The sequence below is a fragment of the Centroberyx gerrardi genome, chromosome 13 (genome assembly GCF_048128805.1).
Source record: "Centroberyx gerrardi isolate f3 chromosome 13, fCenGer3.hap1.cur.20231027, whole genome shotgun sequence".
Lineage (NCBI taxonomy): Eukaryota > Metazoa > Chordata > Actinopteri > Beryciformes > Berycidae > Centroberyx > Centroberyx gerrardi.
Window position 1 is genome coordinate 3,209,346 of NC_136009.1, and position 72,089 is coordinate 3,281,434.

At 40.1% G+C, this 72,089-nt stretch overlaps 1 protein-coding gene across 1 annotated transcript; it reads left to right on the plus strand.

Annotated features, from left to right (window-relative positions):
- Positions 1–5,404: 5,404 nt before the first annotated feature.
- frrs1a (ferric-chelate reductase 1a) lies at positions 5,405–19,022 on the plus strand. Its single transcript, XM_078287514.1, has 16 exons — positions 5,405–5,609; positions 5,740–5,882; positions 6,425–6,519; positions 7,395–7,542; positions 8,088–8,204; positions 8,642–8,713; positions 9,179–9,277; positions 10,547–10,697; positions 15,226–15,339; positions 15,906–16,021; positions 16,138–16,224; positions 17,047–17,144; positions 17,281–17,339; positions 18,178–18,321; positions 18,457–18,515; positions 18,930–19,022. The coding sequence occupies exons 1-16, from the start codon at positions 5,405–5,407 to the stop codon at positions 19,020–19,022; spliced, it is 1,800 nt and encodes a 599-aa protein (XP_078143640.1).
- The last annotated feature ends 53,067 nt before the right edge of the window (positions 19,023–72,089 follow it).

Genomic DNA, 72,089 nt, shown 5'->3' on the forward strand with positions numbered 1-72,089 from the left:
TCAGGTATAACAGCATAGTTATAAATACATCTCAATGCTTCACCCACCCAAGTTTTGCTTAAATTGGGCCTGTACACACAACCAACAACCTTCAAATTCATCATGGAGGGTCAATGAACAGGGATTTTTGTAAGGAATTCACATGACTCTCTATGACTATAACTTCTTGTGCAATATTGCCTCTTGACTTTAACCTTATTTTGTTTTGCCACTGCACCATTTTCTGCGAGAACATTTAGCAAAGCAACCCAAGTGGTGCAGAAAAATATGGAGGAAATAGAAGTTTTGTTGACAACTTTTTCCATCAAAGAATCAACTGTTCCTAGTGTCGCTGATAGTAAGATTACCACTGCCTCCAAGCTCAGCCTCAACTTGAAGGTAATGTATAGAAAGGATGAATTGAAAAGGGTGAATGTTGGTATTCAGGGGGCCCCATGTTTGCTTTTTTCTAGGGCCCCCAAATCACTAAGTCCGCCCCTGTACCTGACACGCCAAAGGTGCTGACCAGTAGAGAACCAACAGCAGTAAAACTCAGTACCATAAAAACAGGATATGATGTGTTGATATCAGAAGATAGCCAAAAGTCTACTTCCCCATTACACTGGAGCCAAATAATGATAGCTTTAACTTACTTGGGGAAAACACAAGAAGTGCTTATTTTATTCCTGTTTTGCAAGTAATGGCTCCACTTTTGAGCTTGATGAAGTAAACCGCAGGGTGTGATGTCCGGTATCAGCAGCATTCATTATGTCAGAAGTCTCTCTCACATCAGATTGAACATTAAACTCAAAACAAAGCATGGCGTGAGAGGAAGATCAGCTTTACTGTCCTTTAAACACTGACTGAGGGTAATTTGTCTATGGCTTTGAAGGACGGAGCCACCTGTGACCTTGTTAGTTTGAATCTGTTTTTTTTAAGTGCAACATTACAATGCATACAATAAGCTTAAGGAAATGCACAAATATAAGGCATTCTCATTTCATTGTAATCATCATGATCATAGTCATCATTCTCACCATTAGTATCATCTCCATCATCACCACCACCACCTCCATCATCATCATCATCATCATCATCATCATCATCATCATCATCACCATTTGGCAACTCTCTCTCCCATCTTCCCTGTCTCTTCATTGTACTGTATACTGTGTAATAAAGAAAATAATAGTAATAAAAGATACCACTGCTGTGAATTCATTCCCTTGAAAACTCAACATTTCAGTTCTCAAGAGAAACAGTCTTAAATTCAAATGAGCATCCATGGATCTTTGAGCCCATGTAATTAGATAATGGGTTTCATTCGCCCTCTGGTCATGGAACTTGACCGCACAAACAAGATCATCTCAATTTTTCATTTAATACACCCACAGTAGGTAAAAACTTATATCTGGTGACAATGCAAATCATGCATTTATATGAAAGGGAGAGAAATCTTGTATCAAATTTGCATGGAAGAACAATGACCTTCCTGGCAGAATTCAATTGTTTAAAAAAAAAAAAAGAAGTAAATTGTTAAGACTGAATTCAAGAATGTAGACATGCTGATTTCCTAGAATGACTCTACCCAAATAAGCCGTATGAACTCATTTACATCTGGTATTAAAGTGCCATCTGCATCTGGATATGCTTTCTGGATGATGAACAGTCTGATCAGGCCCGTGCATTTACTCCTGGTATTTACCTGCATTCAGCCCGTATTGTAATTGGATCTCATTTTTCGCATGTGCTGTGCAAAGCAGGCGAGTAGGTGGGGAGATGGCAAGAAAAACAAACATGACAGGTTTTACTGTAAAGCCTGGACTTATTTTTCCTTTGCTATGCCATCTGCTTTGAGATATCTTCATATTGTTCTACTTCCCGTCCCCCCTCCCCCGCCCTGAAGAGGATAAACATGTTGCCAGTGATTTTTCCCTCTACCTTTCACTCCTTCCACCATCTGTCCTCGCCAGAAACCCTGAAAGCTTTAGCTCTGTTTGCTCTGGAAGAACAGTGGCCTCTTCCTGTTTTGTGCCATAAAGCAATCCAGCAGATTTCCCTCCAAACACAATGTAAATGCAGTGTGGAAATTATTTATTGATGTTAAAATGCGATGCATAGCACCTTTAACATGTGGTTTTCCGTACCCAGATAAGTTATCCGGACATTGGCTTAATGCCTATAGTGCATAGGAAATAAGCTGGTCCGGATACAAGCCATTCTTTTGCTTTGGAGTGAAAAGTCATATCAGGATGTTCCAATAGTCCATCAGGTTGTAAAACTACTGCTATATCACCTAAGACTGAACTCAACCATAGTCACACACACACATGCACACACACTCTCTCACACAGTCACAGGGCGCTCTAACACTGGAACTCTAGCGCTCACACACAGTCACACATATAGTCACGTTCACAAAGATACTGCAATCACCTGAGCCGGGAAGCTATGACACACACATACATAGCACTGTGTTAAAGGTTGAGCAGCGCTATAAGCTGAGTTGAGGTGTTTCCTACCACAGCAGCAGAGGAGACTGAGGGTGAGTACAACAAGCTTGCAGACCTGGTGTCAGTTTACGTTCAGTTTAGGAGGTTGATTTTCTACTTCATTTAAATATTGGAAAATAAACATTGGTTTTAAAGCTCGTCATATCCAACCAATTCTTCTCTTAACAGATGAATGTGTTTTTTCTTTACATTCTATACTGATTAAACTGAAACTGAACTGACCCCAAGGCTGTTTCTTCCTTTATTGTCCTGTAGAAAGTAACATTTGGTTTTGCTGAATGTAGATTATAATTCCACATTCAGCTTTTTTTTTTCTTTTTGAGGATGATATTTTATTTTCTAGCAGATCTCCAGTGGTGTCTAACCACTGCTCAATAATATTTATCTCTGTTTATATTTATAGCAATTTTGTATTATGTTCATTCTGTGGCTAGGGCTCTCTTTAAATAAGTGTTTCTGTCAATGTAATGGGAAATATGTGGTCAATGGGACTTCCCCAGTTACATAAAGGTATTGAATTGATTAGAATAGAATCGAAACCTTGGTAAAATGACTGTCTGCTGTTCAATGATTATTTAAAGTTATCACACAAGTTATCAAGTAATACACGTATCACACAAAGAGTGTCTCAGCACTCACACTTTACATTAAAAAAGAGAAAATCAGCAATGACAATACAAAACAAAAGAGATCAGGAACAACACAACAAAGCAATAGAATGTATATGGAAAAAAAAGCTGCGCTTTAAGCCTCGATATGAAAATGATTTGCCTCTGTTTATTTAAGATATTTAAGATTTTTTCCTCTATAATGTAGGTCAGTGGCTGCGTTTGCCAGTGTTGCGCATGAACGTGCTAAAAGAGCGCGTTCATTGAACGTGCTCATGTTTTTGGTGAACGGTGAACTGAACGTATTCGTTTGCAACTAATGAACGTGAGCGTCGTTAACTCCCGCGAGAGTTAACGACGCTCACGTTCATTAGTTGCAAACGACGCACTGTGTTTTACGGCACCCGAGGATTTACGGCACCCGGCATGGCTAGTGCGACTGGCAATTCAGACGCAGCTACCGGTACTGCTGAAGTACTCTAAATACTCTAAATTGTGTGCTCTGCAGAGCTGAAATCATAGCACATCTTTCAGCTAGCGACTGTAATGAAACCAGTGGTGGAGCCTGTACCAGCTCGCTTGGAAGCATATGAATCTATTTATGTTTTTGAACTGCTGCATAATTTGGTTCATGCAGGCTAAATAAAATTTCCATTGCATCTACAGTATACCTTTACTGCACCTCTTTTTTTCACTTTCTGCATAATATGACACATTGTTTAAGTGGTAAAACATGTACTCACATTGGTTTTTCTTGGCTTTTAAAAGTAATCTCTGTCTGTGATTCTATAGTAGTATACAGTAATTAATTTAGTTTGGGAAGTGGGCAGTGGCAGTGATTGGGGGCTGGGGATGGATGGGTAGGAGGAGGTTCTATTGAAAAAGAATAGCTCGGAGCAGCTCATTTAAAAAAAAAAACGAAAGAAATGAATGTGAACTAGTTCATTTTTTGGGTCTGTGAACTTAGTTCAAAATTCAAAATTGTGAACTATGAACGTGAACTAGTTCATTTTAATCTGTGTGAACTGAACTTTGAGCTAGCTCTTGTGAAGTATGAACTTGCACAACACTGGCGTTTGCAGCATGGGACACGTTCAAATGTGACTTCAGACCTCATGAAGTTACTTTTCTTTCAAACAGAAGCACTTAAAGTTAAAAGAATTTGAGCTGGTTTGAAGAAATGTTTAACAATAGTGCAACAAAGCAAATTCAGAATTTGTTGTCGAATTACGGACATATACACATACCAGATTCATCAGGTGACATATTAAAAGGAGACAATAAATACTTCCCTTTGCCGTTACAGGTTTTCAACTCATTGCCAACAGTCTTTTTCTGCTTCTTCCAAAAAGGAAACACCAGATCAACATCTGATTGAATAACAAAAACATAAAATTCAGAGGAGGAGCATCTTTCTGCAGATGATAATAGCTTCAAGGTTAGAGAAGGGGGTTTCTGACTAGAAAAGTGGCTGCTTCGAATCCTGGACTGGACAGTGAAGAAATAGAAGAATGGCTCATCTTTTGGTAGATTTGATACATTTATTGAGACGTCCAGCTGTCGCATCTGCTTACTTTGATTCATCTTATGACTAAGTCCATTGTCTTCATTTTATCCATGACCCACAGTGGGTTTTTATTGGCACAGGTCTGTGATCTACTTCTTCTACAACTTCTTGGTTGCAAGTTGCAACCCACTGACATGGATCCTCTTGATTTTGCTTTCTGGGGCTTCCTGAATGAAAAAGTGTATCCTGTGAAAATCCCAAACCAGCAGCATCTGCAGCAGTGAATTACTGCACAGGTGACAATCTAGACATGCTTTGTTGGATGTAAAGAAACATGGTTTTCTGTTTGCAAACAAGTCTGGAGGCTGGTGGACATTAAGGATGGGACGATACAGTATATTGAAATTCAATATATCGCGATACATGTATCGCGGGGCAGAAATCACAATATCAGAAATCATATCCATTTTATTCTGCTGTAGTAATCACAAATAAGACGCTTAATAATTTCATGAGCTCTCCATCCAAACTATATTATTTGCACTTTGTAATGACATTTTTAATTTGTTGTTTACATTCTAGCAAGCTAATAGACTCCAATGGCATGCTCAGAAATAAATATAACTCTGCACAGTCATACTTTGTTGTCATTGAACTTTTATTTATTACATTGTATTGTTGTTGTATTGAATCGTGAAGCCCATATTGCGTATTGAATCTTATCGTGAGATAAGCAGATCATCCCATCCCTAGTGGACATGTTGAACAGATTATTATTATTCTTATTTTGTCTGTAGATGTCTGCCGTGGGCTTGTGTTGTCTCCTCTTCCTCTCTGTCTCTGTGTGTTACTGGGTGCCGGCTGGTTGCTATGCCAACGGCAAGGTGACCAAAGCCTGCGGCAGCATGGTGCCCCACCATGGTTCCCATAGCAACAGCAGTCACAGCCCCTACCACCTAGCAACCAACGCCACCAAGTTCAACCCCGGAGACAGTATCCAAGGTAAGCAACTACTGTAACTAACTGACTGACTCCTGACTGACTGACTTAGTGGCTAAGTAATCCAACACATCAAAGTAAGGTATGGCTAACTAATATTATTTTCTTATTCCTTTTGAAACTCCATTTCCAGTCATCCTATCAGGAACGTCGTATTTTGAGGGCTTCCTGCTGGAGGCCAGAGACGCAGCCAATCAGAGCTCAGTATCTGCTGTCGGCTCCTTCACTCTGACCAATTCCAGTAGGACACAGCTGCTTACCTGTAATAACCTTAAGGTGTGCATACGCACACGCATACACATGCACGCACACACACACACACACACACACACATACACACACACACACACACACACACACGCACGCACGCACGCACGCACACACACACACACACACACACACACACATGCACAGGCCAAGTAATGGATTAAGTAATTAGTCAAAACATGAACATAATTAAGGCCCAATAGAGAAACTCGTATATGAATGTGTATGATACTAATGCTAATGCTAATGCTACTACTACTACTACTACTACTACTACTGCTATTGCTACTACTACTAATAATAATATGTATTTATACAGCACTTTTTAAAACTGTAAAAAAATTGCTTAACAAAGAGTAAAAAAACAAACAAAGATACAATTGACTGCAAAAGCCATGAAAGCGAGGTAAGAAATCTAAGAGTAAATCATAAAAGGGAGGTCAAAAACAATAGAAGACAATTACATAAAAACAAGTATTTAACATGAGCTCTAAGAAGTGTGTATGTGTGTGTGTGTGTGTGTGTGTGTGTGTGTGTGTGTGTGTGTCCAGGGTTCAGCAGTAAGCCATACAAGTGATGCCAGACAGAGAGAGGTGGTGGTTATCTGGAACGCTCCTAAGGACGCTCCCAGTGTGGTTCAGTTCCTGTGAGTCTCTAAACGGTGATTTAATACAAACTCCCCCAAAAATATATGTGCAAGTGTCGTTGTACATGCTTGCTTGCATGCTGTGTGAATATGTCTGTATGTATGATGTTCAGATTCCTGATAAAATCAAACAATACCACAATACAGCACCTGAAGTATCTGCGCAGAAATGGGGAAGGATTGTGTGTTCATGACGTGTGGGTGAAGTGTGAAGTGTTAACGCTTTTAAAAACAATGTTTTTTTGTGAATACTTGCCCTAAATATTGATGTAAATATAGGTCTTTTCAACTTTTTGGCTTCAGAACACTTGGATTATGCTGTTTGGAGTAATTTTATGGTTTTATGGTTTTATGGTATTTGCCCTTTTTGGAACTCCAGTTGTTTTGGAGAAGGCTGATTTAGAGCTGCATTAGCTAACCCACTATGTGTTATATTGACATACAAACTTTACCTGTGTAGATTTTTGGGTGAACTATGTTTTACTTCCCTAAACTTTTTTTTATTTTATTTTATTAAAAAGAAATACTTAACCATTAGCTAACCTTTTCATGTGACAAAAATGGCGTGTCGAATTTGTGCTATTGCCACATAATCCTTTCGTGGTGGAGGAAGGTCCTCTCATTATTCATGTCCAGAACACAATTCCGCGTTTTGGAGTTTGTGCTCATTTTCACAAAATTTTATGAGACTGTACTGGTCTAACTCCTGGGTCTCCATTGTAAGTCTATTTAAATTCTTGGTATAATCTTCAAGGTTTGGTCAGATCAAACAGGTCTTGGTAGGTATTGTAGGTACTGGTTCTCTAGAATATTATTGGTTTTGGACTGTTATAGTGTATGTGCGTCTCCATTTATGTACAGTATGTGTTTTCCAGTGTGACAGTAGTCGCCCACTATAGTGTATTTTGGGTGAAGCTGCCTGGACCAATCATCTATCAGCATGGCGTTACGCCCCTCCCACCTCACTCTACGACCGTGCCCACTACAGTGCAGACGACCACACCCTCCATCCTGCCTGGACCTGTAAGTAATACGAAAACTGGGACTAGTAGTTGCAACACTTGTCATTCCCCTAACATGTTGTAGATCAACAAACTTTGTTTCATGCTAAATGAGGGTGACTTCACTCAAAATTGATTCATGTTGTAGCTGAACAAATGGTTATCGATACATAAAATTTAGGAATGAAGGTGATGATAGCCGATGTCTTTAAATTTCCCCTAAGAATCGTATTGCTGTCAGGGTGGAAAAGCCTCTGAAACAGCATTGAGGCCAATATGGGACACTAAAAATCTCCACTGAATCCCATACTAATGAAATTCTTTAGGTGAGTTAGCAGCTCCTCAAGGCAGGGTGAGGCAGGTTTCACTGCAGGTTGTACAGACTGTTGAGTAAAATGGGAATCATATCAGAGATGGATCACACTGATGAGGCGAAAATGGTCAGACTTAAAGATATCAAAAACTATCGGCTATCGACAGCTTTGAAGCTAAAATATCAGTATCAGCCTTCAAAAACCCATATTGGTTAATGCATTACTAATACACCCACCCCCCACACATCTCCAGTTCACTTCAGCAGGATGTGGCCAATCAAAATCCTGCCTCCTAGACCCTCCAGGCTGTAACCCGCAAGATCCTCACTGCTTTTTCCTGTCCATGACTACGGAGGGAGCAGACAAAACGGTTTGGCTTTTAGCAATTACCTATTTAACTGACATGATTAATATAATTAAAGGTGCCATGTGTAGCATTTTAACATCAATAAATCATTACCACATTCATTTTGAGACATTAGTGTAATTACTGTAAAAAAATGAGACCATCGGCAACAAGATTGGCAGCCTACACTGTATTTTACATTGCGTGTCACATTGTGAGCCACTGGGTCGGATTTGGTGGGAAATCTGCTATATTGCTTTACGGCACAAAACAGGAACCATTTTCACTACCATTAATGCACAACTTTATTCCAGTTCCACTAATGTATCGTATTTTCTTAATGTTAGCTATCCAAAATCATAGGAATAACATAATTTCTGAATTCTGTTTTATGGTGGATTGTAGATTTAAAGACACTCAAGTTTTAGAACATAACTAATTTTTATCATCTTTCTCTGCAGTCAGTGCTGTTTGAGTTGAGCGGCCCAGCGGAAGGGTACCTGGCCTTTGCTCTGTCCTGGGACACATGGATGGTAAAATAGTCCCTCGGCCTAATATATCATACTGCATACACTTTTGCAGGCATTTTGACTACATTAATATGTTGATGTTCAATGCCATTGAAATGACAGAAAGCTGAACCAACTGGATATGTGGCCTTTGCCTCTGTACAATATTGTCAATATTGACCTTTTATTAAAAATCAGATCTGGTGCAGCCAGTGTCGTTTGTTTGTTTACATATTTATAGTATAAATGAACAAAATTTTGGTCAAATTTGGCCCAAGTAGTCAAATTTAAAGACTATTTAAAGCGTCAGTATTGGCCTTCAAAAAACTATTTGAATCTATTCTTTTTGTGCAGTATGAACTTTCAGAAGCTCTCTTTTATGATCCATTTAAAACCATGCTGCGCCAGTAATAACCATATGTATATGTATTGTGTCTTCATGTATGCCTGTGTGTCTCTGTCTGTGTGTGTGTGTGTGTGTGTGTCTAGGGTAATGACGACATGTATATGTGTGTAAAGGATAGAGATGGAGTATCAGTGAGCGCTGCCTTCGTGAGCGGACGAACACACCCTGAAGACCAGTCACAGGTGACAAATACAAACTTTACTCACATATAGAAGAAATTCATGTAGGTTTTCTCTGAATATATCTAATGCTAATTTGAATGGGAAGTACAGGGTCGAAGAACCATTTGAATATCATATCGAATTAACCTTTAAAAGTGCCCTTAACACTGCCAAAGCATAACAACATCATAGCAGTTATTATTATCTATGATCTGACATGGTAGAAAGCTAAGAATGAACATACTGCATATCCTGTATATAAACTGTAAATTCACATATTTTTTTTGTATCTTGTATCTTATTTTTTGTATATTTTCCGCTCATTTTTCTTTGTCTCAGTATGCTTTACTGCTGTCGTTTATGCTGTAAATGTAAATATTTTTCATACCTTTTCATTCATGTATCTTCTACTAATATGTTCTCATGTACTTGTAATATATTCTACTGTTGTAATTGTCAGTTGCGTTATGTTTAATACCTCTTATTTCTATTATTATTTATATTCTATTTTTCTTGACAGTACCTATTACTATTTTGCTGCTTAAACAACCCAATTACACATGGGGATCATTAAAGTTTAATGTAGCCTAGTCTAGTCTGGTCTAGTCTAGTCTAGTCTAATCTAAAATAATAAATGTAATGTAATCTAATCGGATCTGATCTGATCTGATCTGATCTAATCTAATCTAATCTAATCTAATCTAATCTAATCTGATTTGATTTGATTTGATCTGATCTGATCTAGTCTAATATAATCTGATTTGATCTGATCTAATCTAATATAGTCTAATCTAATCTAATCTAATCTGATTTAATCTGATTTGATCTGATCTGATCTAATCTAATCTAATCTGATTTGATCTGATCTAGTCTAATCTGATCTGATCTGATCTGATCTAATGTAATCTGATTTGATCTAATTTTATCTAACCTAACCTAACCTAAAATAACCTAATTTAACTTAATTTTAATTTATTTGTATCTAATCTAATCTAATCTAATCCAACCTAATACAAACTAGTATATTGTAGTTACAACTAAAAAGTTTTTCTCTTACTTTCTTTCCTTGCTTTCTTTTTTTTTTCTTTTCTTACATTACATCACGTTTCTCATGTTTTACTACTGTATGCTTAAATACCATGCTGGTACTAACCAGTACAAAGGCTCACATCCCACTGTGCTGGCAGACACACACAATTTCTTTCTGAATATGTATTGTTTTGGATTTTAAGACCCCCACCATCCAAGTTGTCCATCCCTCGTCCGTCTTTGCTGTGTCTGTGTCTCCAGTCTAGTCTGTCCTTGGTGTCATGGCGGCTGGCAGACGGAGGCATCCAGTGCAGCTTCAGTCGACCGGTCAAACTGACCAATCTGGAACCAGAGCGCTACGATCTGGACCAAGAGTACTTCCTGTTTCTAGCCAACGGACATGCTCAGTACGGTAAGGAGGGTGCGGGACTCACACACACACACACACACACACAGCTACCGTTCTAGGGTGAGTGGGTTCAAAGTTTCTAAAGCAGTGTGTGTGTGTATGTGTGTGTGTGTGTGTGTGTGTGTGTATGTGTGTGTGTGTGTGTTCATGGTCGATGATTACAGTGTAGGCTGTTAGCCACTACACTATGAATTTTATAATGCAGCACTATGTATTATAATGCAACACCATAGAGCAGGGGTCTTCAACCTTTTTCAGCCCAAGGACCCCTTGGTCGATAGAGAAACAGAGCAGGGACCCCCTAGATTAAAAAAAAATAAAATTGTGTTGCATTTTAAGCCTGGCCTATAATAACATATTTATAATCCCTTATTAACCTATTTATATACTCAGTTATTATGCTTACGGTTGCTAAAACGTTTATACATCATTATTATTGATGATTATTATTATTATGATTATTATTGATGAGGCTTATACTTTTTTTTTTTTTTTTTTTACAATGAAACATTTAGCTTAACTTTAGCTTCAGGATGACACATAGGCCTACCTCAGTGAGATGACTGACCCTGGTGAGTGGCACACAGCTTGTCTATTCTGGGGGAGATGGAGGTTGTCAGGCAGAGCATCAAATCATCCTCAGGCTGCAGTCTTGAACGGTATTTACTCTTCAGGTAGGTGAGGGAGGAGAATCCACTTTCACAAAGATAAGTTGTTGCAAAAGGCAAAAGGCTCACCATTGCCTTTGCTGTCAGCTGGTGGAAGGCTTTCTGGCAATAGATCCAGAACTGGATGAGAGGCCTTGACTCATACACATTATTGTGCGTACTGTCTGTGGATAGGTCGATCAGCTGATCTTCCTCAGAGGCTGTCAAGTTTGAGCCGTCCGATGCATTGTGTTTGAATGGAAACTGTATCCATGTCTTGTCCCTTCTCCAGGACTCAGCCTCAGAAAAGTATTTTTCAAATTGACTTTCGAGTGCCTCCAAGTGTCCAACAATTGCGTGTTTCACCTCAGGCGAGAGCACCGCAGAATCAGCCAACTCCTCCATTGACAGAAACATGGAAATGTTACCTCCCCTGATTCGCTCTCTCCATCTCTTTGTTTTCTTCAGAAAGCCTTCCATCTTGTCATACAGCTGAATGGCATGTGTATTGCGGCCATGCATAGAACTGTTCAGTCTGTTCAACTCTGAGAAAACGTCTGCCAGATATGCCAGTTTAGTGACCCAGACATTGTCATTGAAATCCACAGCCAGCTCCGCGCGGTTTTGACCAACTAAAAACTTGTGGATAGCTGTGCGTGCAATGAGTCCACAGAACTTGTGGGGTGACTTTTTTGACCAGCCAATCAGTCCACTTTTTTGACCAGTCATAGCTTGCGCACCGTCAGTACAAATCGCAACACATTTTGCCCAGATTATGTCATTTTCTCTGAAAAAGTAATCAATCACTTTGAAAATTTCAGAATTTGTTGTGTGTTCAGGAAGCTTCTTACAAAACAAAAATTCCTCACACATTTCGTTTTGGTCAACAAAACGCACAAATGCCAAGAGCTGTGCGTCTTTGGACACAGATTCATCCAACTGTAATGCAAACGCCTCCGCCAATTTTAGTTTCTCGATTAATTGCACCCTCACATCAGATGCCATTTCACCAATTCGCCGAGCAATCGTTGTGTCTGACAATGGGATAGTCTACAGTTTATTTACATATTCATCATTCCCAAACATTGTCTTGCACATATCACTGGCTGCAGCCAATATCAAATCTTCTGCAATTGTATATGGTTTTTTACACTGAGCAATGCGAAGAGCAACTTGATATGAGGCTTTCAAAGCAAGCGCTCCAACTTTCGCTGATTTTCTCATCATTGTCTGTTGGCATTGGAGAGAGTTCAGACGAGCCTGAAAGTATTCCAGTGTTTTATCTGGCAAGTGGCCGTGATTCTTCTCCGAGTGTCGCTGCAGCTTTGATGGCTTCATGCTTTCGTTTGAGAGCGTCGCCGAACAAACAACACACACCGGCAATTCAATCCCTTCGGTTTCTTTGAAGGTAAATCCAAACTTTAGGTAGGTTTCTGAATATTTTCAGGACTTCTCTCTTTTGCGTTTACCCTGTGCCACTGGGGCAGGTTCACCTGTGGTCTCGGACAAGGTGGAAGGAGTAACGGTAGGATCCCGAGCTCAAGGCCTAGTTACTGTTACAAAGCGATCCATTCTACTTCACATATTAACCTAGTAGTAGGCTAGTTATTAATTATTTTAGCACTGAACTGCATTTTAGCCAACACTTAGCTTGCTAGCAAGCCAGCTAATTTTTTTCAATGGCGGTTGGTCACGTGTTAGGCTCTGCATCACGCACCGTGGTTGCATGGGAATCATTCATTTTGTAAATCGTTTTTGTCAAAAGTAGCTTATTATTGCCTATTAATGCTTGGAGTTTACTCAATATTATTATTTTTGTCTAAAATACATTTTTAAATTTTTCACATAAATTATTTTGACGAAAATTGGCAGACCCCCTGCAGTACCTCCACGGACCCCCTAGGGGTCGCGGACCCCCAGTTGAAGACCACTGCCATAGAGTAGTTATGAATACAAGATTGTTTGCGTTTGTGTTTGTGTGTGTGTGTGTATGTGTTTTGCCAGTAGAGTCATACTGTGTCTTCTTTACAGGTCACTTGAAAGCTCTTATCAAACTATCAAAGCTTTATTATACCACATGATCGTTTGATAAGCATCATGAACCTCTGTAGCTCAGCATTCGAACTACATGTGCAGTGCGTGTGTGTGTGTGTGTGTTTAATAACTCTGAACCTCCGGAGCATTTTGATTGGGACGACAGGATGTCATCAACAGGAAACGCTTGTCCACCGCATTTTCCTGCTTTCTGGTTAATTGTTAATTAGTGTTACCAACCTCATCATGCGGTGTTGGCATTACATGAGGCCTCATGTCCTGATGTAGTCCCACTTTTTACAGATACAGGACCCTTTGGTTGTATTGGGTGTTGTCTCCTCCAAAGTGTCCAGTGTTGCTCCATTAAGAATTCTCTCAACAAAAGTCGGTGAGGTCTATAACGAAAAAACTACGTCAAATTTCACTTACCCAAACAGATATATACGTAATCCTTCACCTGTCTACTTTCACGGCGCTGGCACATGCTACATCTCCTATGCACATATAAACTTTAAAAAGCAAGTATACCCAAAATCTCCATTATAACGAAATCAAAGATGGCTGACAGACGCCTCGACTTCTTCACTGCTACTGTGCTTATGAGTGGTGCTCCTTCACCTAATATGCTTCTTAAAGCTGCAATAAGCGATTTTTCGGACCACTAGAGGGCGACAGACACCGCAACTGTAAATAACACACAGCAAAGCCACTGCACTACAGAGGCCTATGAAGGACAAATGAAAGGATAAATGCTAATTGCTAAGCTAAACCTACCTGCTGAGAAGTGTCGCCAGTTGCCAGTCTCGCTTTGCCAGACCTTTCTCCCGCTGAGGGTTACATGTCCCACAATGACAAGTGAAGAGGCAGGTAGCAAGTTTACTAGTTTAACAAGTTTACTCGCTCGCTTCATTGATTCCACCGTTACGACAATTTTTTTCAGGAATGGGAGGGGGTGAGAGCTGTTTTTAAACAGCGAGGGAGACACACTAGTTTTAAAAAAATGAAAAGCTACTGAATGGGTCAGGAGGAGCTTCGTTCTGGAGCAGAATTTGACAACAAGCTTTAGACAAGAGGTGAAAACAGCAACACAGCTGGCTGCTGTGTGGATATTGGTTTATATCATTTTGTCTCAATGAAATCTCCACATAGCACGCGTTAGTTTCAGGATTGGTTATAAGGTCTGATATCGCTTATTGCAGGTTTAAATCGCTCATTTTGATTGATGAAATATGGTCATAAAACACACAAGGCGACACTAAGAATTTTAAGGCATCTTGTTCTAATGATTTAGTTACCACACAAAATTGTTGCAGTCTACTTTTCAACCACCGGTGGCAGCAGTGAGTGTGTTGCTCGGAAGCACAGTACCGGCGAAGAAATCGAGACGTCTGTCGGCCATCTTTGATTTTGTTACAATGGAGATTTGGGGTATACTTGTCTTTAACGACATTTTAAAGTTTAATTGTACATAGGAGATGTAACACATGCCATAGTGGTGAAAGTAGAAACTACTAGTGAAGGATATTTAAGGACATTTGTTTGGTTAAGTGAAATTCAGTGTCGTTTTTTTGTATATTTTCATTATATATTTTGTTATATTGGTATCGGCCTTTCAAAACCCATATCAGTCAAACCCTAGTCTTATTACCTTCTCTCTCTTTCTCCCTCTCCTTCCAACCCGCTCTTATCTCTCCTCCAATAAACCGTCCATAAAAGCTGCAGTCAAGGAATTTATTGAACACAGAGAGAAAGAGGAGGGGATGTTGGAAAAGACACAGAGCAAAAGAAAAAGGTCAGCATCTATGTTATGTAACAGCTTTTTCTCTCTTTCACTGTCTCGGTCGCTCCAGGTGAAGTATGGAAACATAGTCGGCAGCCGTTAATCTCCACCCACAGGAAACGTATCACTGGCCCCCCTGAGGTCCTCAGAGGCTCCCGGGGACCAATCATCATGAAGCTCCATGGTGGGTTCCGAGTGCTTCTCAAAATTAAGACCACATTTCCCATAAACCCCTTCCCGTCCCTCCCCGGTGTCTTTGTCTTTACTGAAGAGGATAAACATGTTGGAAGTGATTTTTCCATCAGTCTTTCACTCCTTCCACCATCTGCCATTACCAGAAACTCTGAAAGCTTTAACTCTGTTTGCTCTGGAAGAACAGCGCCCTCTTCCTGTTTTGTGCCGTAAAGCAATCCAGCAGATTTCCCTCTAAATCCGACCTGGTGGCACACAATGGAAAATGCAGTTTAGAGACCGGTAGAAGCTGACAATCTTCTTGTCGTTTGTCTTGTTTTTTTATACTAATGTCTCAAAACTAATGTGTAACTAAAATAAATAGAAGGTTAAAATGTCACTGCGACAATGTATTGGTTATTTGTCCCTTCATGCTCTGCTAGTTAAAATGCACCTTAAATCTCCAGCAGCTTCAGTGTCAAACTAACCAGTTTCAATGTAATGCTTAGTGGAGACTTTGTACTCTGAACACACATTGAGTTGGTGTAACAGGCCGCTAATCTTCCTCTTCTTCTCTAGGTGCGCTAATGCTGTTAGCCTGGATGCTAACAGGAAGTGTTGGTACCTTCATCGCCAGCTACTATAAACCTGATTGGCCAAACCAAACTCTATTGGGCCAGAAAGTCTGGTTCCAGGTGAATATGTATGCACACACACACATTGATGATAGCACATTGATGCAAAAGAAGAAGTAGCAAGATGATGATGATGACGATGATGATGATTGATAGTGGTGTGTGTGTGTGTGTAGGTTCATCGAGGCCTTATGATGCTAACTGTAGGTCTGACCGTTGCAGCCTTCTGTCTCCCCTTTTTCTACAGGAGGGGTTGGAGCAAGGTACACACACACATACTCACACACACACACACACACACACACACACACACACACACACACACACAATTAATTTTCCTTGAGAAATGCTGCCACCTTCTGTTAAAATGAGGGTGGGCATAAACTCATCTTGGCATTTTCATTTCATTTCATTTCATTTCAGCTCCCTGTCTTATAAATGTGGCAGACAATTTATTAGTGTTGAATAATACTGATTCTAATGACACATTTTGATCAGACTCAAGTGTGCATGAATATGTTTTATTATTATTTTCATCCTGGATTTTCAGTTTCAGAGTTTTAGTGTCCAACATACAATAATATCCCCTACTATACAATTTTGGGGGAGACACTTAATTTATTGGCATGAAAATGGTACAATTTAAAGGTGTTGAATATCGGCACAATCCAAAATATTGGTATCAGCCTTCAAAAACCCATAACCACATGAAGTGTGGGACAGTGCACGATATATGACAAATAATAACACTATACATTTAATTCTAAATATATACATTTAGCATGTTATGTGGATATTCAATATCTAGTTCTCACCACGCAGCCATCTTGGTGGGAAAAGTGAACATATTATTATTATTAGTAGCAGTAGTGGTAATAGTAGTAGTAATAGTAGTAGTAGTAGTAGCAGTACAAATACAGGACATTATAAAGTTTTGTCATGCAGTCCCACCTAATGTCCACCTCCTGCTGTTATATTCATATATGACCAGCAGAGAGGAGTGTTGGATCAACTACTGCCTAACTGTGTGTGTGTGTGTGTGTGTGTGTGTGTGTGTGTGTGTGTGTGTGTGTGTGTGTGTGCAGCATGCAGGTGTCCATCCCTACCTGGGCTGTTGTGTCCTGGCATTAGCTCTGATGCAGCCGATCATGGCTGCTTTCAGACCATCACCTGACTCACACAGGTAAATACTGACTATGTGGGATCTACTATTGGGATCATTTGTTTCCCCTGTAAATTAAGTTAAATTGAGTGATTGATTCATTGATTGATCTATATACTGATTAAATGATTGATTGATTATGTGTATCTGTGTCCAGGAGGTATATCTTTAACTGGGCACACTGGGGAGTTGGATCTGTGACAGAGATCATGGCAGGTGGGTCTGTCTAAACAGAATAGAATAGAATAGAATAGAATAGAATAGAATAGAATAGAATAGAATAGAATATGCAATGAGAGCAACAGTAGAATAAGCTTCCTAGATCAACAAATAAATACAAGTAACCAATATACAGTGTGCAAAGGTCATAGTAATGCCCTCACAAAATGAAACGGAAGTTAAATTAATTTTAAAAAAAAGTAAAAGAGTATGTTGTGGCAACTAAAAAACAAAGTGAGGGATCAAAACATCTTTGCTTTCCTTTTTTTTTATTTTTATTTACAGATCTTAATTAATTAAAAGATGAACTGTATAACATCAGATTTAAGGATAGTATACGTTCAAAAAGGGTCACTGAATATTATCATAACAACTTCAAATAAAATCATATATTCATGCAGTGAGACGACAAGGAAAAGATAAAATCGGAATTAGAAAAAAGGAGTAATATTGAAAAAGGAAGAGAATGAGGCGTTATAGAAATACATGTCATACATGATTTAAAAGTGCATTTTTTGTTATCAATTGTTCTCAAAGAGTTGATCAAGTAATATGTGCTGAATTGTGGCTGAGATTCATAATGTGTGCATTTATGATAACATTTTGAAATACATAAGAAATGTATGTTAAAAAACAATTCATGTGCTTTATGACAAATTTAGACTTTTCTTTGTGACAAAAATAACAAAATATATCTCTTTTAGTAAAATTAACAGGAGATGGTTGCCAGTGTAAATACTTTTATTTTGAAGTGAATCTCTTTCACCTTGTTAGAAATACAGCGTTGATCAAATATCCCTTTGACTGTTCAGTTCTGTTTCCTGTGTGGCTGCAGTGGCGGCCATGTTCCTGGGGATGCGTCAGTCATCATTGCGCCTCCCCCTGCCCTGGGGCATGTGTGTTTTGATTGGCTACGTGGGCTGGCTGGCCTCGTTTAGGCTCCTCCTCTTCCTGCACAAGCACTTCTACATCAAGAAACGTACGACAACTTTAATTACCATACACAGTTCATTATACATTTTAGGATTCACTGCTGAGTGAGTTATATCTATACCTGTTTGCTGTTATAATTGTTGTTGTTTGTGTTGACTTTGTTTTTGTTGTCATCCAGCAGCGTCGGGGTCAGATGACCAGCAGGCGATTCTTTCCGACCAATCAGAGCCCAGTCGCTGGGTAGGTTAGAGGGCTGACTGTTTGTTATTACTTATATTTTGCAGTGGTTTTCACACATAGTCTGTAGTACTCAATGGTGATTTTATACTGACCTTATTGTACTTTATGGTATTTTTCATATCTCCTATGGTATCACTATAACATACAATATTCATCTATGACAATAGAATAGAATGAATAGAATTGAGTCAACAGTTCTAGTGAGAGCGGACCAGGTAGTTCAGGACTTGTCTTATCAGAGGTGCTGCAGTGTGTTTTTTGATTTCAAATGTCAAATTCATTCTTTCAAACTAACGACCAACAAATGCTTTTGACAAAAGCTCTATTTTTAACTTAGACTTTGTGATAATTGAAATGACATTTTGGAAAGGTTTTGCCTACTTGCTAACTCTACCCTCGTCCTTTCCCTTCCAGGAGCCCTTCATTAAGTCCATCATCTTGGCTGTCTTGGTTTTGGGGAACGCTGGTCTCCTAGTGGCCTTGCTCTCCTCTATTGCTGAACTTTGACCTCCAATGGAACAACCTACAACTCATTTTGGGTCTCAACCCAAGGCTTTAGAGGCCAGACAGTAGATGGAATAGCTAACTAGTAGCTGTAAGTCCTATTTCACAGAGTTTACAGATTATATAAGGGTGAGGATGAGGAATTTAAGGTAGGCACTCAGTAAGTCTTCCATCTTCTGCACCAAGGACTTCCCCACCCCCCTCTCCCCCCAACATACACACACACACACACACACACGCACACAGGTATGCATACACACACACTATGAATTATATTTAAAACCAAATCTGCTTCACTGTATGTTTCTGTTTTGTTCATATTTCATAGTTTGGTTATACCTGCAGAGACTTGTGTTTACTTTAGGCTTATGAATCTCTGAATAAATCTTCATATTATACTTGTATTATTAATGACTTTATTAATGTTTAATAGCAGCCCTTCATTGGCCCTTAGTGAATAAATCATTAAAGCAATCTCTGGAAACTGGACAATTTGGTTCTTCCTGAAGCTTTCCTATTTCATTTGATTGCTGGTTTGATAGACTCATTTAGTCCAACCATGTATTCAGTTTGGTCTCAGAGTGATCAAGAGCCAAATGTAGATAGATACACTGAAAAGCAAAATGTCTGGAAAGAGTACTTGACAATGACATATTAAGAGTCCGGCGAAGTGTATCTCGAAGTCATTGCACATTAAGTATTTTTGCTTTATGAAATATAAACTTTATGTAAATTATTTGGAGTTGAGATCTTGCTCTTTACCCCTTTTGCTAACAGTCTGCACTTTAGTCACTGTGTCAAATCTAAAATAATACCAGCAAGCAGCCTGAACAGCAAGCAATGTGTTATAACCTTCAATTGGGAGAATGAATGGAGTAACAAAATTTCCGATCTAAATAAATATTCTGTCACAATCGGAATCTCTTTCACGTGAACAATAAACACTTATAACACAGGAAAACAATGCCACGTCTTTCTGAGTTCTTTGGTTTTCCAATATTGATAGTTTATGTGAGGTATGACATCAAATTTGTACATGCCTGTATTACTTCACACTTGTAACTACATATATTATAAATCTGTACATCAATATTACATCGCAGTTTTGCCTTGATATGACATTATATTTTTATGTCTGTATTACATCACATTTGTATGTGATATAATTCAATTAAGCTGTTTACATGCGCAATAGAAGTAAATACTCCTGCGTATTCATAGTATTCTGTTACATCACCACAGGGCCATCTTAGTAGGAAAATAACAGGTGATTGTAATAAATTAACAGGTGATTATAATCAAATGACAGCCACAGCCAATGAGCTGTGTATATGGTAAACCACAATATTGGTAGGAAATGCATGTGACATCATTGGAATACTATGAATATGCCATGTTACGTTACCCCGACTATTCAATGTATAGGCTACATCTGCAGCCCCCCTCCATATAGTATCATGTATTATACATAGGCTATATAGGCTTATATAAATAGCAGTAGCAATAGTGAGCATTGCCCTCCTTTCATTCAAGCTTGTTGTTTTTACAACATCATATCTGTACATTTATACTGTGCATCAGTATGACATCACATCTCTACCTCAATATAACATCATATTTGTACAATGGTATGACATCACATTTGTATGTCTTTTTGACAACACATTTGTATGTCAGTATTACATCCATATGACATACATTGGTATGACATCAGATGTGTATGTCAGCATGACATCACATTTGTACATCGGCATGACATCACATTTGTAAGCCGGTATGACATCACAGATAACAGCTTTACTTTCCCTTATTTGAGCAGAAGGAGGGTTTGTTACGCCTGCTGACTGGACACAGACATCACGTACCACACACACACACACACACACACACACACACACACACTGTACACAGTTGGACGTTGTGTGTGTGTGTGTGTTTGTGTGTTTGTGTGTGTGTGTAGGAGATTTGTAAATTGAGTTCCCACGTCAAAAACCTCTAATCCTCTGAAAGGTTGGATAAGACGGTTGACAGATGTGCACCACTGCCTGTGTGTGTATGTCGGTGTGTGTGTGTGCGTGTGTGTGTGTGCCTCCAATATGTGTGTCAGTGCGTGAGTGTGATGCTGAAACGTGTGCATGTCGCAACTGTCACCAAAGCTGCTGTTTTCTGATTGGCTGCTGCCCACACACTCAATTTGTGCCGCTGGTGCTGGGATATGTGCATGAAAAGAGAGAGAGAGAGAGAGAGAGAGAGAGAGAGAGTATAAGAGAGGTAGAATAGTTAGGTGCTTTCCAGTTCCACCAGTTCCACCACTGCAACAGCTGGACTTGCTGTGGAACCACAGGAAGGTAAGACACAACTCTTATTAAAAAAAAATCCTTATGTCACCTGTCAGATTCTATGTGGTTTCCTATGTGGTTTATGCATCCATGAGAATCTAAGCTACAAAGAATTAAACCCAGATCTTTCTTGCCAGTGTAAATGCAGCCTAAAGGTAAGCATCTGATTGTGATACCTGAGTGGATGTAGCCTCCAGGAAAGAAATACACAATCTGCTGTTTCCCTTCCTACATCAAACCCAGGCTGAACAAGACTTGAATTCATTCTGTATACTTCGTACAAAAAACACGAAGAGTTATTGTTTAGTCTCATTTTGACAGATATTCAGTATGTGCAATGAAACTACTAATTGTTAATATGTCTCTGCACCAGTGTCACCAAGACTAATTCCTGGTCATTTATTGTACTTGGTTATTTAAGCGATTTTATTAATATTCTGTCCCATTACTTAGGCTTTAAAAGACCAACTTTAACTCACTGTCCCAACACTTAGGCTTTAAAAGACCAACTTTAATTCACTGTTCCATTAAGGGACAGTTACACCTGAATTCGCAAAATGTTTTCTCTTTGCTCAGTAGAAGAGATTGCTAGAATATAGCTACCATGGTTTCTCCAATAAATTACACTTTGTGAACAACCTCGCAACAATCTTATCCACTGTTTAGTAGTTAACAGAGCTAAGTTGCAATCAATCGACTCTGCGCTGCTATGTGGTTACAGATGTACAGATGTACCATCTATATTATATAATATTATGGATTCCTCCATGCTGGATTTTTTTCACCAGAGGTCAACACGACCAAACAAATGTTTCTATTGGCTGGCTGCAAATTTGCAGCCTTGAGGTATAAGTCATTTTGTGATAGGCCACACCCACATGCACCAATCAAAAACATACTTTAAATGCTTGCAAATTACTTGACCAGATAATGAAAACAATGCCTTTTTTAAAGTTTTGGAAGTTTATAAAATATCCTTGCAAAAAGGGTTCCTCACCTATCCTTGTAGGAAATGTGTTTCATGCTGGATTGCACTGTATGGGTAATTTTGTAACAGGTTACACCCTTTCTGACATTGATTAGTTAATGATGGCTGTGTTGGTTATCTAATTGCATTTATTCATGTCAGTCTAATAATGTTATGCACCATCTTTTTGCACAAATCTAGAGGCAAAACAAGTCAAAAAGTGAAAAAGCCTCAGGGAAATATCTGCTGTTAAAATTTAGAGTGACAAAAAAATCCATCATGGTGGCCTTTGGTGGTCCAGCTGACAAATTTGTAGCACAAATTTTGACAAAGTCAAATCTTTGCACTCCACCCAGATAGAACCTTTTAATTCTAAGCTCACAATTAGCTGTGTATGTGTACCAGGTTTCATATTTAGAGGACCCATAGCGTGAGAAAAAGCCTTTTAAACTGATCATGTTCGATCTTTAATTATAGTGTCATGCATTACTTTTTGTTCCACGGCTCGATTGATCCTTCTGGTTTTTTTGACAAACACAATAGTGCATTTGGAATATAGGAAACACTGTAATCATCCATACAGTGACAGGAAGAGAAAGCAAGTGTGTGTGTGTGTGTAGGTGTGTGTGTGTGGGTGTGTGTGTGTGTACGTGTGTGTGTGACAAACAGAGCTGGGGGCGCAGTGTCTTCTTGCTGTGACCTTGTCTCTAATCTGTCAACACACAGCAGCATGTAATGATCTACTGTCTGGAAAATCTACTGAATACAATACAATCACAATATGATTGTTTCAACATATTACATTAAAACTAGGGTTAGACTGATATATGGGGCTGATATTGACCTTTTATTAAAAATAGGATGTGATCCAATCAGTGTCATCCACCTCTGATATGATGCAGTTTGACTGATTACATATTTATTCTAAAATTGATCAATACTACACTGGTTGTCTATAGGAAGCCCTGAACTGATTCCAATGTGACATTTTGATCAGATTCCACACAAGTAGGCATGACTATATTATTATTAGTAGTAATAGTAGTTGTATTAGTATTATTATTAGTAGTAGTAGTATTATCCTGGGTTTCATTGGAAAGCTTTAGTGTCCCATGGACTGTAAAGACTTTAAAGATAGTTAAGATTAGTACTAAATATCAGCTATCAACAGCTTCAAGTTCAGTATCGTCAACCTTTAACAACCCATATACAGTAGGTTCAAAATAAAAAAAATTAAGCTATTGTAGTATATCATTGCTTTAGCATTTATTTATTTTTTTTTATAATTATTTATTGATTCTTTCATAAGCAAAGCAATTCCAGACAGACATAAGGGATATAAAGTATAACCAAAGAAAATGGGAATAAAAAAGAAAAAAGAGAAGGGAAAAAACAGTTCAGCAGTTAAAAGAATTGAACAGTATTGCTTACTTTGTTTAAGAAAAGATTTGAATTCGGTCTTGATCTTGACTCAGCCTTGACTACAGGACTTGGTCTTGTCTTACAACATACAACATATTAATATACTTCAATATAAAAACCCTAAAAATCTAATCTAATCCAAAGGTCATGAAAAGTAGTCCTGCACTGTCCAATATATTACAAGGAGGTTTTTATTCACTATAAAGAGCTAAAAGCAGATTGTTACTGGATAAAGCCCCAAGTCATTACATCAGCAATCTAGCATGGTGACAGTTTAATAATAATTTCATATCTGAAGGTCAAAACCTGGGTTTTGGCAAAACTACTCCTCCTCTCTCTCTCTCCCTGTTTATCTGTCTGCCTGTATCCCTCTTTCTCTAAGCTGTAGTCCTTATCCAGAGTGGTTGGCACCCACTCAGAGAGTCGTTCTGTCTCTCTGTGTGTGTGTGTGTGTGTGTGTGTGTGTGTGTGTGTGTGTGTGGTCTGTCCAGTGGACACAGGGCCCTTGCCTCACCTCACCTCCTCTCCTCTCCTCTCTCTCTCACTCAAACACACACACACACACACACACACACACACAGATGACATAACAGTCTGCCAGTCGAGGTTAAAGATCATGAATGAAACACCAGCAGGGTCAGTTCATTCCATCCATCACATTGCCCGGGACTGCAACAACGCCACAAATGATTTGATACATTTTTGGTACAAATAAAAAAAAAAAGACATTGCCGATCTAAGGAAGAAAGAAAAAGGAGAAGAGGGAGGTAGGTAAAAAGGAGAGGAAGAAGGGAGGTAAGAAGGAGAGAATGATAGAGGTAGCCTAATAAAAGCTTAACTGAACCAAGGCTAGCTTACTTTGCTTCGCTGTTCCAAGTAACATTAGGCTTAGGCAGTCTCAAACAATGATAATTTTGGTAATCTATGTTTACTGCCAAGAATTTGGTCCTTTGCAGCTGTACAAACTCAATTGTTGCTAAAATAGACCTTTTTCACAAACATGGCTGCCGCACTTCCGCAGGGTATAGCTCGGTTCTCACCATTGCCAGCGATGTTAAAACTTTCTGTCACCCATAACTCTATCTGTGATCACTAATTTTGTGTTTCAACATAATGTATAACACAATACAGGTGTTGTCACTGACATTCTGCTTCTGTTGTCGCTGCTAACTGGCTAACCAAGGCTAATGCTAATGTCTGTACTGTTAGCATTTTGTGACCCTCGATCAAATCACTTTTTTTTAATAGTGGTGCAGTCATATACCGCTGACACGTGGCTCAACCCATATAGGAGGGAGGTAAAGGTAACTTATTTAGCATTGTTTGGAGTTTTAAAATTGAATTTTTCTTAATACAATTGAAAAAAACTGTTGAGATATGGTTTACACTTGTTTACAAGCCCTTGTGTATTTTTTTTGTTAAGACTACTTGTGGATTATCCACTAATTCAATATTATCTTCAATTTTTTTTTATTATTTGTTGGAAAAAAAAGGTTTCAAGACTAAACTAAACTAAGCCTAGCGTATCCTACTTGTTAAGATGGATATATTTTACAGTGTTGGAGCCTGGGGCGGGAACAGCAGGGTGCTGCATCATCACACGCGCGTGCAGCGGGGGAGAGGGACATAGAGGGAGGGAGAGAGAGAGAGAGTAGGCTAGAGAGAGAGGCATAGAGAGAGACGCTGAGAGAGAGATACATTAGAGAGAGAGAGAGAGAGAGAGCGAGAGAGAGAGAGAGAGAGAGAGAGAGAGAGAGAGAGAGAGAGAGTGGGATGTACAGTGGTCTTTATATGCCAATACAGATTTATCGCATCTGCTCCAATTCACCAGCAACATAATAGCTCAGATCGATATACACTTCCTCTCTCTCTACCTCTCTCCATCACACACGCGCGCGCACACACAGACACACACACCACAGCCGTCAGTCTTTATGCGTCCCTCCTCGCGCCGGCGGGTGGCCGCCTGGCTGCTTGCGCTGCCAGTGGGGAGAGGAGGAGAGGAATGCGCGCGCCGCGGCCGCCTGGAGATGATTTCGTTCTGGCTGCTGTGTTGGAAGCTGTTGGTAGGTAAATTAACAAAACAACGACACACGTAAAAAACGTATTTATAGTAAACGACGACGACAACACTTTACCAGAGGTTTATTGCATTTGTGGCCTTCTCCTCCTCCTCCCCCGCGCACGGGGTCTCGTGGAGATTTTGGGGAGGCTTTTGGCGGCAACTGTATAGCCTACTGCTGTATGCGCGAGGCTTTGGCTCGGCTGGAGCTGCCATCAAAACCCGTTAACCGGTTTTTTTCTTGGCTTCTGCAAGTGCGTTCATCTGTCACGATTCTGGTGCTTTGCCCAGTTTTAAGATGCTGTCTTATATAACACAGCTAGCATAGCACCCCTCTGTAGAATAGAATAGAATAGAATAGAATAGAATAGAATAGAAAAGAATGTTATTAATTGAATGAGACAGAATAGAATAGAATAGAATAGAATGGAATAGAATAGCATAGTGTATTGCTGCATGCTGACTGATGAGGCATCATGACTTGACTGTCTCCTCATCTTCTCTGATAAAACACATCATGCCTAAACTGCTCTGTAATCCTCTCACCACACACACACACACACACACACACACACACACACACTAGGTGTCTGATTAAATGTTGCGGTCTCCAGTTGTTGATCTGTGGAGGGAAAGGTTTGAGTGAATCGAGGCTGGAGGTGAATTCACTTCACAGGCAATTTAGTTAATAAAAACTGTCAGACTGTCATTCAGTCAGAATCATTTCTTAATGGATAAATAAATTCTTAATTGGATATAATAACGGCATCATCTTGTAAGAGTTTTTCGAATATTTGAAGTAAGAAGGAGAGTTCAGCAGGGGCAGCAGGTTGAGTGAGAGGGCAGAGAGGTCAACCATTAACCCAAAAGATCGCCAGTTCAAATCCTCCTAGTGATAGGGATTAGAGCTGGGATCCAATCCTTCCCCATATGCTGTGACCTCTATGAATAAATGAGCATTGGCTATGTCAAGAATTAATAGTCTGAATACTTGCAGAAGCCAACATTTTTCCTCACTGGGTGATACATGTTTTATGCTGAGCCTGCCTGGTTTCTAAGGACATGCTCACACAGTTTATTTGAACTCGGGAGCGTTTCCTCCTTTAGTTCGATTTGTTTGGCCAGGTGAGAACAATGCTATTCGAACTCTGGTGGCACCAAAAAACCGCACCAAGATGCCTGAAAATGCGGGTCTCAGTCCTCTTCCAAGAGAACTGCGGTGTGGTTCGTTAGGAGCGTGAACGTAATCCGAACCGTCAGGAAATGACCCCAAAACGCAAGGGATTATGGGTATCAGGAGACGGATGTTGGCGTCTGATAGCCAGCAGTTCCTCATGTTTGGAAAGCCTAGCATCACAAGGTGAACTCTGGACTCATACTCATATTCAGCTATTTCTTGGGGGTAACTTCGGTATTTTTCAACCTGGACCCTATTTTCCCATCTTTTTGTGTCTAAGTGACTAAAGGGGACAAACATTTTTGAAATTGGTCCAGTATTGAGCGAGATCGCTTCAGCCGGCAGCCGCAAAACGAGCTGCAATGTAATCCGACGGGGCAAATCGCACCGTCAATGTATGTCCACTAAAAGTGCTTGTTTTTGCCACTGACAGGCTCAGATTGTTATTATAAGTGTCTGACAACATTATGGAAAGGACCCTACAGAGAAATGAAACATTTTTCGCTTGATCCGGTCTGTGTGTAACTTCCTGCAACAACTCAACTCTCGCGAGATTTGAGTGAGACTTGGTTACACACAGACCGTTTCATTTCTCTGTAGGGTCCTTTCCATAATGCTGTCAGACACTTATAGTAACAATCAGAGCCTGTCAGTGGCAAAAACAAGCACTTTTAGTGGACGTACATTGACGGTGCGATTTGCCCCGTCGGATTACATTGCAGCTCGTTTCGCGGCTGCCGGCTGAAGCGATCTTGCTCAATACTGGACCAATTTCAAAAATTGTTGTCCCCTTTAGTCACTTAGACACAAAAAGATGGGAAAATAGGGTCCAGGTTGAAAAATACCGAAGTTACCCTTTAACTAGTTTGAACACCAGAGAAGAAGAGCGCAGACAAGACCATCATGCTTAAGTAAAGTTACACGGACTGGAATCAGACCAAGTTTACCAACTCTGTCCAATAAATGAGCTACTTGTGAGTCATGTGACTTTGTTGACAAGCCCAGGTTTGTTTTTAATTGGGCAGTGAGAACCTAAACAAACCGAATACAAAAATACAACAAAGTAAACTTCAGTATTCCATGATAGTTCAGAAACCAACTGTAAGTGTGATCGCACTGTGAAACCTATAGGTTAATGGGAACCAAACAGTCAGTTGAAGGGATTAATATAATTACAACGATCACTTCCTTGAATGTTTTTTAAAATCTGACTATACTGATTTGTACTGAAAGAGGGTTCGTCCAAAGTCCCCATTAAAACATGTCACTCTTTCATGTGCTGACCAACATGAAACAAGCCTGTGACACATTTTGGTTCCCATCCACCCATACTTTTAGAAACCAGGCAGATCCTGCATAAAAAATTTAACACCCAGTTTCCACCTTGAAGCTGTAAAAACTGCATGGAGGAAAATGTTGGCACTTTGGCAGTCATTCAAACTTTGTGCATATGCGTGTATGTGTGAATTAGTTAATACTTACATAAATGGTCTAATTTAGTCGTTCTAACCCACTCACACTGATGCTCAAGTGTGTTCTACAGTCATTCAGTTCTTGTGTATATATTTGTGTGTGTTTTGAGGTAAGCTATGTGCTTGTGGACTGAGATTTTGGCATTTCAGCATTTCATTTCATTTACCAAACTGTCCGGAACTGCATCAGCATGTTAAACTTCTCCCCAGCCATCATCTGGTCACTTCAACACAACTGTCATTAGACTCCCAAGGCTTGAAAAGCCTCTGGCCTGAGAGACTTGTCATATCCAGTTTATGAAGTAATAACTGAGAGTGGATGCTCTATATGCATCAACTGGATGTTTCTGTTTATACTGTGACTTGATTGAAAGAGAACTGACCCCGGCAGCCTGCCTGCCTCTGCATCTATACTTAGTGTTGCCATAGCAACACCTTCAGTCTGTCACCAGCACATGCCTGGAACAACAGACCATAATAATCTGCTAACCCACTCACAGCCAACGCAGTGCCGCCATGGTAACAGTGTGAAGGCTTGAGCTTAGCCTATCAAAGATTTATAGAGCATGCACACTGGTTTAATCGACTGTGTGTATGGGTGTTGGTGTGGGTGTGTATGTGTGCATGTGTGTGTGCATGTTTGTGTATGAGTGGCATATGGATGTAAATCTAGGTTACACTGATGAACCAATTCAATATTGAAGTCTAATGTAGGATGAAATCTGTAAGTGAGTAAGATATGAATATAATAAATGATGATGCCAGTGGATTTGCTCTGAAAGTGCAGGGACAGGATTTTAACATGTCGCTCATATCTCAAAGCATTGTTGAAAGCTTTGTGATATGAGAGTGTGTGTGAAATGGAAGGTAACTCAACATGTGTGAATATAGAATAATCTTATGTGTCGTGCAGATATTTAAAGTGATAATCCGCAAAATTCTTGTTCTTCTTGATTTTGGCGACACCTTTGGTGATCAGTGGTCATTGCTTTGGTGTTTTGTAATCAATCTAGGCACTGGCCCAACATACTGTAATGATAAAGACACTCCGTGTAGACTGCGGCTCTTTCTTCTACCATCTTATTATTCCAAACAAACCACTGTTATTGCTTCCTAAACATAAAACGCATCACTTCATGTGCAGCAGTGGATTTTTCCCGGGAAAGACACACCCCTCATATGTGTTTAGAACAGCAAATGTAAAAGCTTTCATGAACTGGCTGTGGGTTGAATCACTATTATCAATCAACAATAGAGTTATTTATATGAAAGATTTACAGATTATTACTTAAAAAATATGTACAAATATGTATGTAGCATCCTGGTGGTTCAGTAGGCTTTCATGCATATTACAGAAATAGACATAAAAATGTTTAGAATACATGTCTATGACTAGTTAGGCTATGTTATAATTAAGTGTGTGTGTGTGTGTTTGTGTGTGTGTCCACAGAGAGCCACTGCAGGGCTAAGGAGGGCAACAGCTGAGCTAACGGACGGTAACCACGACAACAGCAACTCCGGCAACAGTAGCCCTGTCAACGGCACTCCTACACAGCCGACAGAACCGGTTACCATGGAGATCAGCTCATTGCTGCTGCCAACAGAAATGGAAACAGACGACATGATTGGCTGCCGTAGCCAGGAAGCAGAGGAACCCCACTACCCAGAAGCCCATGGAGCGCAGGAACCAATCACTGATGAGCAAGAGGGAGAGGAAGCTGTAGATGGAAAAAGAGACGGAGGCTGTGATGAAGACTTTCTCTTCTTTGAGATAGGAAGGGAGAAGAAAGGAGGAGAGGAAGGAGGTGAAAGTGAAGGTGCGCAAGGCACGGAAGGAGGAGGAGGAGAGGGGGAAGAAGATGGGGGGAGAAGAGAAACAGTAGAAGAAGATGAAGGGAGAGGAGAAACAGTGGGAGAAGATGGAGGGAGAGGAGAAACAGGAGAAGATGGAGGGAGAGGAGAAACAGTGGGAGAAGATGGAGGGAGAGGAGAAACAGTAGGAGAAGATGAAGGGAGAGGAGAAACAAAGGTAGAAGATGGAGGGAGAGGAGAAACAGTAGAGGATGGAGGGAGAGGAGAAACAGTAAAACATGGAATGAGAGGAGAAACAGTGGGAAAAGATGGAGGGCGAGGAGAAACAGTGGGAGAAGATGGAGGGAGAGGAGAAACAGTGGGAGAAGATGGAGGAAGAGGAGAAACAATAGAAGATGGAGGTAGAGGAGAAATAGTAGAAGAAGATGGAGGAAGAGGAGAAACAGTAGAAGATGGAGGTAGAGGAGAAACAGAGGGAGAAGATGGAGGGAGAGGAGAAACAGTATCAGAAGATGGAGGGAGAGGAGAAACAGAGGGAGAAGACGGAGTGAGACCAGAGACAGTGGAAGAGGATGGACAGAAAGGAGAAACAGTGGGAGAAAGAGAAGAAGACCTCTTCTCCTCTGACAGTCCACTGTGCCCTTTGGCAAACCCCCCGCAGCAGCCGGCGGTGGCCATGTTGGAGGACGGCTGGTGTCGCCAGGGCAACCGTGATGACCTCAGCGACGGTCACCTTAGCGACTGTCTCCAGGCAGAGCTGGCTATTGTCTCCTCGGACAGCGATGCCGGGGACGACCAATGGGTGGCCTCCGCGCCTTGTGGTGCCACCGAACAGGAAGAAGCAAGAATTCAAGATGGCATCAGGAAGCAGGAGGAGAGGGGAGAAGAGGATGGGGGAGAGAGGAGGGGAGAGAAAGAGGAAGAGGCAGAGATTGGTAGAGAGGAGGAGGAGGAGAGGAGGGGAGAGAGGGATGATGATGAAGAGCAGACGAGGCCAGGGAGAGATCTCCTCCGGCGGTCTCCTTCTGTCAGCTCCTCAGCCAGCTCCTCAGACCCCGACAGGAGAGTAAGGCTTACCGCTCATGCCTCATATCTACTTTATTTGTCATGTGTAACAATAGAGCTGAAATGTTGGGCACTGCAAGCAAGTCTCCCATCGATTAGTGTAAGGTAGATGTACCATGAGCTATCAGACTGTGAGACGACTATATATGTTCCTGTAGAAGCCATCAGTACACAAATATATTTGCATAATCCCAATCCATTATTGAACCCCATCTGAAGTGCTTCTTTTCCTTTTTGGGTTAATTGAAATGTTGGGGTCACACATGACAAAAATAGTTTTTAAATGGGGATTATTTTAATCTCAGCAGACCAAACATTTTCGGCCATGCAGCCTTCCTCAGCGTCTCTTCTCTCCCTTTTTCTCACAAAATTTAGACGACAACCCCACACAAACAGTTAGGCCCATATTTAAGCAGGTTTACCAATGCATATGCCAATTTTTGTGAGTGCAAACTCAATTTGATCTCTGCTTACCGAAATCAGTATAACCACAGACAAAGCACTCATTAACAATGTCAGAGGAGTTCTATTGTTTGTTTATGTGACCTATGTCTATGTGAATCAGCCTAAGCTACCGCTGGATGAGCAATTTGCAGTTACTGCTTTCTCTGTTTTTAATCATTATATCACTGGGCAATGCTGTAGCCCAGATCCCTGTATTGTCAATGAATAGTTGTGGAAGAAAGGGGACGTGATGCTGGGAAAACACCAAAACAATAATGGACTAGGAGTTCAACGCTTATGTTTTATGAGCTGCATTGCTAATTATCAATCGCACAAAAAATAGACATAAAGGAACAATAGATATCTGGTTTTAGAACTTCTCTGACATTGTTAACGAGTGCTTTGTTTGTGGTTATACTGACTAAACTGATGGGCTTGTTGGAAAGGCTAAAATCTCGCCAGAGCTATCAAAATTGTGTCTGATAATGGACCTCAAGACGTTACCTATACAGGCAGGATCTATGCATTCCCCAAGAATGCTGTTGAAGTATTTTCCATTTATATGGTTCTCTGCATGTTCAGAGGACTTCTGTGTCTTCCAGGAGAGCTATCAGAATGGGTTATATTTGAATGCTCTGTCATAATTTTCATATTCTCTGACTATATTCTGTTTAACATCATCATATATGTGTATTCGAATGTTTCTTCTCTGGTAGGTTCCTATGAATTTCTGTTTGCTCCAGGAGAACCATAGTGAGAACTTCTCCAGAGGACGTATTTATGCTGTTCAGTATGCTCCTGTTGACGCTAATCCTGACCCTAACCTTTTGTTGCTCATTCTGGTAGGTTCCTGCAGATTTCTGCGTCCACCAGGAGACCCGCAGTGAGAACGTCTCCACCGAGCACCTGGATTTCCTGTTGGCCCGCCAGCAGTGGAGGAAGATGGAGGAGGAGGTCAAAGGTCAGCCCCTGCCCAAGCCAGGGGCCAGAGGTCAGGGGAGCTTCCAGGGCACCCACAGTTCGCTGTACCCTCCCACTCGCAGCCCCCGACTCAAACACAGGTAGGAATACCGTACCGTAATAGTACTACCTCTACTACTGTACAGTATTTAGAACACAGCTCCCACTCCCCACAGATAAGGAGCATGGCTTAGCGATGGATTGAAACTATGAGTTGGGACCCAAAGTGGCTTTTTTGGTGGGTTGAAAAGTAGCTGTGTCTACTCTTTTTTAGTTTTGGGTTTCTTCATGACATGAGATTTTAATAAGCCTGGTTCCCAGGTTGAGGGACTGCATTTACTGTAGTACACTGCAAAAAATCCTAATACATCCTAACAAGTCATTTAATCTAGTCATTTAGTCTTAAAATCATATTTAAAAAAAGTGATATATAAAAAGTGAAAAGTGAAAAAATCTGCCAATTGGATTCCATTTCCAATGCAAAGCAACTTACCTAAAGAATTTTCTTGAATCAAGTGACACTTTCTTAATACTAGGAATATATCAATGCAGTCAATGCAGATCTTTATTACTGGTAGGGATTGTTGTCTTGTTGGCTTTTAGTTTAGTTTAGCTAATCTTAACTTGACTCCACTGACTTATGCTGAGTTTACTTTCTCCTGTCCTTTCAAAGGGAGGTCCATCACCAGCCGCCCAGAGAGCCGCCCCTGTGCTCCACTCTTTCCCCCAGTTCAGAGGACTCAGGCCTGGACGACTCCTCGTACCGCAGCCCCTTGGAGGAACCAGAGAGCTCTGTGGAGAGAGAGATCCGACTGACTCTGGAAAGAGAGGAGAGGCACCGCCGGGAGAGGGGGATGGTTGCACAGGGCCTTAATATACCCAGGTAAGAAAAAAATAAACTGAGGGAAGAAAAAATGCAGGAAGAGAGACCAGTGCTTTTCTTTTACTACACCATTAACAAAAGGGGTATATAGTATCAAATGGTTCTATAGGCTTGTACAATAGCAGAACCCTATTTAGTACCAGAATTAACCGTCTTAGAAAGATTCTCTAGCACCATGGTCAAACATAGAAACATAGAAATGTCCCAAATCAACAGTATTAAAATATTTTTTTAAGAACCACACTGGGTTACTATTTGAGATTTACCAGTTTTTTATTTAAAAATTGAGTCATTACAGTCTCACTATTGTAACCAAATAACCCTTGAAGGACTCAGTATGTAGGGTTAGACCAATATATTGGTCTAATTGGCCTTTTGTTGTATATCAGTCAGTCAGGGACATGACTGATCAATACTACACAGGTTGTCTATGGGAAGCCTTAACCTGAATTGATTCTAAAATTCTGGCAAAACACTGAATACATCATGATATTGAATATTGTCACAAAGTATCTGCTATCAGCAGTTTCAGTCCAAAAATATCAGTATTGGTATTGGCTTTGAAAAACCCAGTCGAACCCTGTTCTCTACCACTGGGAACCAGAGCAAAATGAAGCAAAAGCAAACTCATATTGCTGTTATGCTTCATGAATGTTAAGTTCAGACTTGTTGACAGTGATTTTTCTGTTTTTCTGCATCCAGACCAGCCAGCCTGCAGACAGGACGATCTCCCCCCCGGCCTCCAGCCTGCCGCACCCCCACCCTGTCCATCTCCCCCTCTTCTTCCCCCTCCTCCTCCTCCCTTCCTCGATCTGTCTATCATGAGATGACGGCCAATAACGTCATCATCCTGGAGCCTGACTCCTCCCACTCCGCCTCCAGGACCCGCCTGCTCTCCCCGGGAGGCTTCTGCGATTGGCCGGGAGGCTTGGACGCCCCGCCCGCCGCCAGCGTCATTGTCGTGGAAACCTCCAATCTGATCATTCGCAGTGCCTCCGAGTTCTGCCTAAGCTCCGCCCCCGTATCCATGGAAACTCAGGAGAGCACCTTCTCGTCCAATCCGTTCTTTAAGCTGCGCTCCCTCAGCAGCCAGTCGCTGGTGGAGCAGGAGATCCGGGTGGTGAGGCAGAGGGAGGAGGAGTGGAGGAGGCAGAGGGAGGAAGAGTGGAGGAGGAGGAGAGAGGAGGAGTGGAGGAGAGGGAGAGAGAGAGAGAGGTACGATACAGTGCTGGTGTCTCCCGGCCTGAATGATAACATCAGCTACAATGGTACGTATCACTCACTCCCACTTGTCACAGCGGCATTTTGTGTCCCCATTTGTATTCATTCAATTAGGGACACAAAATGGTACAAATGAAACCAACCCATCCAACCCGTCCTGGTGATGTTACCTTCTATGGTGACATCACCGGACACCAAAGATCAGCCAATTTCAGTAGTTGCAATTTCAGAAGTATATCATTAGATGTCAGGCTTTACACACATTTGGGTTTGGGGTTTAGTTACTCTTTAAATGCTGAAGGAGTTGCTTGGGATGAAAGACAAATTTCAGAAAAATCTGACAGTGAATTACTATCTGATTTGACTGTAATGGTGTCTCCCTGTCTGATTGTCCCTCTGTTCACCTCCATCTGCCTGAATGGTTTATTCCAGCGTCTGAGGTTCCAGACAGATGTGTCTCCTCCCCTTCATCCCCCTCCAGGACCCGCAAAATGGAACGCAAAATGGAATCCAGTCTGTCTTGTGACCACAAGGTAAGTTTGCACACGCACACACACACACACACACACACACATACACCAAGGAACCTCCTATAAAGAAGGAAAAGTCAGATTTGTCAGAGCCATGGGTGTGAGGGTTAATTGGAGACAAACTCTAAAGCCTGCTGCATAATTTGTATTGTAGCAGATGGGAAGTCCATACCTTAGTTTTTAAAGTCTGACAGCAATTTGTTATTTGGTTTACTAGCTAATGGTTTGGGTGTTTTCATAGTAAATTTTGATCGATAACTTGATTCTGTCTTACCACTGCTGTTAAGTTAAGCAAATAACATTAATTTCACTACGTTAACTACGTTAACTTGTTCTGTCAAATAAATAAAAGAAAGAAAATATGAATCTGGCCGGCTTGTTGTTGTTAACAACATAGTTAGCCTACTGTTTGCTAATTAGCATTAATGCTCTTCTACCAATATCTTTTAGCAACTAGTGGTAGTTGTTAGCATAAAGATGAGTAAGCAGCTGCAGTGGCAACAAAGCTAAAATTAACTGAGCCTTACTGACAACAGTGAATGTACAAGGCAGTCGTTCTGTATGGTGCCTTTTGCTGTATTGACACATTTTATCAATCATAATTTACTATGAAAGTACTCAATACATAAGTCAGTAAACCAAATAACAAATTACATCGGTGTCATTGCCAAGGTAGAACGTGTTTGAAACTCAGGCGGACTTCTTTATAGGTTCTTTGAAACAATACACACACACACACACACACACACTCTAACTCTATCTCTGTCTGTCTGTCTGTCTCTCCTTTTGATGTATTTCTAGGCAATCGTTTACATTTTTAAAGCCTTAGTAATCAACTTCAGTAGAACCTTGTTCATCTGGCATGCGGAGATTCAAACTGACCTTTCTGTCTTTTGAACAGGCATAACAAGCCAAACATGTGACAGCATTTATTCTGTTCATTCAACACAAACATTTAGAATTTTCTAAAAATGTTTTAAAGTTTCTTAAAAATCTTCCATGGTGCATTTATTTAAACCTAAGCATTTCAACTAGACTGTACCGGACTGTACCAGTCATTTTAGAATTATTGTGCAACCAGGACATATTGGAAGATACCAGTATGTTTTTTTATATTATGAATAAGAGTCAGGGTACTTCAGTGTTCATGTGAACATTTCACTGACTCAAACCACCTCCATTCCTGAGGTGCTGAGCTTAGGTTCTACTGTACTGTTCAGGCAGGCAGGTATGTTCTGCCTTGCCAGTCTCTCAGACTCAGTAAATACCTGTGGGGGAGATCATGAAAATAAATATTTTTTTGGAGAATACACAATTAGGCTATTTTTAATAAGGATAGTGGGTTATAGGAGATAAATGTGTCATTAAAATACTGCTTATAATTGTTGGTAAATTGTCTGTCTGTATTGTCTCCAAATGATGCCTTTAGGGCTGAGAACATAGGCAACAGTGACTGCATTTTACTGTGTTAGATTATCAGTACATCAAGTTGTGTACTGGCACATGGCATAGAAATCATATTCCATTGTTCATTCTTTCATTTGTTTCTTAATTTGCGTATTTGGTAATTAATTTGTCATTTTTTTACTTGTTCATTCATTTATTTTGCCCATTTGTGAACTGATCGATTTATTAACCAGTTGGAGACTGATTAATTTTTGAATCCATTAGTTCACAATTTAGTACACATTTATTCATTTGGCTCATTTATTCATCCATCCATCACCCCTGTATCCATCCCTCCATCTTCCATCAATTCTTCCATCCATCCCATCCTCTGTCCATCCATCTCTTGCTTGCTCCATCCCTCCATCAATCCTTCCTTCCATCCATCCATCTATCCATCCCTCTATCTTGGTTCCAGTGGTTTAGATGAGTCTCCCCCTCCCTCCAGTTCCCCCCAGCCCTCTCTTCGTTGCCACGACGACAGAACGCCATGGCACAGCGATGGGAGGCCAGCCTACTAGCCAATCAGAAAAAGGAGTGAACAACGACGACGCTGGACTACCAGCTGATTCAAAAAACAAAATGAAAACATACACCTTCCTGTGTCTCAGAATGCCAATGTCTATAACAGTGTTTCTTAAACTATGGGTTGGGACACAAAATGGGTCACAAGCCCCAAATGACGAGAAGAGGACAAGTATATTTTTATGGGCCTGGATCCCAAGATGAGAGATTAAATTTATTCAGTGTGGGTCCCTGGCTGGAAAAGTATGAGAAGTCCTGCTTTGAAAGGCAATACTAGTCTTCTGTGTGGTGTTCGAAACAGTATGGCTGTACAGCACAGTGATGCTGCCTGTCATATGAAAAGTCACACCTCACTGGTTAGACATTTTCATGACATTTAATGACTTTTGTGGGTTTTTAAGGCACTTTCACTGGAGGTTTATGGCAATTATGCACAAGCACAAAATGGCAACCATACATAATAATAGTAAAAGGTTCAGTCTGAGAGTTTGACTCCTGTTAAGGCAGGAGTCATTGATTTACCACTGTTTTTGACATTCCGAATAACATAACCACATGTGAATAACAGTGGTGTTCTCCTTTAATGTTTAATATTTGCAGCACTTTGTTTTCTAGATGTTTAAGACGTTGCATTATGGTACAGCTCAAACTATTTATTGATATTTATTGACATTTATAACCATGAAGTTATGCTGACTGTAGTGCAGTGATTTTCAAACTTTTTCTGGACACCCACGTTTTTAAAATAATTCTGCTGACAAGACAAATGTTACTTTTTCAGGCTATTATTTAGACTTATCTAACATAATCTATAGGCCTACTGTTTTAGCCTGACTAACAGCATTTAATTCAACCTGCCTATACATTTCAGAGATTTGGGAAGGTAGTTGCAACATAATTACTTTGGAATACTTGGACAAGTCATGTTGATCTTCAGGTGACGTACCTTAAGGTGCCAACCCAGACTTTGAAAATCACTGCCCTATTGAAATGTTTTAACGAGCCATTGATCAAAAGAGTTTGGATGTCCCAGGTTTCAGTGTTAGCCATGTTGGCTCTACAGTACTACTTTTTGCTAAGTAACAGGTAAGTCTATACAAGTTTTGCATTTGCACCAATAATCTATCACACCTGGTGCCATCTTGGAGGTACATTAGAGAATTGGCCATACGCAAATAATCTATAACAACCAGGCTAGAAAAAAAGAGAAATACATGAAAAAGCTTGTTGTGGTGTGGCTGAAGATCCATTCAGTAACATTCTAAGTAAAAGTGAATAGTGTGATAAGGTGGATTTGTTTCCAAATGTAGGTTACTGTGACACAGTAAACTGTCTTGTCTTTAGCCCTAGTCTCTACTCCAAAACACTCTGAGTTGTAGCTTGAGAAGATCAGCTCAGTTAACCTGAACAAACTGTTAGCTAGCTAACTAGCCAGCAGGCTCATTTAGCAAAGAAACCGATGTTAAGGTTAATATATAACTACCAGCCACTACTAGCTACTACATGAGGTTAACTATTGTGCAAATCAGATATGTAAGATAGTGATACTTAGATGATATTAGCTAGCTAATATTCTGACATTAAGCACAATACTGGTCACTTGTATTACTAATGAAATGAACAGTTCCCAGTCAAAAACATCCCAGAAATGAACTATGTGTATTCAATACTGTTGTCGAATCGTAAGTTTAGAAATCCAATCAGCTATTCTCAGCCATTGTTGCCAAGAGCTGTTGACCTCCAATATGGCCGCCAGAGGGCCATCACCTGAATGAGCTGATCTTTAAATGGCGTGTCACCATGGTGATGTTACGGAAGGCATTGCTACATGTTTGCAGCAAACACTTTTTTTGTTTTAGAATAGGAGCAGCAGTATGACACCCACAGTACAACCCAGACAAAATGTACCTATGGCTTTGATACAACCTGGCCAAACTCTATCTATCTATGGCTCTGCTGTTTTTTGTCTCAGCAAAATGACCTGAACGCTTCTGAATGAATCTTCTGAATGATGTTCTAACTCTATGGTCTGGTGAAGATTTCTACATATTTTTATGTCCTGTCTTGATTACTACAAAGAGAGATTTATGGTACTGTATTTTTACTGGACATAGTATTTATGAGCTAAACTATGACCTGATAAATAATCCCGTACGTATATATCCACAGACTTTTAAAAAGCTTTTATTTGTAACAAGTTTGTAATGTGTTGGAATGACCATTTGACCATTCTAGGTCTGCCATGCTTTTTATGAGATGACTGTTGTTTTTTGTTTTGTTTATTTTTTAGTAACTGTAACTGCTGTCCTTACAGCGGCTAACAGCTAGCCTGGGCTTACTTTAACTTGGTTTCCACTACAGCACCAAAAAGGGCTAGGCCACATACTTATAGCCTGCTGTGGAATAAAGGTGCATTCATGTCAACTCAGAAATGTGAAGTTTCCAAACACCAAGGCAGAATAATACCAGGTGAGCGGCATGCTAACAACAACAACAAAACAACAACATCCTAAAATTTGCAGTTTCAGTATTAAAGCACAACATTCTGATTGTGCTGTATGCTTTTATGTGTTTGCACTATTGTACTAGGGTATAAAGCATACCACAGAGGCTTAAAGTACCTAGCTAGCTAACTACATTAGCTAATCCAAGCTGTGTCTATAGATATACTGTATATATATAGCCTATGTCATCTATTTTCTGACCTAAATGCTTTAATGCAAGAAGCTCAGAGTCGTGAGGTCTTTAGTGAAAAGCTTCTGAGATTCTGAGATGTATTGAATGCACCATAATAGCTGCTATGACAAGAAGGCTCAAAGTTCGCTTCAGCATGTCATCACTATACTGTGGTATATATATACGATACAACATATTACACACTACTAGAAAATGTTATATGCTCAGTGTTTGCCCTATGATTTCATTGTAGCTGTGGTTTTGGTTCCACATCCATCCCTGTTTTGGTCCTAGTTTTAGTTTCAGTGCAGTTTATGGCTTATGCAGTTTAAGTGCAGTTCATTTTATCTAACCAGGATACATTTTACACACAGACTCTATACTTGTTTGTGTTTTGAGTGTGTGTGTGTGTGTGTGTGTGTGTACGTGGGGGGGGGGGGGGGGGGGGGGGGGGGGGGGGGGAATGGTTATACTGTAACATTTCTGACTTTCTCTGTCAGGTGTGGTTGTGTTCATGCTGTGGTGGTCCACCACTTCTGAATGAATATAGAGGAAACACTGGGTAACAGCACTCACTTGCTAGGATATTCTATATGGACACATTTAGACAGCTGTAGTGACTTTCTGAGCTTTTCTTCACTAGTGTCATTATTCTGGTTCTGTTGTAGTTTATTTGCCTTCTGCTTCAGTTATTTATTATTGCCAAATTAAAGGTCTGGTGATGACATCTTCAATAAAGGATGTGTCTCTTTAGCCCTTTGTGTTAAAGTTGTCGTTATCTATCTTTCTATCTATCTATCTATCTATCTATCTATCTATCCATCTATCTATCTATCTATCACTTAAGTACCGTTAAAAACACCTATATGTATCAACCCATGAAGGTAGGTTTTGATGGGTTTTGGAGTTAAGAAATAGTCTAAATATATACATTTTGCATCAAACATAAACCACAAGAAAACGACAGGACTCATGAACAGACTCATGAGCAGAATTTCAATTTAAAATATGAAATTGATCCAACTATTTTACAATACGCCATGACCCATTATGCATCATGCACTGACAAAAAGAGGCTCTTCAGGTGTGAAAAGAATGTGATTTATTTACATAGAAAAATAAAAATGACAAAAAATGAAAAAAGTGAACGTTTCAGTGCTCAGACCACCATCAGCACTAGCACAGTGGGCCTCATGCAAGAACCACTCGTACGCACAGATTCGTTCGTAAATCACTCGTACGAGCGATTTACGAAAACTTGCCGCATTCACCAATTTTCTCGTATTTAGAATTTTCTCTTAGGTACGAACAAAATCTACAAGTGGTCCAGACCTGTCGTACGAGTCACGTACAATCAACCTGCTGTTCTCCAAAGCAAAAAAAAAAACTTTGTTGTTGACTAATGGATTGTATCTCTGTCACTTTGAAGAAATGTTGAGTTTGAATATATAAATGACTCTGTAAAGTAATGTATAATCATGTTGAGATTAACCAGTACAGTGGTTATAGTCATAGGAAAAATAGCAAGAGAGCACTGTTGGCTTTTTCAAAAGAAGGTAGTGCGTAATTTATTTTACCAGAGCCGCATAAAATCTCATAAGTAGGCTATCCATCTGGGTTACATAGTAGCCTATAAGTGCGCTCAATACAAAGACAAAACAAAAAACACTAATTTGCCAGGTTATTTGACAAACATTCAGATGAGACAAAGGCAAGGTTAGATTGTATTGGGGGAAATACATTATAGAGGGAGATAAATCTGATTTCTAGGCTATTTTACTCCAGTTGATAACGTTAATGTGGGTGCAAGTGAATCTAAACTTTAAAAAGAGAAATGGCTTTAGGTCTTACCAGGTTGAGGTGCAAGTCGCTGTCCAGGGCGACATCGCTGAACATCTGACAGCTATATCGCCAATTATGGCAGCTATAGGCCTATTCTTTCATCTGTCTGTGTAACGGAGAATTCCTCCTGGCCCTCCTGTTATAGTCATGGATCGCCTTGCTTTTTGCATCTAATTTCATGTCAAGCCATTTCTTTTTTTTTTTATTTCTGTGACTGTGCCCTAACGACAAATCACTATAGTCCTATAATATTCCTATAATACTCCGATATGGACTTAGAGTGTCTGTGGTAGTCAATAGTGAGTTTATACTGACCTTATCATGGTATTTTTGTCTTCTGTAGTATCACTATAATATTCCTATAGGGAATTAGCTTTGTTGGGATATTTATTTAGTATTCATCTAAAATGTATAGGAATACTATAGTTGATTTTCGTAAGGGAACGCACAACAGACAACACTGCATTAACAGCACAAGTTATTTTCTCCCATTCCTTGGCTTTAGCAGGACCTTTGATTCCACTATTGAATTATATTAAATATTATATGCTTTGGTTGACTTATTTCTGATAGTAGGACTTCAGTCTCAGAGCTGGTAGACTTCTCCTTAGTCTTCCGTGTCATTTTTATGAATGAAGCTTCCCGACATATGGGCCGGACGCCTAACCTTATATAGTATTATAGGGGCGTCAATTATGCTAATTGACTATTCTCGTGAACGCGCGTTCATTTAGAACAGGTGGAATTCATCATGTTTACGCAGGTCATTTACGACTGTTTTCTGAAGATACGAGCGTTTGGTGAATCTGACGTGGCACACTCGTACGAGTCCACCTCACGAAAAAAGTACGAGAAATTTACGATAAAAATACGAAAATGTTCTTGCATGAGGCCCAGTGTTTATCAGCAGACTCTTAACCAGATACAACCGACTCTTAGCAGATACAACCAATCTGAATTGGCCAATAGAAAGGACACCAGTAGGAAGTAGGCAGGAAGTGTTTCCAGTCTCTCACTCACTTATACAATTAACTGTGGCTGCTATCGGCCTACCATGAGAGCGAGAATAACAGACACTCCTCTACTAAATGACAAGACAATGGATAATACAATAAGATAGCACATAAACATAGGCGGTTTTACCATAACGCATAGGTAGGCAATTGCTTGGGGCCTCGTCCGCCAAAGGGCCTCGTGAATTTTTTTTTTTTAATGAATTCCACCTGTTCTAATTGAATGCGCGTTCATGAGAATTGTGAATTTGCATAATTGACGCCCCAATAATGCCATATTAGGTTAGGGGTCCGGCCCATAAGTTCGGGAAGCTTCATTCATAAAAATAATAATAATAAACTTTATTTATATAGAACTTTTCTTAACAATGTTACAAAGTGCTTTACAAAAGAAAATAAAACCAGACAAGGCAGATAAAATGAGAATAAGGCCAAAGCGACCTGCGATTTGACCAAAAAGAAACGAGACGGAGCCGCCTGTCAGGCAACAAGTTTGCCCTGGTGAGTGAGGTGTGGGACAGGCTGATAAACAACAGCATCGCATCATACAAACCAGGGGCAGAAATTACGGTGGATGAACAGCTGTTCCCCACGAAAGCGCGCTGCCCCTTCACTCAATATATGCAGGAAACCTGACAAATTCGGGATCAAGTTCTGGATCGCTGCTGATGTGGAGACTAAATATATGGTCAATGGATATCCATATCTGGGGAGGGATCCGACCCGCCCCGCAACGCAGAGTCTAGGGGAGAGTGTAGTTCTGAAGTTGATGGAGCCTTATTTGGGCAAGGGGAGAAATGTCACGACAGACAACTTTTTTACATCGCTCCCACTTGCCTACAAACTCCTGGCCAAGAATACCAGCCTTGTTGGCACCACCAACAAGAACAAGAGGTCACTGCCTCCTTCTGCACACCAGAAAGCTCCACTGTATGACACGAAAGTGATGCAAAGTGACAAGGCAACCCTCACCATTTACCAGGGAAAAGAAAAAAAGAACGTCTGCATCCTCAGCACAATGCACCAATCTGTGGAGCTACGAGATGATGCCAAAAAAAAGCCAGAGACAGTTCACTTCTACAACAAGACCAAGGTTGGAGTGGACGTGCTGGACAAGATGGCAAGGCAATACTCTACTCGAGCCGCTACCCGAAGATGGCCAGTCGCAGTGTTTTATAACATACTGGACCTGGCCACAATCCACGCGTGCGTCCTGTACCGGAGCTGCATGGAGACAAATATCACCAGGCGAGAGTTCATCCTGGAGCTCTGCAAGCAGTTGCACAGAGAGCACATCACATAACAAACACCAAATGTGCTGTTGGCCATGCCGACCATGCCTGAAGAGAAGAGGAGAAATTGCGGTGTAAAGCAAAAATGCACCAAGAACAAAACAACTAAAACGTGTGTGAAGTGCCTACGTGCAGTGTGTGGACAGTGCACCTTGAAAGTCTATGGAGTGTGTGCTGATTGTGAGTAGTGTGTGTGTGTGTGTGTGTGTGTGCACTGTATGTTTCTTGTTGAAAGTTTTCATGCATGACTTCAGTGTTCTTGACTGTGTAGCTACTGTGGCAGCTTTGATTTACATATTAGTGTTCAAGTTTGCTGTCTGTATTAGATATAAATTATCATGGCCATTCAAATGAATGCAAAAACCTCATCCTGCCCTGTCAACACCATGGACAGCTCCTTCAGCACAATGAAAGGTGTGTGTGTGTGTGTGTGTGTGTGTGTGTGTGTGTGTGTGTGTGAGTGAGTGAGTGAGTGAGTGAGTGAGAGAGAGAGAGAGAGAGAGAGAGAGAGAGAGAGAGCGAGCGAGCGAGCGCTCCGTTTACAACACGTTATTATCCAAAATTCGTTTTTAACTTTTACTTAATGTTCTTCTTCTACAATAATTAAATTGTTTAAATGTGTTAATTATTTTGTTGTTTGTTTGTTGTAGCCTACAGTGTGATGAATTTAAAATTAATGAAATGAATTTATCATAAAATGTATTTTAAAATGCGCCTTTTTTCGATCTGTAATGAAATAAAGCAATTATAAAATTAATATTTTATTATTTTGTCAAGTCTTACTTATTATTTAAAAAAATAGATAAAAATGAACAACTTAACTGCTTCAAGAAATTACATCTTTGCGATTGCTGACGCTGTTGCGGCAGGGGGTAAAAATGACCCCCTGGCGGTTCTAGGGGGTATTGGAATGTTGGTGGTTCCAGTGTTAACCAACAAATCCTTTATCTGTCAGAATATTATGTCACATGACCTAGAATTTTTTATGCTGACAGAATCTTGGCTGAGTCAGGGTGATGCTGTGCCATTGATTGAAGCCACTCCCCCTGGTTATTCTAATTTCCATCTGCCTAGCCCTTCTGGGCGAGGAGGTGGTTTAGCTGTCATTCATAAAAATAATTTTAAATGTTCCCCAGTTTCTTTTAGTAATTTTAACTCCTTTGAACATCTCAGCTTCCTGGTTGCCGGAAAAAGCCCAGTCTATTTTATGTATTTTACTGTATAGACCACCTAAACCTAACAGCACATTTATTGAAGAATTTTCTGAGCTCCTCTCAATTATTATGCCCGTCTATGACAGAGTTCTCATTCTTGGTGATTTTAATATCCATGTGTGCTGTCCTACCCTCACTCTCTCTCATGATTTTGTCAATCTTATTGAGTCTTTTAATCTTGTTCAGTCAGTTACAGGTGCTACCCATTCCAAAGGCCATACACTTGATTTAGTGCTGTCTGCTGGTCTTATCCCAAATAATTTGGTTCTTGATGATGTCCCTGTATCTGATCACAAATGCATTCTTTTTAATGTTTTATTCTCTGCCCCCATTTCTACTCCATGTACAACTGCCCACTCTCGCATCCTCAATGCTTCCTCTGTCTCCAAATTCTGCGAGGCTTTCTCTACTGCCACTTACAATAGCCCGCCCCAGCTTCCTCACTCTTCTGTTGAGGAACTTGTTGTTGTTTTTAATGATACTTGTCTCACCATTCTAAACTCCTCACAACTAGACCAATAAAACCGAAAGCTCTGCCCTGGCTAAATGAGCATACTCTGTCTCTAAAAAGAGACTGCAGAAACGCTGAACGCATTTGGAAAAAATAAAAAATACAAATTAAATTGGACATTTTAAAAGATCTCATGTCAAACTATCAAAAAGCAGTTAAGGATGCAAGGGCAGCATATTTCTCTGAGTTGATATCCAACAATCATCACAATGCTAAAATCCTTTTTTCTGCATTAGACTCTGTACTGACTCCACCTAAAAGTCAAACTGCTATGGAGGCTTCCCCAGAAAGATGTGAGGATTTTCTCAGATATTTTAGTGAGAAGGTGGATCTTATTCATGGACAGATCCCGCCCCCTGGGCAAGATCTGTCCACCCCACCTAGTTGTCATACCTTTTTTAGCTGTTTTGAGTCCATTTCCCTTGAGACCCTAGTTGTCACTATTTCCCACATGAAATCCTCATCCTGCACCTTAGATATAATCCCAACAAAACTGTTAAAAGACGTTCTTGGTACTGTTGCCCCATACATCCTTTCAATCATAAACATCTCACTCTCTACTGGTCTGGTCCCCTCTTACTTTAAACATGCCATTGTTCAACCTCTCTTGACAAAACCTAACCTGGATCCTCATGCCCTCTGCAATTATAGGCCTATTTCTAAATTACCGTTTTTAGCCAAAGTCCTTGAGAAGGTTGTATCCGTGCAGTTGATTTCTTTCATGAATAGCAACAACATTTTTGAGAAATTTCAGTTGGGCTTTAGAACCCACCACAGCACAGAGACAGCCCTCCTAAGGGTGACTAATGATCTTTTGCTTGCTGCAGATAAAGGTCTCTGCTCAATCCTAATACTCCTTGATCTTAGCGCAGCTTTTGATACGGTTGATCATGCAATACTACTCGATCGTCTGGAAAACTGGGTGGGGCTTACTGACTCAGCCCTCAGTTTTTTCAGTTCTTATCTTGCTGATAGAACTCTCTCTGTTGAGATAGGAAATAGCGTTTCTTCTTCTGTTCCTCTTAAGTATGGTGTCCCTCAAGGATCAATCCTGGGCCCATTACTTTTCTCCATCTATATGCTTCCTCTCAGCGATATCATCCGCAAATATAATATACATTTTCACTGTTATGCAGATGATACGCAGTTATATATTCCCCTAAATCCTAGTGAATCGACCAGCATCAATATCCTTAATAATTGCCTTTCCGATATTAAGTGCTGGATGTCTCAAAATTTCCTCCAGCTCAATGATAGAAATCAGAATCAAATCAGAAATCGTGGTATTTGGGCCTCAAAACTCAATCAACCTAATTCAATGTAAACTTAGTAGCTGGTCTGCCAATATTAAACCTTTCGCTAGGAACCTGGGGGTAACTTTTGGTTCTGACCTCTGTTTCGAGGAACAAGTCAAAAGTGCGGTACGGTCCTGTTTCTTTCAGTTGAGGAACATATCAAAGATAAGGTCCTTTTTGTCCTTTGCCGACCTTGAGAAGGTTATCCACGCCTTCATTACATCTCACTTAGACTACTGTAACTCTCTCTATTCCTGTCTAAGCCAAAAGTCCCCCTCTCACCTGCAATTAGTGCAAAATGCAGCTGCAGGGCTTTTAACTAAGAGTAAAAGGCGGGACCATGTAACCCCCATTTTAGCTTCTCTTCACTGGCTTCCTATTAGTTTTAGAATTGATTTTAAGATTTTGCTTTTAACTTTCAAGGCGCTACATGGTCAGGCTCCTACTTATATCTCTGACCTTTTAATCCCCTATGAGCCGAAGCGCAGCCTGAGATCCTCAGGCCTTCTGACCGTTCCCACCTCCCGGCTTGCATCTAAAGGTGACCGGGCATTTGCCGTCAGGGCTCCTAAACTTTGGAATGCCCTGCCTGAGAATCTCAGGCTAGCAAATTCTGTGTTTTCTTTTAAGTCTCTCCTCAAAACACATTTTTATGTAAAGGCTTTTTTACTATGATTTTTATTTTTTAGTTGTGTTTTACTTTTATTCCTTGTTTCTTAGCTCTATTTTTACTCCATTGATCTTATTGCTGTAGCCACTTGGAGAACAGCAGGTTGATTGTACGTGACTCGTACGACAGGTCTGGACCACTAGTACATTTTGTTTGTACCTAAGAGAAAATTCTAAATTGGTGAATGCGGCAAGTTCTCTTAAATCGCTCGTACGAGTGATTTAAGAACGAATCTGTTACGAGTGGTTCTTGCATGAGGCTCATTGTTCGTAATATCTCACTAGGACATTTTTCATAGCGCCTCGGCCCAGTTATCAATTCTCATATGTACAAGAGCCAATTGTTCCGTAGTATAGTATCCCTTTCTGCTTCCCTCATCTTGTTCTCCACACCTAGCGGTCGCAGTGCTGTGCATCAGATGAAGAGCTCTGAGTGTGTGTGTATGTGTGTGTGTGTGTGTGTGTGTGTGTGTGTGTGTGTGACTGAAGGTCATTTGAAGTTCTTCAGTTAGAACAGTTGGAATTCTCATTTGGGTCTGTCCTTTATTTCTGTGGCTTTGTTAACTGAAAAGAGCTGCCTCCAAATAGTTTTTGTTCACTAGCTATGATTGCGTTAAGCAAAATGGAGAAGGGCCTCACACATTGGTCTTTGCCTGGGGCCTCCAAATCACTAAAACCGCCCCTGCACATAAACAATACAATAGTAGATAGGTACATAAATAAATAAATAATAAATAAATACAATCAGGCAACTGGATGAACATGCAGGAACAGAGGGAAGGAAGCACAACCAAAAGGGCATCCCGGTTCGTTTTTTTTGACAATACCTCCTCATGTTGTCACTGAGAGTAAGTGATAGCACATGTATGCAGTTCTGCAGTTCAAAATCCTCCAAAGAAGAACAAATATGTTAAAGTCTCAGAAACTGTGAGGAAGAAAGAGCTTTCTTCCAGGAGGATGAAAATGTATGCAAACACATGCGTATATTGTTATCTTGCTGCTTGGCTTGACACAGCTTTGAGTGGAAAAGTCTGCAACAAATGATCTTTGAAGAATCACTCTTGTACTCACTCAAAAGCTGTGATAGTGTGTCTGTTAACACTAGCAGTAACAGTAGTAGTAGTTGTACAGACAAAGACAAAAGCTAATGTGTAACAGCTGTATCTTTACCATGGTGCACTACCTTGGTTAACTTTACTCTGTGTTATTTTTCAGTCAATGACTTCAATAAATTTCAATGAATTTTGTTGCCTGCTTTGATCAATTGAAGATTTTATTCTGGGGTAAACTTGCAAAACTGAAAGAATGCTGGGTTTGAGGCCAGCGTGACTCAATTCCTGTATGAACCCTGCATTATAAAACTATATGACTTAGGTGGCTTTTTTCCATACTATTAGTTTTAGTCTATTAGTATACTCTAATCCTTGAAGAATAATCCTGGGTATTGTCACCTTTTCTGTCTTTGATGACAAAATTTTGGTGATTTGTAAGTTGTATGACATATTATTTACAAGAACAAGAGTAATCTGTTACTTTAACTTACCTTTTCATGAAAATCTATCTATTCTAAATCTAAATCTATTCTTTTGTGATGAAGCACTGTAATTAACTTTTTTGTTGTATCCACTTTCCCTCAACCTGCCTCATCTTCTACCTCAGTTAGCAATTTCCTACATTTCCCAGGATGCCTTTTGATAACCCCCAGAGAACAGGAGTTTGTCCAGTCAGACAAAAAGTGAGAGTTGCTCCCCTCACTCAAAATGCAACATGTCTTGTGGCTGTATTGCATTCTGGTCTATTGAGGCTACTGTGGGTGGAGAAATTGGTCTCTCTCCTCTTCTACGATGGATTTCTCCCTGTATGATTGTTGAACGTTGGTGCAAAATGGTGAGTCCAGAAAGAAGCCCTCACTCTTTGAGGGACTGACACCAAAACCTGGTGTTTACCGTAGATGTTTTAGATCGCTGAAAATGTTTCTCCTATTAAATTCCATTGTAGCTGCTGGATATATCTCAACATGACATCACATCATCTACATTTGGCCAATTATCTGCAGGAATAAGAGAAATATAACAGCAAAATGAACCCAGAAATGTACACCATTAATACTTGTTGTGTTAGAGTGCTTTATGGTGGATTTTCCCTTAAGATATCCACACATGACTAGTCTCTTTATTGTTATAATAAAGGTACAGCCTAATTATTGATGGCTCTGGCTCATTAAAGCCAGTTTCTATTGATATGAGAGCCCTGGCACAGTCTCTATTGATGAGGAGGGGTGAAACTCTGATGATGATCTATTATATCCATGCATGTAGGCTTACTTACATGAATTGGACAATGGTCTATAAATATTGCTGTAATAGGATACATTTTATGGGATTGTAGCAAATAGCATTCTATTGCAATTCCATTCTGATGCCAACTATTAAAGCAATGAGCTCCAAGAATTTCCTGTCAAAGAGGTTCCCGTCAATTTTGTCAGTGTTGAAGGATTGGAGTGTCTACAGGAAATTATCCCTGCTCATTTACTGTACATTGATCATGTTAATGGATCTATGATCTGTATGTGCTCTTTATTCTGGGTCACTATTGGAAAGATGACTTTGGTTTATGGGATTTGACATTGGAAATTGATTGGGTGCTTTCTCCCCAGGAAACCATATGGGTCTGAACTACTGAAAGAGGACTTCACCCACTTGATGGAGTTGCTAGGCAAGCTGCCTGTACAGGCATTTATCTCAAGCCCCATCCCGACACTCAACAGGGGAGCTGGAACTTTCAGCAGGCTCCTCAGTCTCAACACATGGCTGGCATCAGCTTGTGTTGCTCACAGGGTGAACTTTATTGACAATTTTAACATTTTCTGGGAGCGAAAAAGCCTTTTTTTTTACAAGATGGCATTCATCCAAACTGGACTGGGACTCGTGTGCTTAGGGCCAACATGATACATGGACTTCAAAATCCCTCCTCTGGATTGATGGGAAAAATGCAAAGAAAGCCAGAGAAAGAAATAAGGACAAATGTGAAGGACAAAAACATTGATAAGGAGCATGCGTCATCCCCCTCCACCCCATCCTCCCCTTCCTCCTCCCTCTCCTCTGATATGTTTCTGGGCCTGACTGAAGGCATGGAGAAGAAACTCAACATGGCTATCAGACACATGACCCCACAGCGTGCTCCTGAGACTCCCGAGGCTCCCCAGTCTCCCCCCACCTCCCCCTTCAAGCAGGTCGCCAACAGCCTCAGGTCAAAACTAGGAGAATTGGATGAATTGCTAGTGGCTGCCACCAAGCGACACTCCAACCAATCAAACCCTCGCCAGGCCACTACCAACTTCTCAGCCATGAGGACTGCGATTTGATACCGTCAGGGTCCCTGCCCCTGTCCTAGTAGCTTGTCCAATGTCTCTTTTAGCAGGCATGGACCCATGGCTAGATCCGCTGGCCCTTTCCACCAGCCAGGAGGAAGGTCTGGTTACACACTGTCAGGATTACTTTCAGACCGATTATGAGTTATTCAAATCTAATGGCTGTTAACAGGTCAAAAATGGGCACTGACCCCCCTCAGACTGTTCATGGTCAAACACACCACAGTTCCTACAGTCACTATAGCACTTTGAGAAATGTACACAGACCATCTGGCGCCTGTCTCAGAAACCTTATCACAATCTCTCACAAGCTGCAATCTGCTCAGGGACATCCCAGACCAGAGAACGTTTTTAACACACTAAACTTGGCCTTATTGAATGTCAGGTCTTTAGCAGGCAAGTCACTTTTAATTAATGATTTTATAACAGAACGCCAATTAGATTTTATGTTTTTAACTGAAACTTGGTTAGACCAAAATAATAGTGGAGCTGTTCTTATTGAATCAGCCCCTCCTAATTTTAGTTTTACGAACAAAGTCAGAGTAGACAAGAAAGGAGGTGGAGTGGCAGCCCTTTATAATAATGTTTTCCAGTGCAAGCAGATATCATTTGGAAAGTTTGCAACCTTTGAATATCTTGCTCTTATATTGAAATCATCCTCTCGTGTTTTACTTTTAACTGTTTACAGGCCACCAAAATACTCTGTCAACTTTTTTGATGACTTTACACAGCTGCTGTCTATCATATGTATTGACTTTGACTGTCTGGCTATCGTTGGTGATTTTAACATTCATGTTGATAATACTAAGGAGAGTAGTGCCAGAGAACTGCATTATACTCTGGACAATTTTGGACTGATTCAGCATGTGTCAGGGCCCACCCACTGCAAGGGCCACACACTGGACTTAATTATGTCGAAAGGTCTTAATATCTCTAAGGTGTTGGTTACTAATGTTGCTCTCTCTGACCACTACTGTGTTTTCTTTGAGATACTGTCACTGCTGAGATCCATACCAGGACAGATGTAATCTCAAGACGGTATATCAATGAGAACACCAGTACATCATTTATCCAGGCTTTCTCCACGTCACCTGCTCTCACTTTGGCCTCTGTCAGTGATCTTGTGGATAATTTTAATTTGAAAATTACAAATATCATTGATGCCATTGCACCTGCAAAAGTTAAAGCGATCTCTGGTAAGAGAAAGGTACCATAGAGAAATGCCACATTAGTAAAGCTCCAAAAAACAGAGTGCCGGAAAGCTGAACGCAGGTGGCGAAAAACAAAACGCAGGGTTCATCACAACATTTACAAAGAAAAACTACGCATCTACAGTTTGGAATTGAAGAGAGCTAGACAATCATTTTTTTCTGACCTCATCAACAAAAATATTAATAATGCACGTGTCTTATTCTCCACTGTTGATAGGCTGACTAACCCCCAAGTGAAAGTAGCCCCTGAACTGCTCTCCACTCCACCTCCTTTTTTACTGAAACGATTCAGAAGATTAGACAAGAAGTCAGCACCTCCATTTCAAGTAAAATTTCTGTGTCACCTTTGCATTTACACAAAACAAAACACTAGAAGAAGTGGTGTTGCATCTAAAGTCTTCTACCTGCTGCCTTGATAGTCTACCGACAAACCTTTTTAAGAATGTTTTTGATTGTATTGCATCAGATTTACTGCAGATAGTCAACAGTTCCCTTTTATCAAGTGATTTCCCTAAGGCCTTGAAAACTGCAGTTATTAAGGCTCTTCTGAAAAAGAATAACCTTGATGCCTCAATAATTAGTAATTACAGGCCCATATCGAATCTGCCGTTTCTAAGTAAAATAATTGAAAAGGTTGTCTTCCTACAACTTAACAGTTTCCTAACCTCCAACAATACTCTTGATATCTTCCAATCGGGATTTCGGTCCCACCACAGCACTGAGACTAAAAACCTCTAGTAAAGGTTTTAAATGACATTCGTTTTAATACGGAATGTGGAAAAATCTCAGTTCTAGTTTTATTGGACCTTAGTGCTGCGTTTAATACAGTAGACCATGACATACTGGTAGGCAGACTAGAAAAATGGGTAGGGCTGTCTGGCACAGTCCTAAACTGGTTTAAATCTTACTTACAAGACAGAGACTACTTTGTATCTATTGGTAACTGCGTATCTGAGCGAACAAAAATGGCATGTGGAGTTCCCCAGGGGTCGATCCTTGGGCCTCTTCTGTTCAATCTCTACATGCTGCCACTAGCTCAAATTATGCAAAACAACAGTACTTCCTATCATAATTACGCAGACGACACACAGATCTACATAGCTTTATCAGCTGATGACTATGGTCCAATAGACTCACTAAATAAGTGCATTGAACAAATCAATGATTGGATGTGCCACAATTTTCTGCAACTAAATTAAGATAAAACTGAAATAATTGTTTTTGGTGCCAAAGAGGAAAGACTTAAAGTCACTGCTCACCTTGAATCCCTCTCACTGGAGACTAAAAACCAAGTCAGAAATCTTGGTGTAGTTATGGACTTTGACCTAAACTTCAACAGCCACATCAAGACAATTACAAAATCTGCCTACTATCACCTTAAAGAATTCATGTCCAAGCAGGACCTTGAAAAACCTGTTCATGCATTTATTTTTAGTAGGCTTGACTACTGTAACAGTGTCTTTACAGGTCTCTCTAAAAAAGCTATTAGACAACTGCAGCTCATCCAGAATGCTGCTGCCAGGGTTCGAACCAGGACTAAGAACATGGACCACATCACTCCAGTGCTGAGATCACTGCATTGGCTTCCTGTGTGCCAAAGAATTGAGTTTAAAATTCTGTTGCATGTTTATAAAGCACTTAATGGTTTAGGACCAAAATACATTTCTGATCTCCTTCAATGTTATGAACCCGCCAGACCCCTCAGGTCTTCAGGTGCTGGCCTGCTTACTGTTCCCAGGGTCAGAACAAAGCATGGAGAAGCAGCTTTTAGTTTTTATGCTCCTCATGCCTGGAACAAACTTCCAGAAAATCTGAGGTCTGCCTCCACTTTACAATCTTTTAAATCAGGGCTTAACACATTTCTGTTCGCCAGGGCTTTTTAAGAAATCTAGGGCAACACTCATCTGCACTGTAATATTTACTATTTCTATCTTTTTTATTTTCTTTTAAATGTGATTTTAATGCCCCCTTTCACTTTTCTAATCCTCTTGCACTGTCTTTTCTAGTTTACTTTTTAAATCTTTTATCTTGTGGATCTCTTGTCTGTACTTTTGCACTTTTTAATTGTAAATTTTTTACCTTTACTGTATTTTTTATTACTCTGTAAAGCACTTTGAATTGCCTCAGTGTATGAAATGTGCTATACAAATAAAGCTGCCTTGCCTTGCCTTGCCTATAAATCATTAACCAGGAAACACATTGTAAAAGCAATGTAATGACACTGATAGCAAACTGAGTTACAGATGCACTCAAACAACATTGATATCAACCACAAAGAAAATCTTAATCATTAACTATTCCAACTGTAAAGAGGAGTAAGTGAAAGTGTTTTCACACACATCCTAAGAGAGTGATTGAGACACCAGATAAATGAGCTGGAAGACCTGAAAGGAATCAGCCATGGTGGATCGAGGTGTTCGACTTGAAGTCCTGTCTGTGCTGTCTGGAAATCGCATAGAATATCTGGAGAAGTCTGCTAAAACCAGTGGAAAATCTCTAACTGTTGACGACTTTCACATCTCCACCATCCTTGGCAGAGGCTCCATCTCAAATAAGTATGGAAGCGACTTCAGAGTAAATGTGGAGGAGTTATTCGACCCACGGTATGACTTTGACTTCACCTCTTTAACTAAATCATTTAAGTGTGTAAGGGGTGATGAATATTATAAGCGTCCTCTTGGCTGGTACCGCATGGCCCTGAAGGTCAAAGATAAATACCCAGATGGAAACACCTGGCTGGGGCCAGATGGATGGAGGAGAAGCTCTGCACCAGGAGAATGGCCAGTCTCCTATCATGGTACAAGTCTTGGTGGAGCCAAAGGAATCATCACATCTCATTACAAAGCAGGAAGCGGTGCCGTTCATGGAAGAGGCATTTACTCAACACCTAAGCTGGATAAGGCAGAGAAGCACTACACAAAGACCTTTAAATCCAAGACAAATGGGAAAACCTACAAAGTGATCATGCAGAACCGCATCAATCCCTGCCAGAGAAGGAAACCTACTAAGGATACCTGGCTGATTTGTGTTCCATGGGGGTTGTCAGACAAGGAGGAGAGAGAGATAGTGGAAGAGTCCATTCGACCCTATGGCATCCTGATTAAAGAGGTTCAAGATACAGAAGAGAGCAGCAATGTTACTTCTACTGGAAACTGTACAACTGCTCCCAAAACCCCTCCTTCTCCTCTCACCTACCCTCGCACAATTACCCCTCCTCCTATAACCTATTCTCCTACCGCACACCTGCCCCATCGTACCTCCTCCTCTCCGACTGAACCTGACTTTACTGCCATCATTTTTGCTTTCATATCACTTGTGATCATGATTATATTTCATTTCATCAAAGATCTTGATGTCAAACGTTAATCGTCTGTTTCTTTGTCATCAGTTATCTTGTTAATCACTTCATTGCTAATCGTGTCTTCTTGATTCTGGGATCTTCAAACTGATGTGAGCATGTGTAAACTGTGTGTATTCATTATGAGGGAGAATATTTTAAAAGATGTTTAGATTTTTTAGAGATATTTCTACTTTATTGTATAGTGTATATATTAGTGTAACCATTGGTTGAAATGCAATGAAGGTCATGGGCCAGATTCAAATCCATAATATCACAAGTGTCTTAGTCTGCTGAACCACCAAGACGTCTTGAAGGGAATTTCATTTTGGGATATGTTGACACTGAATTTTAATGATAATTGTAATGATATGTTCCTGTCTTTTCAGTATTGGTCTGCTCAGAATTTGCCTGTTGGCATTATAACATGTCCAAATAAAGTTTCATGGTAAAAAATATTTAGAGTTAGAGACTATGTTACATAGTGCTTAAATTGCATACCTCACACTAAAGAAAAATCCAAAGTTAAACATGTGTATGCATATTTCCACCTTTGTACATTAGGTGAATCTATGCAGTATTATACATCTGGGCCCTTACTTTTAAACACTGAAAGCTCTAGAAAATATCCAGTTGTGTGCTTATCTTGTTATTCAACTAGATTGTACATCTCATTTTTTTTTAATTGTTATTCATTGTTATTACTTATTTGCAGCTAAAGATATATTTATTTAATTCAGTAACTCCCTCTCTAATGTAACATTAGACCAAGACATTTAGAGTGCAGTCATCTGCAAAGAGTGATATTTGCCTCATTTAGTAAAAATGGGAGCTGATTTGTGAACACTTGAAAAACACAGAGGATCAAGTCAAGCAGCCTGAGGGACTCCACGCTGTAGCTCCTTGACTCCTCAACCTCCTTGACTCCTCTGGGATCAGTGCAGTCAATGCCATCATCTAGAGGATGGTAGTGGAACAATTTGTTGGGAATTAGATCTATATTGTATATGCTTAACTGTAATATATGCTGAACTGTGTTACAATAGTTGGGCCAATTTTATCTCAATTTTCATAGTCATTATTTACGATAACCTTGTAAGCTGGTAATGTACATTCATCAACAGATGAAACTCAGATGATACCTGTGAGGTATGTTGGAATGAGTGTACATAACACTGCAGGGAAAAGGCCTGTATAATCCTACCACAAAGCATTGTCGGATGAGACAAGTCATGATTACAATGTGCTGTAGCTTGTCATCTAGGCAGCCAGGATATCTGATTTGATCTCCAACTCCCTCCAAAAAAACCTGACCTGTACAGTAGACAAAGCCAAAACGTAGGTTCCAGTGTATACTATGAACTGTGGAGACCAGTAGCAGAAAGATTGTAGCCCATATCATGTTACAGTTCTCTTTAACTCTTCTGTGTTGGTACCTCACAATGATGAATGAATGGTGTCACTTCGTGTGGGTGGGGCAGACGTTGAAGAGGGCAGCCCCCGCCAAAATGTTAGATTTTGCATTGATTCAGGGTAGTAGCATGAGTGAATGGAGTGATGGCACAGCGCTGCTCAGTATGAAGTAATGCAGCTGTAGCAGAACTGGGGCATAGGTGGGTCTTGTAACATTTTAAAGCTGCACTAGGAAATTTTGCATGTTGGTGGCCCCAAATGGCAGCAAGAGGTTTTTTTTTTAATTTTGAGGACTTCACTACCCAGAAATAGTAATGTATTTTGCACACTATCAAACTCTATCAAACACTATCAAACAACAATAATTAATATTTTGTAATAGCTTTTGAAAAACGTTTTTCAATGCAAATCTAAGTGGGGTGGTGCACCTGTGGGACCCTCTATTCTAATTTTGATGTAAAGAAAATTTCAAATAATCTATAAAACAAAAAGTACAAGCAGCCAGAAAAATGTTGAAACAGTGTTAAAAAAAAAAAAACATGCTTCTTTTCCTGCACCATACAGGCACATGAGTTTGTGGCATGTACTTGAGTTCAAACTAATTAAATCATAACACAGCTCTTAATGAGTTTCAACCTGTTTACTGTCAAGTGTCGTTTCGTCTTTTCCATGGTGTTGTCACCGCATTATTGTAGGCATTGAAAGGTAAGGGCAGGCAGGGTTGAAATACTTTCACTCCTCTATATCTGTACACTAACAAACTACATCACTCCTCTACACCTAAACACTATAGTTTGTAGTTTGTACACTATCGCAGTTTACAGCACTTGAGAAAATCATTTTTTCATAAATCATGTCTGTTGTTTATTCAGAGTATGCACTAACTAAAGTGAAGTAAAAGTTGCATTGTTGTAAAAATGTAAGTTGAACTATAAATCGTCACAGTTTAGCTGCAAATTTTCACACAACTCCTATAATTCTCTTCTAAATCATATTCCGAAAGAACATGAACACCATGAATGCACCATGGGAATCTGTACTAGTTGTGAAACCACTGAGACCAGAGATAAAACCTTGATTTGAGAACTTTTACTTCCAATATGTCCCATGTGAGTCACTCATGTACAGTACTCAGGTGTATATGCCTCTACATGCCCAGACAGAGGATTGTTATATTCCTTACTTTAAACAGGGATGGACTCTGGAGCCAGTCACAAGGATCAGTCACAATACAGCAGGAGTGGGAAGCCTTTATCACATAACATCTTACCTTGAACTGGCTGAGTTGACCTCACAGCAAACTTAATTGTAACTTAATGCAAATCAGATTTTCCCAATTTCACACAACAATACAAATATAAACCATTTACAGTATCACAATACATTTCAAACTCTTTTTTTTTTAACTTAGATTATGGATGCAAAACTAAACCTTCACTTTAACTTTTACTTTTTATTTCTTTATTTTCTTTTCTCTGCATGTGATGTATTGTTACATGCACTTGTTTTTGCAGTGTTTGTTTTCTATCTGTACTTAATGCATGTTTTTTTTGCCAGAGAGATCTAAGCTGCAGCAAGAAATCGAAAGAAGGTAAGAAAGAAGATAAACATGTTCTACAAGCAAATAATTTGCACGAGTGCAGAGAATCTGCACTCCTCAGTTCCTCATATGGAAGAGACAAAAAAGAAAGAGTGGCCAGGGACAGCTTTCTGCAAGAATCCTTTTAAGTGTCACATCACTTGTCAACAAGGAGAAGAGTGTTAATCTAAAAGCAACATAGCAGGAACTAGAAATTAACCAAGAAAAGACATAGATCTAGTCTCCTATCAGATATACAGAAGTGCACCAAATGTCTTTAGATTTTTATGGAAGCTCATGAAAGTAACGCGGGATGAGCGAATAATCCCCAGATCATTACAGAGAGACGCAGGGATTCTAAGGATACGAGAAAGAGTCTTTAGAAATGCGTCAGTTTCAGCCCATATGCCTCCTCAGTGTCAAAGGAAAGATTTTATTAGCATTTTCATAGCACACTTTGGATTCCAAAAGCAGAAATTAGAGCACACAAGCATGATATGGCAACAAATTCAATCAGTATTTGAAGATGTGGAAAATGCATTTGGCGCTGTCGCACACAACCCTCTGTGGGTTGCGTCTGATTTCATTAGAGAACCGAATGTCATCAAAACTTTGGCTGAATCCTATTTTCATGTATGGCAGCTTGCATAATCTTTCAGGCTGCATTCGCTATGGCATATGGAGGTAATCACTAAGGCATCAAAGTGGGTTGAGAAGGGAAACTATTCCCTTCTTGCCAAGGTTCCCCACGAACGTTGGCAAGAAGGGAATAGTTTCCCTTCCATCAGGGTGTATATGGACAATATTACAACTATAACTTCTACAACACCCTGTTAAAAAGGCTGCTTGCCAAGTTGAACCGAAAATGGACAAGGATGAAGAGGCGGTTCCAACAATATGGGAGCAGCATGTCAAACGTTTAGGAAGATCTTAGGAAGATCACCTACCTTACAGACAAAAGAGCAGATTGAGGTTTTAAGACAAACTGTGATAGGGTTAGAGAGCATAGATGGGACAATGTTCCCAGCAAAGCTCGAGCACTTCAGGCCGATGTCCTGGCTGATGTTGCTACTGTATGGGATTCCCATAATGAACACAGAGAAGTTAAAGAGACTCGATTAGGAAATGAGTAGGAGTCCCTCAATGTCCTAGTCATGTAGCACTGTACGATATGGGAAGGAGATCCTTGAGTTTGTGCCAAAGTAAGACTTGACTTGAACACACTCTCCCAAAGAAGCAGTTCAGGAGGTACAATCAGCATTTAGACACACTGTAGATATTAGGGATGTTGTGGAATTCAACAGGCCTTGGTCTTAGTGTTATAAGTAATGGAACCGCATGGGACAAAGCAACTCTGTTAGAAAACAAGAAGCTGCTCGTACAAGAGGAAGCAGCAGGGACAATGGATGAACTGGGAAAATGTAGAGAGGAAGATTTTTGGATGGGCAGAGCTTCGGAATAGGGAAGAATTTTTGGATGACTGTGTTTACATGCACATTCTGAATAAAGTGCTTCCATGGGAAATTGGGAAATGCCAGTTACAGCAGTGGTAGTCATCACCAGCCTAAGACCTGACCTAGGATTGCGTTCCAATACTCAGTGGACTGGAGGACACAAAGGCTTCTGAAGCAGCCGAAAGGACACCAGGTTGGGTCCAAAGCATGAAAATGTATCCTTATATGACTAAGACAGGAGTTATACATCATATGATTGCAGGTGATTCTTGGGTGTTGGTACTAGTTTCTTCATCTGGAGGTGCTGGAGGTCAGATAGTCTGAAACTCCTCTTCACTCCTCATCTGGACAGCTGTAACTGATAGGAGAAAAAACACACACGCACACACACACACACACACACACACACATACACACACACACACACATACAGTCATCAGTGTGGTATCAGTTTAACTCAACAGCACGGTAATGAATGCAGAACACACAATAATCTGATTACTTTGAGTTACACTTACTTCACATGCAAAACTGATTAAGGCGAGGTACCACAGGTGAAAATGGTGATTTTGTCTGGATTGGTCAGTTTTGAAATACCCTTTGTTTCCATAACAACTGTAGCTTCATAATCTATACAAAACAATCATCAAAAGCAACTATAAATAGTTAATTTATACATTTTAATGGCAAGTACGTCAAGTATACAAGGCTCAAGATTGGCTAAAAAAAACTTTAATGGCCATAAATGTTTGTATTTGTGTCAACTGGCAACATATAAAATTTCATTCTGACTGGATTAAACAAATTTTATTTTTGCTCTTCAGCTGTGGTGCCTCACCTCAAAATGCAATTAAATGAAAAACAGTAAACAGTCTCCAGTTTATTGGCGTCACTGCAACAGTTGTGGAGCAGTATTTGATAGAACATCAATATGTATATTTGTCTTTCATTAATATACCTAAAATGTGAACAAAGTGATACTTGGTGATTCTATCCTCCTCCCATATAGCACCATCATTATATCCATTGACAGATTAATGCTGGCAATCTGTCAGTGACACTAATAACAGTAGCATTATTCGTGTCATTAAATCAGCAGCATGCAACCAGGCACATACAGTACTCACACACACACACACACACACACACACACACACACACACCAGTTAGTTGTATAATGAGATGACATCAGTGCCAATATAAAGTGACACAGGCTGATATCCAGCATGACTGTATGGGGGACATCTGAGCTGATTCACATCATACTGGATTAGTGTCACACGCACATACACACACACAAAGTGTCGTGGCGATGGTTAGTTTGACACAGAGGAGACAGATTAGCTGTTAGCTTCAGTTAGTAACAAAAGTTTATTAGAATCATCATTACATGGTTTTCCACACACTCTTCCTCTGTCTGACACACAGTAGACACACATACAAGCATATAGAAACATGAATCGAGTTAGAATAAAAAAAAGTGTGAAAAGCATCTTAACTGGAAAAAACGTAATTCTATCTTTGAATGCACACCACACCACATATAGGGCTTATAATTACAAAAGTAGAAAAAAAAACATGTGCTTTGAGCTTTAGAAGACATCAAAGTTGACACATAGTGTATACTTCATTAAAGTTCAAATTCAACATTAGGTGTGCCTTGGAATTTGTTGCTTTTCCACCATATGCATGGGAAGCACTATGCAGTGTTTCCAACACTGTTTTAGAACAGTAATAGATGGTTTTGGTTCCACGTTTTCCAAAGTACTGATTCAAAAAAGTAATATCAAACTTATCCCACAGATTCCATTAACTTGTTTGGGGGTGCAATTAAGTGTTTTCCACTGTCTCTACTAGGCCCGTCACTGCTGAATGAATACAGAGGAAATCCCGCTATTCTGAGCCATAAAGATCTGCTGATTATGAAACAGGATGGTGCAGCAGTTCAACATGTACTACCTACATTAAACCACCAGAGGGAGCCACAAGAGAGCAGCTCAGATGAATCTCACCTTTTGCACACCATGTCTATTTGTTGCATGTTTTCTACATATTCCCAGATCCTTCTCATTGTCATATATTGCACATCTATTATCACAGTTTAACATGTTCTTCCCTATTTTATCTGCCTATAGTTCATAAAGTTAGTGTATTTTCATATTGTACATATTCTGCATCCATTCTGCTGCTGCTATTTTGCACACACTAATTCATACTTTTGCCATACTTTTCAGTCAGACTTTCTACTTAACAAGTTCTAGTGTTGAAAATGTGTTGCTTGCATATGTTTACATAACCTCATTTGCTATATTCTGATTTACATTGTATTTTTCTGTTTCTTTTCTATTTTTCTTTGCTGTATCCTATTACTGTTGTATGACCCAATTTCCCCACAGGGATCGTTAAAGTTTCATCTGAAAGGTGTATTCCTACTATAAATGAGGAAAACTCTGTCCGTCCGTCTGTCCGCATCCATTTTGCTCCTCAACGGGTTGGCCAATCAATCTGAAACTGCACATGGCCATTGAGCATTGGCATAGGCAGGGACTGACGGAGCTGATTTTTCCATTTGCACAAATTTACGCTGTTTATGCGCCTTTTTGGCAAGTCTGCGCGGAGTTGTGGCGCGCGCATCCCCGGAAGTCTGCACATAGTTGTGGCGCGCACATCCCCGGGTAGGGACTAGTTTCTACTGAAAGAGATCTGATCTTCAACTGTTTGTGGCATGAGAAATCATATGAAGATCAGATTTGTGTTAACACTAAATGTAACTGTAAATGTAGAATTTGAATCTGTCTATGTATGCAGTTAGATAGTAGGCTGGTTAGTCAGTGAGTGTTTGATAGATCCATAGTAGATAGATGGATAAATAGATAAATCTCAGATAATTCAGTTAGTCAGTTAGCAGACTGATCAGTGAGTTCATGTTGGACAGACAGTACATTAGTTAGTCCAGTCAGCAGACAGCACAGCAGGGTTTATGTTTTTTCTGAATCTTTTTGATACCTGGTCCCATCCGTCTTTCTGTTCGTGTGTCTCCACCTGTCTCCACGTGTCCTGTGTTTCCATTGGCTGAATGGCCTGCTGGGTAACCATGGACCCCAAACTGGGTGTGGCTCTTCCCCTCCTTCATCTTGTTGTCGTCGCAGTCATCATCGTTGTCATCGATGATGACCAGCTCTGCCTTGATGGAGCCCTCGTATTCCTGGCCCCGCCCACTTTCATCCTGAGTGGTCTGGAAGCCCAGGAAGACGGCTGTGATTGGCTCAGTGGCTTCCATGGCGCTGAGGATAGTGTAAGGGGCGTCGGCCTCATAGATGGGGGAGGGTGCTCTGTCGGACTGGGCGGGGCCGCGGTACAGAGCAGTGGATTGGTTGTCGCCACTGTGGCCGTTCTCTGATTGGCTGTATGAGTGGTAAGGGGCTGGGTTGTAGAAATAAAGCTCCTCCTCCTCCACGCTGATGTAATCACTAAGAGGAATATGATTGGTTGGAGTGTAGCAGAGCTCCGGTTGGTAAGCCGATACTACTTCCTGGTCATGTGATCTGGGAGGAGGGCAGCTATTGACTCTGCCTCCATTCATCCTACTGCTACTTCTGAGGATGCCGTTGGCATGGTGGTTACCATGCTGATAACCCTGGCTGCTATGACAATTTCTCTCCTGGTACAAACTATAGTGATGGTCATCCCTGTTGCCATGGTGATGCCCTTCCCCTTGGTGGTTTCTAAGGTGATGACTCTCCCTCTGGTTGCTGTGGTAATTTCTCTCCTTCTGGCTACTATATTGACTTGTCCTGTCACCATAATGATGACCCTCACCCTGTTTTCTCTGCCAGTTTTTCTTCCGGTGGTTACTATAGCAACGGTCCTCCTCCCCCAGGTTGTTTCTGATGTGATGGTTACCATGGTAATGTCCTTCTCCCTGGTTTCTATGGAGCTGCCTTTCCCCTTGATGTCTCTCTTCCTGGTGGTTGCCATAGCAATGTCCCTCCTTTCTGCTGTGGTTTTGATGGTTTGGGTTGCCATGGCGATGCTGTGTGGCATCTCTCAGCAGCCGTTCCACCTCATTGGCTGACAGCTCAGACACACAGCCTTTGTCATGTGACCCCTAGGAGTAGAAAACAAGGACAGGTCAGACTGTTACATAAGATGGTAATACTAATAGTTATGATACCAATATTAATACTAATACTCACGCTACTAATACTTCTATTAATATTAATAGTAGTAATGATACCTGTTGTGCCTCGAGAGCATAAACACACTTCCTGCCGTCGTCGTACACTTTGACCCCGGTATGCTGGTTTAACTCCTGAGGGGAGACCGCAGCAGTAGAAACCACTTTACTCTCCCCAGTCAACAGGTTTTTAGCCACGTTGATCTCCATGGCAAACAGAGCTGAGACAGAAGTGGACGACATACAGAGTCTATGTCAGTGTCAGGTTGTGTTTGTCTTTATACATGATGAAATCAATACAGGAATGATGAAATCAATACAGGAAGTACAGGAAGCAAATGAAAATACAAATTACACAGAGAAAAAACATGTATACACATATCACATAAAGGACCCCCGCAAGAACACACACATACACACATACACACACACACACACACACACACACACACACACACACACACATACTGTATATACACAGGGCTAAGACTTATAATGTAAGAAGAGTGGAAAAATCCTAGCTTGACCTCTTCTGTATGTGTGTATATGTGTGTGTGTGTATGTGTGTGTCTCACTGTGTCTCGGTGTGTCTGGCTCAGTGTGTGTGGGGGCTGGTGGAGAGAGGGATTCTGGGAGGTCAGGGATCACCGTGGCGACCTGTATGGGCTCTATGGGAGAGAAAACAAACAGAAAACACATTGTTAGCTTCCTGGTGATTGTTCAGGAGGGGTTAAAACATCTGAAAAGGGTTAAATCATTTCACATCCAAAGTAATAAGGGGATGGAACCAAAACATCATAAACATCAATATTTTTAAGACAATAGACATTAACTGCTGCGCAGGACTCACCTGGAATAAAGTTGTCCTGGGCCTCCTGGAAGACAAACACAAAACAGTAAGATCATTGTAATGGAACCACAAGAACAGTTGTGTGTTTAGCGTGTGTGTGTGTGTGTGTGTGTGTGTGTGTGTGTACCTTGATAATTTCCTCTGGACTTTTCTCCACAGCCTTCAGTCTCTTGAGGATAAAGCTCTCATTGGTAGAAATCATAGACTCCTCCCTCTCCAGACACTCCACCTCCCTCTCGATCCTAATGGGTCAGGGGTTGAATTTAGATTAGCTTGCTGCTAGCTGAATCTAGCAGTTTCAATAAGAAATGCTAATGCTGCTAATAAATTGTTTTACGTTAACATAAGTACCAATGCAGAAACGTTTTTTCACCACAACGTTATAAATACCTCTGGTGGTCACAAGTGGACAGTCATGTTTCCGATTGTGTCTATGTGTGTGGTGTGTGTGTGTGTGTGTGTGTGTGTGTGTGTGTGCGTGTGTGTGTGTGTGCTTGTGCATGTCTGTCTGTCTGTCTGTGGTCTTTCTGTCTGTGTTTTACCTGTGGATGTTAATCTGCAGTGCTCTGGTCTGTTGCTGGTCAGCCAGAAGTCTCTGTTGCTGTTGCAGTGCATTATGGGAAGCTGAGTCCTGTAGCAGCCACTGCTCCCTCAGAGCCTTTTTCTGTTAATCACAAAGGCATGACATTGAGAATGAAACGAGTGTACTGAGCCTGCTGCAGTTTGAAGGTACTGGAACAGCATTAAAGAATAAAAGAGTGTCCTCTAAACATGGGATGACACCTAACAAATTGTATGTTAAATTTCTATTTAGGTTTTCTTTTAGCGGTGATTGAGAACATAGATGGATAAAAATAGACAATTCTCTACACTAGACATTTTTAAATATCCCACTCAGGGTCACTGGCTCCAGACTAGTGGCTTTGCTGCCCCCCTGTGATGTGAATAAAAGGTTTAACTGGTCAAAGTGCAAGAATACTATGTAAGTAGGAAGCTTGCGTATGTCACTAACTTGCGTTTGCGTATGAGTGCCTTGTGTTGACTATTTAACTATGCACAACATTCTGACAGAGGTACTTGTTTTGTCAAGATGTTTTAAAAGAATGCACAAGAAAAAAGTAAGAAATGCTAATCATTGACACAGGACAGTGGTTTAATTTCATGGTAAGGTTGAGGCTATAGAGACACCGCTGTCACAATAATGGATAAGGATTCTCTTGGGAGATAAATCACCTCAACATTGTTGCACCAAGCATTGTTAATTAAAAAATGCACACCATCACTCACGGCTGTTTGGGTACAAAAATGCTTGTTAGTCGCCAGGTCGTTATTTAGGTTTGTCCTATCTACTGGCATTTCATTTCCATTGCACAAGAATCTCAGCTTCATTATGACAATGATTATTTTCCAGGTATTAGTCAGATTCCCAGATGTTAATGGGGAAAGTATTTTAAAGCTAAATGCATTAGAATACATATGAACACTGCTAATTTTTAGTCTTTGGAAAGTGGATAACACAATCAAAGAAAAACTACCACAAAAAAGGGATACACCTCATCTGGGATTATTCCTTTCATGTTGTAGCTTCTCTCTCATGATGGTGTTTAAGTGTAAATGAATGTAGTGAACCTTTAGATGCTGTAGTTTGAGTTTCTCTCGGTCCAGTTCCTGTTTCTTCTGCCTGATGTCCTCCTGAACGCGACGCTTCTCCTGGTACGCCAAGGACAGGACAGGAGAAAAGTGGGTTCATTAGTAAATTCATAAGTAAATCACAGCAGAGTCAAGTAAAGTAAAAAGTTGGGTAAAGTTGAACAGAGTAATAGAAGAGAAATGACAGGTATGGCTAAAAACTCGATAACAGCAGTATTTCACTTAAGAAGATGTGGAGCAGAATAGAGTAAAGCTTTACAGTGATGGCATGGATCCTCTCCTTCAGCAGGTCTGACTCCTCCATTCTGCTGCTAGACAAAGAGAGAGAGAGAGAGAAAGAGATGTCAGGTGGTGCAACTGTCCAAACATACATGTAGAGAACAAAACTGAAATAAAAAGGTAATTTTTTTTCTCAATACATTTCTTAATCAAATCAGTCTGGCGTAATTGTTTTTTAAATAATTGCAATTTTTCAGCATAATCTCCCAAGCATTGCAACGTCAACGACAAACAAAAGATTCAGCAAGTAGTTGCATTCTGCTGTTTCAGAGGCTTTTCCACCCTGACAGGAATAGAATTCTGGGGAAAACAATGAATTGTTGGGCATGGTTGGGCTTGGTCAAATCTAAAGATACTGAAAATCGGCATGATTTTCAATCTAATTATATCAGTATCGTCTTTCTTCTCCATCCTCTTTTTCTCTCGTTTCTTTGTATTATTCCCAGATTTCAGTCACAGTTTTGGTCCTGTTTCCCGTTCAGTACAACCCCAACAACCTTGATAACCAAGAGGAGGTCGTTGTCGTGGGCGACCGTTGCTACCTGAACCCTAGTTGCATGTGTTAGCTGCGTGGAATTGTAAGGTTAACAGGTGCCTGTCTGGCGGGACTCTCTGATTTACAAGACCCTCCTCAGACCACAGCTGCTGTGTGTGTGTGTGTGCGTGTGTGTGTGTGTGTGTGTGGTCTCTCCTTACTGTGTTTTCCAGGAGGCAGCCGTCTTTCCCAGACTGGCAGTCTGCCACATAGACCCTCCCAATCAGTGTTTTGATAATTTTGGAAGCAATCTTACATCTTGTTTTAGCCTTAGCCTTTAAATGTTTATTTAGTAACATTTCCAGTCATTTGATCCATTTATAGTGTTGTTTGGGTTTACTCTGTGGTCTTTGGACATCGTAGTTAAATTAGTTATTATTTTTACTATATATATTTTTTGTTTGTTTTTACCCTCTGTTCTTTTTTTATGTTTTGAATTACTTAATGAGTATGTCAGCTTTTTTCTTTTTTTTTGTTTTACTTGTTTGATTTCTAATGTAGTTTGTTTTCAAAAACATTATTATTACTATTCTTCTTCTTTTTATTATTATTATTATTATTATTAGTAGCAGTAGTAATAGTATCTACCTTTAATCATATTTACATCCTATATTGTAATGGTGTAATGTTGACTGAAACAGGTATTAGATTCTATCTGGGGGAGGCAAAAAATTTGGTGTCCCTTGGTCTGGATTTTGGGCTTGTCACATATTTGTTGAGAAAAACGCAATCATTTTAGTCTAGTTATAGTTTGTTTGTGTTCATACCATCTAGATTATCATAAACTTTTAGTCATGTTAACTGTTTTTGCTGTTGATTTTGACTTTATCACACGAAACCCTGCCTCTAATACAGCAGACAAACCTTACGAATAATCTTGAAAAACATGTCTTTAGTAATGGACAGCTACACATACAGCATCTTCCATTTGGTGGAACATTTTCTCCAAAGTGCAGACATGTTTATTATGGCTGGCCAGCGTGGGAACATATAGAGTGACATATAGAGAGAGAGAGCTACTGTGTCCGGTATGCGGTTTCACACTTAAACTGATCTTCCCTACACTGTTTAGCTAACCTGCATATATTATCTTTCTGCTCTATATGAGCTGACCAGCCCATATCATCTAGCCAGCCTCCAACCATATATATAGTACTCTGATGTAGGGCTGGACGATAATTCAATATTATCATTTATCATCTTTCAGTGGGATTATATTGTGATGATATGGTGATTTTGGGATATCGAGATGCACAATTCGGCTGTCTGAACTGATGAGAACAAGCTAATTTTATTTAGAAACTCAGACAAAATGAAGTATGGTAGGAATATTATGTGAAAATTTCAGTTTGGTTTGACATCACACCAAACATTACCATTGAACATTAATTTGATTATTTAACGTGATTTCGCTTATGTGAGCCATATCGTCATATATATCGATATCGAAAAAAATCCTTATGATTATCGTGATATTGATTTCAACCATATTGTCCAGCCCTACTCTGATGATAAACCACCACTGGCTGATGAAAAGCTCATGTTCCAAAATGTCTGTATCTGTTTATCTTTGTGCATTGCCCCATTTCTCTTTGCACATTTCAATACAAAATATTTTAAAAATGCAAATATTCATGTATTTTGTCTGAAATTATATACAAAGTAATACCAGGGAAAAGAAAATTTGAGAAATTTACTTGAAAGTATAAAATTCAAATAAGAGGAAAATCTAGTGTGTTAAAGTATGCACACAATTTATTTAATTTTTTTTCTACACTGCATCACTGGCAAATACCATTTTAGTATTTTGTATTATAGGCTTATACACTTTCTGATATACTTGGACTGATCATCAATGATCGTTGATGAGGGGCCTCTGTAAATATGCTATTTGATGTAAACTGTTGTAAAAATGGGTGTTTTTCCTAGGCTGCTTGTGATCATGATATTGATAAATGTTGACTTAATCTTCAGTTGTATTTATTGTAAATTAATCTGCTAAATTCCTAAATTGTAGCTGTTCTTGCCCTGTGAGAGTTGCTGCATCAGAGTCTGTCCAGAAATAGAGGCAGTAGATCTGTTACTTCCTATTCAGAAATACACCACTCTGAAGCTATTATAGGCTATCTATAGTTATACCATGGGGTCAAATGTATTCATGTATATCCTGTGGGTCAGTAGGCTGCGTATTAGATTATTAAAATGCTGTAGCTGTCCATTCAAAACAATGTTATGAATAATCTTTCATAACATTGTTTTCTATAGATACAGTAGAAGGTCAGAGTTGATTAAAGATCCCATTGTAGTTCCATGACTTTCCATAACTAATTCGGAGCACTTCCATGACCTAAACATGTTCTTCCTTCCTGCTTTGTTTAAGTTGTTTTTCTAAAGGGGTGAACAGTCAAGTTTCCACTCCAGTTAGACTGAAAACCATCTAATGCAATGAATGTGTGAAACAAGTTAGAAAATATACATGCCTGTAGTGACCCATTTGTAAAATTCCCTGATATTCCCTGATTTCCCCAGAGAATTTATCAAATTCCCTGACTTTCCCCGTATGGAAAACTCTAAACCCCATGATATTCCAGCAATTCCATAACCAGTGTGAACCACGGATTGATGAATTTCTTCACTAGAGGTTTGGAGTGTATCTATGAATATATGATGGCTCAGTCAGCTGTTTTTTCCTGAATTCATCACATGGACAAATTACATTTCCTTCTTCAGCCAGGTAGAAAACCAAATTTAAGACTTTTGTAAAATATTACATTATTAGGATTAAACTTAAGACCAATTTAAAATGTCTCTCATCTCAAAACCAGCCTATTTCTGATTGAACATAGCGAATGAAAGTTCAGAAACTAAAAATGGGTATAAGAAAAAGAACAGGAAACTAATTATCAAGGGACGTAAAGTCCAATTATGTTTGTTATCATAGATGCGATGAAAAGAAAACATGTTTATGTTTTGTTTTAACCATGTTCTGTATTAATGGAGGGAGAAGGACCCAAACTCAACAGGGGTGATTTTTAAATAAGGGTTAAATATGAAATACTCCGGTCTAATTTACTACACACTAGAGAGTCAGCTGTATTTAGGAATCTACAGTGGGCTGGCTGTGTGTTTTATATAGATGTGGGTCAGGGGTGTTTGTTTGAAGTGGGGGGTTCCAATGTGTTCATTTATATAAAGGGGTCAGGGGTGGTGGGGCTGGAGGGTATTCATAGATGGAAACATACACATCCACTGCTTCTATTTCCAGACCACCATTTGAGTTAAAACCCAAAGGTGAAGAGTGAAATGACTCCCTAAATTATTTGATAGAATTTTGCATCAAAGGTAAATTATTTTACCAAAACCTTCCCAAGTTCCGACCATGTAAACAGTATGCCCCATAACTATGAGCGGACACAGTATCCTAACATGCTGCTGACCCACTGCCTCAGGTCTAATCTACACAAAAGGGTCATGTATTCTTTTCCCCCTAACTCCTGTTAACAAACCAGTCACTAGTCCACACAAGAAAAGGGGCTAGATATTATTCTGCCCTAACTCCTACAAACAAGGCAACTGGTCATCCAGCCAGTCAGCCCAAAGCAAGGGCTTAATCTGACCTGCCTGTGCTCAAACACACAGCCTGTCAATCAGTGAACTACCAGCCAGCCTGTCAGTTATGCAGTCAGTTGCCACATCGTCTCCTGGCCAAAGTGACAAAACAATCTGCCAACCAGCCAGTAAGTAATCAATCAGGGAGGTTGATTTTCCTAACCCTAACAAAATGAAAGCTGGGAAGGAGAGTAATGTATCCAGCCAGCCAGCCAGTCAGTAAAGCAGTCAGTAAACTGAGCTAATCTGCTCATGAGGTTGTTAATCTGCCATCTGCCTGCCAGCTACTTGACAGTAGGAGAGACCATGTGGGCCGATCAGTATAATGACTGCCATGTGCTCAATACTTGACTATCAGCAAAGCCACTCCACATAAATAGCTGTGTCCATGTTGTGGAAAATAATCTCCATTTTAATGTCATTGACGTCATATTATTGTCCTGGCATTGGCAACCTGTAGAAACCTCCTGTCTCCAAAAAGTGGTTGATTTCATATTGAAGTCATCTACTTTTGATATTTTACTATGGATTCAATGTTTGACTTGAGGCAATAGTAATGATTGCAAATCAACAGTTAGTGTGCATTAAAGAAAAGAAAAAAAAGAAATGTTTAAAAAAAAACATTTTAACTTAACTCAGCTGAAGTAAAAGGTATCATGAAATTCAATACATGAATTATTACAAGTCTGTGAGGGAAAATAATTAGTACTATATTCAATAATATGACGTCAATTTATTTAATAGCTCACACCTTTGTTCAAGACGTATA

Excerpts from the sequence above, each read along its gene's own strand:
- frrs1a (XM_078287514.1), top strand. The coding sequence starts at position 5,405 with ATGTCTGCCGTGGGCTTGTGTTGTCTCCTCTTCCTCTCTGTCTCTGTG. Across the intron at positions 5,883-6,424 it reads TTACCTGTAATAACCTTAAG|GGTTCAGCAGTAAGCCATAC; the intron begins GTGTGCATACGC and ends GTGTGTGTCCAG. Across the intron at positions 6,520-7,394 it reads CCCAGTGTGGTTCAGTTCCT|TGTGACAGTAGTCGCCCACT; the intron begins GTGAGTCTCTAA and ends TGTGTTTTCCAG.